Below are 72,089 nucleotides of genomic sequence, written 5' to 3' on the forward strand. Positions count from 1 at the left end.
TATCAAAAGGACTGGTGTTTAAATTTCGCACTGACCTGAACAATAGAAAACAAAAACAAATAAGAACAAATTGACAATAACAAAACATATTAACTTTTTGATCCATACTAATGGCGCTCCGCTCCAAAGAAACGTTCGAGCGGGTCGCCAGTAGTAGTCCGCTGAATACAGCGTCTAGGGATCTGTGCGCTACAACTTGTAGCAGAGGGATCATGTACTAGACATGACTCACAACTTGCATAGTAGCAGTAATTAAACAGTAAACACAGCTAAACCAACATAAGTATTAAGGCTTTCTATGCCAAAAGGGGGCTATTATAGCCTAAGGATAAACAATAGGATTATCTGATACTGAAATTTCCTTCATAATTGGGATCACTATTCATTAGCAGTGCCTTTGTCCATCAAACTATCGATTATAGTTCAAGAGATGAGCTTAGTGGGAGCTCAGGTGTTGAGATTGCTGGAAGTATGCTCGGATGTCTTATCTCCTGCTCCTCTTTGGCGTTTTCTGTTTACTCTGACCCATGGTTGTCTTTGCTCTCTGGCACCCAGAGGGTTATAGGGATTGTCTTTCTCCGCTCTTGTTAGAGAGGGCAGGGATGGTTGGGCTATGCCGAGTTTAGAGCAGAAGTCTGCGATATCATCAGGGCCGCGGTAAATGGCAATTTGGTTTTCTTTTTCTACTCGTAGGCAGAAGGGGAACCCCCATCTATATTTGATACCTAAGTCCTGCAGGTGCAGGGTAAGGTATCTGGCTTCTCTGCGTTTTATAAGCGTTTGTGGGCAAAGGTCAGGGTAAACTTGCAGGTTGCTTTCCTCACATTGTGATTGTTTCGACTTTCTGGCTGCAACTAATATTTTTTCTTTATCTTCAAATTGGTGAAATCTGAGAATGACATCCCTTGGGGGAGCACCATCTTTTGGAAGTTGACGAAGGGCCCTATGTGCTCTGTCTAGTTGTAGCTCTTGATCCTCCTGTGTATTAAGGAGGTGTTGAAAAAATCTTTGTAAAAAGGGACCCAGTTGGATTTGCGTAACCGTCTCCGGTATTCCCCTAATTCTTAGGTTCTGACGGCGCCCCCGGTTATCAAGGTCCTCAATATGATCCTGTAGATAGTTAATAGTGGCTCCCTGGGCTTTGAGCTGTTCCGCCATATTTTCTGAATCAGTAGCAAGGGTGTCCGTAGTTTCTTCCAACTGTTCCACTCTGTGTCCCAGCTGTGAAATATCCGTTTTTACTTCTGCCAGGCCCTCTTTAATAAGCTGGCTCACCTGGAGTATTAATTGCGAAAAGTCCTCTTTAGAGGGCAGAAGTTTAAGGTCAGCTTTGGTTATAGCGACTGTATCTTCTTCTGTTTGGTCCCCATTTTTAGAGTTAGTAGATTGTGATGATGGGGTAGTTTCAGTATTTTCCGTGTCAAGTGTTTTGAAATAAGCGTTCATTTTGTTAGCTTTATCCGGTTTCCCAGATTTCCTAGCAGCCATGATGTTAATGCTCTGCCTGTGATTAAATAGCTGGATCTTGCACTAGACAGGGTAGAAAAAAGTAGCAGAGAGGGGGTTGCAGGATTTGGGATGCACTTTTAAATCAGCTTATACATGTGAGCTCTTTAAGATGTTCTACCAATCATAAAGTATTGAAGATTTATATCTTGTGAGTTACAGTTCAAAAGTATATAGTAGAAATGCAGCTTGAAGTTTATAAGAATTTGGTGTTTTAAACCATTTTGTCAGTTCTTAATTCAGCTTAGGTGACTCTTGAAGATATTTTTATGACAAGTGACACTTTTTATCATCCTGGGCACCTAATCCATTAACATGGTAACATCTATAAGGTACTTTGAGTGGATTGAGTATTTATGCAGTCCGTTTCTCTTTATCCTTGAATATTTAATGCTTGTTACACTAAATGTTTCCCATGCTGTTGTTCCGGCAGAACATCGAGGTCTGCGGCCTTGGTATGCAAAATTTAGTGCTGCGTGCAAAGTACAGTCTGTGGTGCATTCTTTAATGACTCCTCCACCCGGTGCCTGCTTTTAGTAAATCTGGATTATATATATGGGTTAACAAAGTGGGGTTCACTGATGGCCTTAATGGTGTTGTATGTATAGCACCCGCAGCTATTTCCCTCATATGTGAGATGCCTGAAGTTCCGGGGTTTAGTAATGGCGCACTTACTTATTGCTCTCTCGTCGAGTCTCTCACCGGGGTTATAGTTGACTGCTCTCGATCAGTGGGCTTCTGCTTAGTCCCTGGTCGCCTAGTGATGTTCCTCATTCGATGCCTTTGGCATAATGCATGTTATGCTGGTTTTCTGCGCTTCATTAAGGCCAGTTGTTAGCGGAGCTCCGGTCTCAAGCGGCCATTCTCTCGGCGCGCTAGCTCCGCCCCCCTCAGCAAGGGCCTTTTATGTCCACAATAGACTTACAGGATGCTTATCTTCATATTCCAATTCATCCAGACCACTATTGGTTTCTATTGGTTTCTGAGATTCTCTTTTCTAGACAAGCATTACCAGTTTGTCACTCTTCCATTTGGCCTAGTGGCAGCTCCAATAATCTTTTCAAAGGTTCTTGGTGCCCTTCTATCTGTAATCAGAGAGCAGGGTATTGCTTTATTTCCTTATTTGGACGATATCTTGGTACTAGCTCAGTCTTTTCATTTAGTAGAATCAACTAGTATGGTTTCTTCAAAGGCATAGTTGGAGGATCAATTTATTAAATAGTTTCTTGGTTCCTCAAACAATGGTCACCTTTTTAGGTTTTCAAATGGATTCAGTGTCCATTACTCTGTCTTTAACAGACAAGAGGCGAATGAAATTGGTTTTAGCTTGTCTAAACCTTCAGTCTCGATCATTCACTTCAGTAGCTATGTGCATGGAAGTTTTAGGTCTTATGACTGCAGCGTTGGAAGCGATCCCCTTTGCTGGTTTTCATATGAGACCTCTGCAGCTTTGCATGCTGAATCAATGGTTCAGGGATTATACTCGGATATCACAGCTGATATACTTAAATCCCAACATTTAACTCTCTCTGTCTTGATGGATGGACCATCACCGGATTGTTCGAGGGGCCTCCTTTGTTCATCTTTCCTGGACTGTGATCTAAACGGATGCAAGTCTTACAGGTTGGGGAGCAGTCTGGGGGTCTCTGACAGCACTAGGGGTTTGGAAACCTCAGGAGGCGAGTTATGCAATCAATATTTTAGAACTACGTGCTATCTTCAGAGCTCTGCAGGCTTGGCCTCTGTTAAAGCGAGAACTTTTCATTTGTTTTCAGACAGACAATATCACAACAGTGGCATATGTCAATCATCAGGGAGGAACTCACAGCTCTTTAGCAATGGAAGAAGTATCTCGAATACTTTCTTCTCTAATTTCTGCAGGTTCATATTCCAGGTGTAGACAATTGGGAAGAGGATTATCTCAGTCTTCAGACTTTGCACCCGGAGGAGTGGTCTCTCAATCCAGATGTGTTTCATCAGATTGTACAGATGTGGGGTCTTCCAAAAATAGAACTGATGGCCTCTCATTTGAACAAGAAACGTCCCAGATATCTTTCCAGATCCAAGGATCCTCAGGCGGAGATAGTGGATGCTTTAGCAGTTCCTTGGTTTTACCAACGTGCTTACATTTTTCTGCCTCTAGTTCTTCTTCCAAGGGTGATCTCCAAGATCATAATGGAACAATCTCATGTGTTTCTGATAGCACCAGCATGTCCTCACAGGTTTTGGTATCTGGATGTCCAGTTGCCAACCTTGGCCATTACCTTTAAGGCCAGACCTTCTGTCTCAAGGGCCGTTTTTCCATCAGGATCTCAAATCTCTAAATTTGAAGGTATGGAAATTGAACGCTTAGTTCTTAGTCATAGAGGTTTCTCTGACTCAGGGATTAACACTATGTTACAGGCTCGTAAGTCTGTTTCGAGGAAGATTTATTATCGGATTTGGAAAACCTATATTTCATGGTGCTCCTCTCATAATTTTTCCTGGCATTCTTTTAGAATTCCTCGGATTTTACAGTTTCTTCAGGATGGTTTGGATAAGGGTTTGTCTGCCAATACTTTGAAGGGACAAATCTCTGCTCTTTCTGTCTTATTTCATAGAAAGATTGCTAAACTTCCTGATATTCACTGTTTTTTTCAGGCTTTGATTCGTATCAAACCTGTTAAGTCTTTTTCTCTTCCTTGGAGTCTCAATTTGGTTTTAAGGATTTTGCAGGCTCCTCCTTTTGAGCCTATGCATTCTGTGGATATTAAACTATTTTCTTGAAAAGTGTTATTTCTTTTGGCTATCTCTTCTGCTAAAAGAGTTTCTGAGTTGTCGTCTCTCTCTCTTGTGAGTCTCTTTATCTGATTTTCCATTAAAATAAAGCGGTTTTATGGACTTTGTTTAAATTTTTGCCTAAAGTTGTGAATTCTAACAACATTAGTAGGGAAATTGTTGTTCCTTCTTTCTGTTCTAATCCTAAGAATTCTCTTGAGAGGTCTCTACATTCTTTGGATGTGGTTAGAGCTTTGAAATACTATGTTGAGGCTACTAAGGATTTCAGAAAGACTTCTAGTCAATTTGTTATTTTCTCTGGTTCCAGGAAAGGTCAGAAAGCCTCTGCCATTTATTTGGCATGTTGGTTGAAACTTTTGATTCACAAGGCTTATTTGTAGGTGGGGCAGTCTCCACCTCAAAGAATTACAGCTCATTCTACTAGATCAGTTGCCACTTCTTGGGCTTTCAAGAATGGAGCTTCAGTTTATCAGATTTGCAAAGCAGCAACTTGGTCTTGTTTGCATACATTTACTAAATTTTACCATTTTTATGTATTTGCTTCTTCAGAAGCAGTCTTTGGTAGAAACGTTCTTCAGGCAGCTGTCTCAGTTTGATTCCTTCGCCTATGATTTTGAGTTTTTTGAATTTTTTTAAGAAAACAATTATTATTTGGATTAAATTTTTCAGCGGAAATAGCCGTTTTTATTTTATCCCTCCCTCTCTAGTGACTCTGTGGATTTCCACATCTTGGGTATTATATCCCATATGTCACTAGCTCATGAACTCTTGCCACGTACATGAAAGAAAACATAATTTATGTAAGAACTTACCCGATAAATTCATTTATTTCATAGTGGCAATAGTCTATAAGACCCACCCTGTTTTTTGGTGGTTATGATTTATTTTATATATATATATATATATATATATATATATATATATATATATATATATATATATATATATATATATATATATATATATATATATATATAAAAGAACATTATTTTTTCCAGTTCCTCTTTTTGTATGCTTTTTTTACTCCTTTTTACACCTCACTACTAGGCTATACGTTAAACTAAGGTATGATTGTGGTGGGATGTGTATTTATAGGCATTTTGATTTTTGGGAAACTTTGCCCCCTCCTGGTAGGAATGTATATCCTATATGTCACTAGCTCATGGTATCTTGAAAGAAATTAATTTATTAAAAATAAAAAAGGAAGTTAGCTATATTATGTTGTGTATGTAATTCATATTTATCTCTATATATATCAGTGCGACAAGTTTGGGGCAAAACTTTTCAACAAATTTGTAGAAATAATGTCCCCTTGCTTTGTAATGAGAGACAAATTTGTAGCATAATCCATAAGTAGTAATGTAGCTTTCATTTTTATCCCTATATCTACTAGTGCACCAAATGTGGAGTAATAATATTGTTTGATTTAGAAAGGGTATACAATTTTAATAGAGTTTCTAATTTACTTTTATTATGTAACATACTTCATTCTCTTGCAGCATCGAACATAAGTTTTCTGTGTTTTCAGACTCCCATTGACTTCTATGGCATCCGTGACCTGAAGGGTGGCAGATTGAAAACTAGGTATGCTGCGTTGGAATAGACGCGAGCCTACCTGTTAAATGTTTGATAAATTTGGAAAAGGTTTGAATAGAGTAGAATCTGAATTCGAAACATCTGTAATGACGCAGATGTCGGATTGAGATTGCGGGGTCGTATATTATGTCACAAATTTCAACATTTGCCGATCTTGCCGCTTTAATAACTACGGTGGATCAATCTCACGAGAAATATGACGCAGAATTCAAGCGTATTTTTGGTTGACGCTTTGTTAAATAGACCCCATTGAGAGATTGATAAGATTTCTACTATTTCTGTACACTCAACAAATTTATATGGACATGTTCTCGAAAACAGTGGATTGAGACTTCAATCAACACAACAGGAACATTTGAATGCACATTTTCTATTCTGCAGCTGATATAACAAGTTATTGGGAACATATTTAGGGGAAATCCATTACACAGTATGCTGTCGCTTTAACTAATGGAGCTTGTCTGCTGCATATTACTGTAGTTGTGTAATTTAAACAGTGAGCTTTTTGCTCTCTAACAGCTTCAGATTCCTGTTCTCCCACCTGCAGTGCACTATCCTTAAACACCTCTTGCTTTGTTCTACTTTCCCGAGAGAGGCAAATCTGTAACCTGATTGCCGACACCTTCTAGTTGATTTGAAGGTTTCAAAAATTGCTTTTGGGCTCTGAAGGGAGCGTAGGACAAGCACAGTTTTTTAATAAATGCAAAAGGTGTTTAATGGTTTAAATGTCATGCACATTAATGTTGACACCTAGACATATTTTGGCTGTCGGTTTGGAAGAACACTATGGGTTAGCCCATAACTTGCTTCAGCTAGTGCAAAGGTCAAAGCATCATTAATCACTTATTTTTATTATTATTAATTTTTCATGATTCAGACACCATTTTAACCAACTTCAATTTATTTCTATTACCTAATTTGCTTCATGCTCTTGGTAACCATTGGTATGAATTGGAAGCTAGCTGCTAATTGTTGGCTGCACATATATGCCTTTTATGAAGAAAAATGGATAACTGAGTCCTTGCTTCTTATATCAATAAGCATTTTATTCTGTGTAGTACATACAGATTACTGGTACACTCCCAACGAACTGACGCGTTTCGTGCATGTGTATATGCACTTCATCAGAGACCTCCATATATGCCTTTTGTTATTGGCTCACCCAATGTGTTCAGCAAGCTCCTAATGCTGCTTTTTTATGGTGGAAAAATTGTCATGTTTTATTTGCATGTTATTATAGTGTTTTTTTAATTATTTTTGTTAAATATATTTTTATTGAGGTTATATAATATTCCAACAGAATCAAGGTTACAATATAGTCATGGTACAGTATTTTAAGCTTAGTCAACACAATGGTTAAATAAATTCTACAATATACATCTTGTACCTTTATAGCATAGAGGTAAGATATGACTCACTTAAACATAAGTTCACCTATATATAAATAATTAACCTATATAATCAGTTTTTAACCTATTTTTTTTTTTTTATGTTTGGCTATTCCTCTTAAAGCATACATAACATCAAAAAGGTAAGGTTACATGGCAGGAAGGATTTAACATAGTAACGTGACATTTTTTAGGAAGCATAACAAAATCCTACAATTATTAACAAACTCACTTATATTTCTCTTGATTATTTCCCTTTGTATTCAATAGCCACTCTAGGGCTGTTAGCGATGAGAATATATAAGTGTTTGGGAATATTAGTGCTGTGTAATATATAGCTTATTAAAATACAAGGAATGGTAGTGTTATATGGGAACATAAACATATAGGGGAAAGGAAATATAGTTGAGAAATTTATATAAGATATCGGAAATAGTAAATTGGGGGGATAGGTCTATAGGATATACTTTCCTTTTGTTTACTTCAGTAAACTTTAGTGGGGGGGATCTAATGCTTGTAATATGTAGATGAGGGCTAGTGTTCTATAAGATTTTCAAAGCCTCCGAATATACAGAAGGCCTCACTGTAAGCATAATGTAAACTAGTAGATTATAGCAGATAAGCAAAATATGCCACAAACTATGTGGTTGTATATAAAATTATATGAAATATGGACCCCAAAGGAAGGTTGTTATATAGCATGTATAGAGAGCTCTAGAGAGTGTCATGCATAAGATGAACCTATAAACATATATAAATACTTATCCAACTACCATTAGATTTAAAAACTGAATGCTACTAGTATAATAGTCTTCGGTCCCGCTTTCTTGGCCGCTGACAGCAGAATGGTCAATGCTTCTGTTTTGGGGCAAACTATTGATGTTTAGATAAAGTATATAACTATTGCTTTAAGGTCTGCTTCAGCTCTTAAGCTATACAACTTGGGGTTGAAGGCGTATATGTATTGGAACATTTTAAGGAAATTCTCAGTATTACTTTTAAGTGTGCCTTCCCAACATAATGAGGAGTAATAATATTCTGGAAAACTTATTTCAGCTAATGCTGTAAAACATATCATCGGGATATAACTAGTGTAGGACCACTAAACATTAAACAGTCTTCACAAAACAGATCCTAAACTGTAAGTAATATTAAGCTGGACTATAAAACTTACATAAACTTGTAAAATTAGTATAGAGTTTGTTTGAAAAAGAGAAAAAGTGGACAGACATAGAGCACTCAAAGAGAATCTAATACCATAATAACAGTATAAGAAGATAAGGCAGGAAAGGCTGCCGCGGGGGGGTTGACACATTAAAACTTAACATTTATTGGTATAATTATAATGTAACACACTAACAGTGTAGGTATGCTTAAAACTTAGATTAAAAAACAAAAAAGAGGAGAGTACCAGCCAACCATAGTAATACTATTATAGAATATTCAATTACCAGTATAAGTGAATGTTAACCAATGATTACTGCACACAAAGACAGCAGTGTGTGCCAGGGAGAGGATCGGTTCCTTATCACGAGAAACCCCAGTCAACAATCAGGAAGGTCAGGGACCTCAGTCCGGTATACACCACAATATGCTCACGGATTACACAGGAAATCTACTAAAAACGGAGGATTGGCCTCCCAACAATTACTGTTACCTATGTGTAATACTAGAGCAGTGTTGACCGGTCTGAGGAGTTAATAAAACTAATATTAAAGTACTATCATTGATTCCCAAATATATTAGGTTGCTGGTCTCACAGAGCGCCTTAGAGTTTGAGCTGTAAATAGGAAACAATCAGGTAGGTCTCACCAGTCTATATATATATATATGTCTATATATATATGGAACATGCAAGTATATAGTAAGCAAGAATCTCAGGTTTATGAGATATACATTTGTGAATATACTGACTCTCAGAAGAGGCATTTATGGGGCAGTTTCAATGTGGACATACTGAAGGAGCAAGTTTCTAAACAGGAACAAAGTTTAGCTTCATCCGATGCCAATTTTCCTTTGGGGCATTATAGTAGGTAAAAATTCATTAATCTTGGTGAACATAAGAGGACTAGTATGGGCCAAACGAGCTAAACAGAGCAGACCCAAATACTTCTCCGGACCAGTCCAACGTAGTGTTAGGTGCAGATTTTTAGCGGTATTCAGCGTTTGGGGTGCTATGGTATGTGTTATAATTTGGGTTGCTGTGACACTGGATGTTGCTGTTTGGGTAGGTGCCGTGAAACACAATTCCCATTATTCTAGGGGGTGTGAAGTTGAATGTAGTGTATGTTCACCTCCTCTCTATCAATGCTCACCGGAGGGTTCTGGGTTTCCCCGGTAGTGTATTTCCCACTTGTCCTCAAAACAGATTCCTCTGATTCATGGTTACGTTTTCGCAGCTCCCTAAAGTAACATGAGTGGGTAGAGCAGTCTGAGTTCAATAAACATGCTGTTATGTGAGGCACCACTGGTCGTATCTGCCTCTTTGGGTCTATCATGCTGTATTGGAGGAGATCAAGAATCTCTGCTTCCCAGGTCTCAAGTGTGCCCATGTTATCCAGTAAAGTCCGGGAATATCAGTTTTGTGGCCCAGGTTCCCTTCGGTGTATGATTAACACACTTAGATAGGTGAGACACCACTTTCCTAGTGCAATCTATATAGCCAGTGCTGGGATATAGGTGCAGCCTAAGCAGCTTAAGCCAGGATGATTTGCGGGCTCCTCTCCACTCCTTAAGCTTACTCATTGGTAGATGTCAGTCACGTCTCAGCTGTCAAAAAAGTAAGTATTCCAGTGCAAGGTAATCTGGTGTTCCACTCGCTCGTTAATAAATTACCTTGTGGGTCAGAAGATGGCCGCTCCTGGGGTTCTTTGCATAGATTGCCGATGTAGTTATATAATTTCTTCATTCCCAAATGCTGGTCTGAGGTCAAAACTAGTTGGTAGTTAGCAATGAAGCTAATTGTACTATAGGTATAATTTTGAGAGGTCTAATAATCAAGTTGTTGTAGTTTTTTTTATCTGAGCTATGGTGTTGTGTGACCGCTCGGTATCTGAGCTTGCTCCGCACCCCCTCCTAATGCTGCTTTTTCAACAAAGGATGCCAAGGTGTTTAAAATTGTATGTTCTGTCTGAATCATGAAAGAAAAAAATGTTGTTTAATGGCCCTTTAAGGACAAAATCAACTTTTGAATCTGCCCTAGTCCCAGTTTCTTCTGTAACATAGTTCAAACAGAATAGAACAAAAGCAAAATGTAATTATTGGGTATTTATCATGAACAAAAATAGTACATCTACATAAAAAGTAAATATGTTTATTTGCTTAGGTCGTTTTTTTCTCAACCATGGTCCCCATGTACCCCCATTAGGCCAGGTCTTCATTATAGCTGAACCAGTGCACTGGTGAAATAATCAGCTTATTGGTGAGAGCAAGTTAGTAACCATGGTGTTACTGCTCAGCTGATAACTTCACCTGGTTCAGCTATAATGAAAACCTTGCCAGTTGGGGATACTTGGGGACCGCGGTTGAGAAACACTGGCTTAGGAAATAAAATAAAAAAAATAAAATGCATATTTTCATGCAATAACAATATAGTCCTTTTTCCAAGTGAACTCAGCTGATAAGATTATGCGCAGATATATGGTAAATACAGACCTCAATATGAAAAAAGAATTCTGGTCTAGTATACAAGTACCAAAAATTAGTAGAGATAATTTGCAGATGTGATATTCACTTATTTCATAACATGAAATTTGAAATGCTTTAAAGGGTTTAGCAGAAGGTAAAGCACCTGGGCCTGATAAATTACCAATAGAATATTATAAAATTTGGAGAAAAAAAAACTAATTATCCCACATTTAGTGAATTTAGACACGTTACTTGAAAGAAAAAAAAAATTCTTTACAATTTCTAAGCTCAGATAGAAGTTTAATTTTGAAGCCAGAAATAGACCTAGAACACCAGAACTCTTATAGGCCAATATAACTTTTGAACGTTGATTACAAAAATAATAGCTAAAAGATGGAAAAGCATTTTGAATAATATTATTCATAAAGACCAAAGGGGGATTGTGCATAAAGAACATCCTTAATTACTATTGGAAAAGTATTCTTATTGGTATCTTATTATTGGTGGGGGTGGGGAAAAAAAATCTGCAGTTTTGATTATTGATGCTGAGCAAAGCGTTTGATCACATGGGATCATCTTTTTCAATTTGTCTGAAATAATTTGGTTTTGAAGGCGATATTTTTAACTTAGTATTTAAACCATATAGGATAAAAAAAGGAAAAATGTCTGAAACCTTTTCAAATCTTTTTGGGGACAAGACAGGGGTGCCCACTTTCACCACTTTTATTCAATAATGCATTAGAGGGTGTGACTACCAGAGTTAACTAACCCTGCATTTTCACTTGTTTGGCACAGAAATGGATAACAGACCCTTTCCACCTTAACCAATTTATGTCACGGTCTCTAGCCACTCCTTGCAAGCCTGTAACTTTGTTCAGTGGGTGCAAGAGTTAACAACACTCTCCAGTCTGTTCTAGACCTAGAAAAAATGCCCAAAATCTCCCTTTAATGCTACCCACACTAAACTATCTCTAACCTGCCAACACTTAAGATTTATTATATGGTGAATTTTAAGGAAACCCAGACACTGTTTATCCTGTGAATGACCCAGCTCTGTGACATACTGTGGTCCATCAACAGTTTGTTCATGGCCCTTCTAGACTGTTGTTCGGTTTTGCAAATACCTTAGGGTTAATGATGTGCCTTTTCCTGGCTTACAAAAGGTGTAATAAAACTAACTCTTCAACCAAATCCTTGCATTTCCTTGTATTGGACAGTTCTGATAAGGAGTTGTAAATTACAGATACACGCAGCAGAAGATTAAATCAAGAAAAATGAACCCCTTCAATCCTAAAATCATGAGCTCTTCATAACAGAGGGTTATTTCTAAGGGAATAAAATTGGATCAAAAGAAAGCTTTCTCTCTATGTATGTAGGTGACATATTGTTGTGCATTGATAAACCAAAAGAAAATATACCTAGTAAAATGAAATTTATTGATAACTTTGGTTGTTTTATAGGGTTTAAAATGAATTAAAAGAAATAGTAAATTTTGTGGCTGTTAAATCATAAGATGAATAAAGAGCCTATTTCGTTTTAAGAAGTGGAAGACTCTTTTACATATTTGGAGATTAAAGGGACATTAAACAGTATTAAGTGCTAGATAGAATGATGCATTCAAAGAAAAGATTAGTCTGAGAATAACATACAGATTTATTTTTTTAAGGTTTCATTAGCTGTTTAGTGACAAAATAAGTGTAAAGTTTATGTTGCAACAAAGGTTACTTTCTCTGCTGTGGCCAAGATTTTTGGGAATTTATTTTGAATAAGAAAAAAAGTCAGGATAGTTTTTAATAAACTTACTATGGCTTTTACAAGTGGGGGTTAACCCCTTGTGTCAATTGGAGTAGGTACAACCTCACACAGTACTTTGTTCAGCATACTGTGTTGACGCAATACCTACATCCAACACAGAGGTGCATGTTGCAGTTCCTGCTGTCAGCTTAGACAGAAAAGGCTGTAGCTAAGGCCTGAAGGCATCTTCTTTCATAAGGTAAGGGAGCATTGGTTTGAAGCCAGATTCCTGATTGTTGCAGAGAGTGACGCTCTTTCTAATGATCCTCCATTGATGCTGGTGGAAGGAGGTAGCCCAGTGGAGGAGGGGGGAGGGAAGGGTGGAGTTCCCTACACTACAGAAAAGTGTTAGGCAGGGGAGAGGGAGGGATGGGGCCCTACACTATGGAACAATATTGACTGGAGGGCAGAGGGGACCATACACTACAGAAAAAAGTTATCTTTAAACTAAACACACACAAAAAAGATTAATTTGTTACTGGAAGACTGTCTGCCAGTAACAAATATGGCAGGTAGTAGTGGGAGGGGGAAGGATTAGAGAGCTGTGTGGGGGGCATCAGGGAGGTGGGAGTGTGAGAATGGCTCTACACTAAAGAAATATTTAAAAAATATATATATTTTTTTTAAAAAAAGACCTAAACTGCATTTGGCAGACTGTCTGCCAGTACCTAAGATGGTGGTGACCGGGGGTGGGAGAGCAAATATTAATCTTACAAGCTAACTGATTAACCCCTTAATTCTAGGGAATTTCAGAAATGTGGCAGCTGCAATTAGTGACCTTCTAATTGACAAAAGTCAATGGCAAAGCCATTCATGTCTGCTATTTCAGAACAAAGGGGACCACAGAGAAGATTTTACAACCATTTGTCTTATAACTGCAGTAGTTGTATGTAAATAATTTCAGTGAGAAACCCAAAGTTTGTGAAATAGTTAACAATTTTTATAATAGTGGCATCAAATTTACCAAAATGAACCAATATCAATACCTTGGGATGTCTACTAAAATATATATTGACCCCATATAGGTATACATTCCGCCCATCATTGAATAAATCACACAACACACAAAGGTGGTGGGTGTAAAGGCCGCAGCCCTATTTATTAAATTATTTAATAAATATAACTTTATAACATTACACAAATTCAAATAACCTCAAACATATTAACTTGAGGCCCCTAAGGTGCTTGTCCACAGGGATGAACCTTCCCCCGGCTTCGACCTTCGACCACCAGTAACATCCCCCTCCAAAACTCTCCTGCCTCTTAGGGAGGTCCCCATTTTCTTAACCTACAGCCTATAAAACAAGCACCCCCTGCCACAGCACGTCAACGACGAGCTGACCCCACCCGAGCTAAGGCCTTTAACACCCCCTCCTTGATGTTAAAATTAAAGAGATGAAGCCCCAATTCATTCAAGTGTACTCCGTCCTTCAAGAAAAAACACCTACCCGTTTCCCCGTCAAATTCTACATGGCAAATGCCGAACCCCCCCAATCCTTGTTACAAAACTGGTGATTGATCGATTAATCTTTTTCCTAGAGGACTCCAGCTTCTTAAAGTCCCATGCGACCCTGCACACCGAACGGGGTTCAATGTCTAACCAAACTAACACCAAATCAGGAAACAGGTCCCTCAACCTTCCCAAGTCTTTCTTGATCCTATCCAACAGATCCTTCTGAGACTGGAAACCCAGATCGTTTCCACCTGCATGGATAACTAGAATAGACGGAGGCTGGAACATTCTAGCATAATCTACTACTTTCCTAAGCATTTGATCCCACCGCATTCCCCTAACCCCAAACCACCTCAGCAACACTGTCTCCTCATCCAACCTCAACTGCGTGCCTTGCTCCAGCACTGCTGCTGCCTTGCGAGCCCAATAAATGTAGGAATGACCTACAATCCAACACTGTACTGGACCTGTCAAAACAAACAAACAAACAATCTAAACTCTTAAATCTGGCCTCACATACAACTTAAAGCATCCAGACTTCCAACCCCCAATCTTTCTAATCATACTCTCCTCCAAACCCAAGCTGGCAGCTTCCGTAGCAGCCCCTATTCTAAAAGAATGTGTGCCAAACTCCTCCGCCACATAACCTAACCCTGTTAAAACTCGTCTGAACACCACCAAGAACTGAAAGCGCGATAAGAATGACCCATACCTATGCACAAAAAGCGGTTTGTGGCCAGGGGGCCTAACTTCCAAGAAGGCCACCATGTTCGCCACTGGGCAACACTGCCCTGCCACTTCCTTAATCTGCACCCAACGCCCCACACCTTCTTGGTCCGTCTTGGATTTCCTGAGCCAAATCCACAATACCCTATCCTTAATCGAAATGTCCTGGACCTGAAGTCCCCCGCCGTCCTTCTTATTCACCCCCACCATCTCCGATATGCGAAAGGCTCCAAAAAACGCCAGCACAAACGCTGCCCTGAACAACAAAACCTCGAACTCTGAATCACACACTTTCTCCAGAAAACCCACCACCTGCACTAACGTATTAAACACCACCGGCCGCCTCTTATCCTTACCCATTTTTCCTTTACACACCCCTTTCACCGCCAACTGAACCACAAACAGCTTTGTTAGGTCTTCCCAACCCAACAACTTGAACAGAAACCCCAATGCCGCCATATTCCTTCTCACCCCTGACTTCGACAACCCTTTTTCTCTCCATTCCCCAATCCATACCAACAGTCCTTGAATCCACCCATCTCTGGAAGGATCAATATCCTTCCTCTTCAAACCCTCCAGCCACTGACCCCAAGTTCGCACATAAGCCACCCAGGTACCTTGAGCTACCGCTTCCCTGGCCACTTTAATCAGATCCAACGTTCCAACTGCAACAGCTCTGGTGGACATTCGATCCCTTCCTCCTCCGCCTCAGGCGCCACCTCTCGAAACCTCTCCCACTAGAATCGAGAAAGAGCATCAGCTATTACATTCTGACAACCTGGTACATGAACAGCACGGAATAAAACATTCATTCGCATGCAATCCAAAACAAACACCCTCAGCAAGCGCACTACTGGCAACGAGCTAGATGACAACCTGTTGATTGCGAACACCACACCTAAATTATCCGTATGGAACACCACTCTCCTGTCCTGCAAACCACTGCCCCAGATTCTCAATGCAACCAGCAAGGGAAATAGTTCCAGGAAAACCAAATTCTTTGTGAGACCCGCCTCCATCCACCCCAGGGGCCATTTACTTGCAGACCAACTACCTTGACAATAAGCCCCGAAACCTACTGACCCCGCTGTGTCAGTAAACAAGTGAAATTCCTCATTCGAAACTGCCTTCTCCTGTACCAATGCCCTCCCATTAAAATCCTCCAGAAACAATAACCACACTTTAAGGTCTTCTCTCAGATCGGCCCCCAAGCGGATCCAATGCCTAGGATCCTTTACCCCAGCTGAAGCCAGCGACAGCCACCTACAAAACACCCTCCCCACCGGAATGATCCTGCAAGCAAAATTAAGCTTGCCAACCAAGGACTGCAGCTCACAAAGTTGGAGCTTCCTTCTCCCAATCGCCCCTTCAATGGTCACCTGCAGGTCTACCAATTTGTCCCCCGGCAAACGGCATTCCATTCCGACGGAATCAATCTCAATGCCCAAAAAACTCAAAAACGTAACCAGGCCCTCCGTCTTTTCCTCCGCCACCGGGATTCCAAACTCTACCGCAACCTCAAAAAATTTCTGCAATAGCCGACCACAATCCGGGCTGTCCGCCTTACCCACGAATAAAAAATCATCCAGGTAATAGACTACAGACTTTAGGCCCGACACCTGCCTCACCACCCACTCCACAAAGGAGCTGAACTTCTCAAATAAGCACACGATATGGAGCATCCCATCGGAAGACAATGGTCAACATACTAAGCCCCCCGGAAAAAACAACCAAGTAAATGGTGGCAGACCGGATGAACAGCTGAAAGGCAGCCTCCACATCCACCTTCCCCATCAACGCTCCCACACCAGCATCCTTCACTAAACCTACCGCCTTGTCAAACGAGGCATACCTCACAGCCGTCAACTCAGGGTCAATGCCATTGTTCACCGATGTTCCCTTCGGATATGACAAGTGGTGAATCATCCGGTACTGCCCCACCGTCTTCTTGGGAACTACCCCCAAAGGGGACACTCTCAAATTCTGGAATGGAGGGCATGCAAACGGGCCTGCCATCCTTCCCAACGCCACCTCCTTATCCAATTTCCCTTGGACCACCTCTGGGAATGCCCTGGCCAATTTTAAATTACCTGAAATTTCAACACCCCCCCTTCCCCAAATGGTATCCAAAACCCCAAACTGAATCCCGTGAGCAACAGCTCCGCATCCCCCGCCTTTCCCCTGACCTTAGCGAACCGTTCTAACCAGGGCACCATTCTTGCTACCCTCACCGGGGTCTTGGCCCTTAGGAGTAACTTCCACTGTTTTCCCACTTCCTCCGCCTTTTTTAAAACATCTGGCCAGCGGGTGGGCCCCCTCACAACCTGAGCATGCATGCTTATACTTGCAACTACTCCAAAATTTGCATTGACCATCGTTGTATTGGAAACAGAGACCTTTCTTACTGGCCAATGTTGTTCCCACCCCCGTGCTACCACTGGACACTCCTCCTCCTGTAGCTCCACCGGAGCCTCGAAAGGACCCTCTCAATGGAGTCATTAACTCCAACCAGATGCCCATATCCCTATCGTCCCATCTCATTTCTTGCCTCACCGCCAAACGCTGCCGAAACTGCACGTCATAGCGCCACCACGCTAGCCCCCCCGTAAGTCCGATAGGCCCCCGTAATCTCATTGTAATAGCAAAATAACACTGAGCATTGCTCCGAAAATTTCTCCCCGATCATAGCGGCCAAAATACAAAAGGCTCTTGACAAATTAGAGATAGTTTTCGGTAACTTGCGGTACCTCTTCTTCCTCTCGTACTCTTCCTTCTTCTCTTTGTCCTTCGCGTCCACCTTAATCTCCACTACTTGATCCAAAGGCAGGAGAGAAAATATTTCCAAGAACTCTCTTTTCCATATTTTCTCCTTTACTTCCTGTGCCAGGTGTATCCCTAGCGGCCCAATCGAGCACAGACACGGTCTCCTCATTGCACTATCCGGAACCTTCAGTACTTCCCCCGCACTACTCCCACTACTCTGCACCCCTGCGACCACCACCTGCGCCTGGCCGCCCCCACTTACCCCTGTGCTCACTCCCGGTGCGGACCCACCGACTCCTGTCCCGGTCCCCCATGCCGCTGCCACGTTCCCTTGCTGCCCCCCTGACTGCTTCTCAAATTGCTCCAATAAATCTCTTAAGCCCTTCATCAACGTGCCCTGCTCCCCTCCCAAGACATGCTCACCGCCATCCACACTCACTGCTTTTGAAATGCCCTCACCTGTGATCCTGGGCGCTGTGGCTGCTCCTGCTGCTCCCGTCCCCTCCGAACTTGACACTTCCTTGGTCCTAGGCCGTGCCTCAGCTACTCAACCCCTAGACCTATGTTCACCTCTTCTTGGGGTCGGGGACCTCGACCTCCTCCTTCTTTCATTTCGGCCCACAGCTCCCTCCAGTCTCCTCCATGTCGGGGACCGCCTGTCCGACCTATGCCTCCTCCGTTCCCTAGGCGACCGGGATTTTTCCCTACGCCTGTCTGCTCCCGACCTCCGTGGGCTGTGGCACACCAGGGAATCCCTTCCTTGCAGCCGTATCTGTGGAGAGGAGACAGTGAAAACCCTATCCTGCCTCTCCACCCCTTCTCTCCTGACACTCCCTTCCCTATGCTCAACCCCTAACCTACCTGACCCCCTATCCTCCTGCCCCCTGTGTTCTGTAGCCAGCACCCTAATCAACTGCTCTAATGTGGCCAGGTCCCCTACCTGCCGTTGTTCCACAGGTCCAGCAGACATCCCCTCCCCAGGGTCCTCCATGTCCCAATCACTGCCAGAGTAATCCAGGCACAGCACATCCCCATCCAGATCTTGCCACTCGGTCACTGCAGAAACCTCTGCCCGACCACCCACTTGTTCCTCTGCCTCCTCACTCAATCCTGCAGGAGATAAAGTTGATATGTTAGACACTCTCCTCCCCCTCCCCCTTAACTGCTTAGACCCTCCCCTACCCATCCCCCTAACTGCTGCTTAGAACCCTTCCTTTTCCCCTGAATTCCTGACCCCTTCTTACTGCCCCGCCCCCTCCCCTTTGTGGCAGCCTTATCACCTAAACCACCATTGTTCCCAGCTACCCCAACTCCCTGCATGACCTTCCCTCCCCCTCCCCTAATTGCCTCATTCAATTCTCCTTCCCCCTGCACTAGACAACCCTGGTCCCTTCCTGCTCTTTCTTCTGAACTTGCACCCTGCGCTCCCTGTCCACCTCTTTTCCCCCTTTATCAATTGCCTTAGCCCCACTCTTCCCCCCCCTAATCCCAGCCATCTCTCTCCTCTCTATGCCCCTGTCACCTTCTTGCCCCCTAATCCTCTTTTCCCTTGCTGCCTCCGTAGTCTCCTGCCTTACTGTCGCAGCCTGGGGAGCTCCCTCCCCTGCCGTAATTGATCCCATGTTTGCGGCCTGCCCCCGCTCCCGCCCTGCAGCCTGAGTTTGATCGAGGCCCAGCTTTCCTCCACTGGCCGTCTTACCTGCTGATCTACTGCTTCGGACCTGCCGCTTTCCTGTGCAACTGACATCTGCCTCCTGTGCCTGCCTCCACCCCCGGTCCTCCCATCCTCCTCTGCGCCTGGCCTCCTGCGTCACCAATTCGGCACTGGCCTCTCCATCTTGGCCCGCCCTCCGCTCCCGACCTTCCACGCTGCTCCTCGGCCCGTCACCCGGCCTCTGGACTCACCACCATCCACATGGGGCCCAACGTCATCACCGCTCCTCCTGCTCAAGATGACTTCTGGCGACAGGCGTTCGGGAAGCCTCGGCCGCCTCAACGGCCTGACGTTCCTGGTCCCTCCTCCAACCGACGCCTCTGCTGATCCAGGGAGCCTAGCAGCAGCCAGGTAATCCCTTTGCCATGCGGTGCCCCTCGCTGCAGCCATCTTTTGAACCTCTGCTAACAGGCTATCCATCCACTCTGACTTCACCTTACGTTTGCAGAGGCAAAAGAGGACGGATAGCTTCCGGTTCCCCAATAAGTATCCCCCCTCAGGCTCCACCTATCCCCTCAGTCTGCTCCATTACCTAATGGGGGTCAAATTCTCCTACATCTATGCTCTCCTCCAGGGAGCATATATGCTAAACATTCTCCGGCTCTTTGGGAAGTTTTTCCGGTAGCGAAGGGGTTAATTATACCTAATATAGAATTTTATAACTGGGCAGCTCTAAAAAAATTAATACTAGATTGGCTCACTAATATGATTTTTTATAACCTACCAATGGTTTTTAGATTATGGAAATAATGGGGACTAGAATCAGTAGATCAATTATTAGAAAAACAGACAAAAACTATTGTATCATTTGATAGTTTGTGACAAAAGTATCCTATTTTGGAGCTGCACAAGTATGCATATACACATATAAAACCTGGGTCACAGTAATGTTTCATTAGAAAATTGGGTCATTTTAAAATCTCAGAGTTATTGCCAGTCTGATTTCTTTTTTTCAGATGTGTGTACCAGTTTTCACTATAAAATCCATGAACTCTGGTTTCAGGAAGCAAGTATAACCAATGCTTAAGCAAAATGCACAAGTTGAGACAAGATTGTCAGAGCAGGTAATACAGGGTACAACACAGTAAAAAGCTGTAAGGAAAATATTGGTATAGCAGGATGAAACAATAGGGCAATTATAGTTTAATTTATTGGAAGACTACAGTAACAATGAAATTCTTTGCATCTGAGCTGAAATGTTTTGAGTATATGAAGGTAATAATTTTCTAATAAAACACCCACGGCTATAGGTTAAATATTTATATGAACATGGACAAATTAAGAGGAGATTGTTTAATTCAAAGAGTAACTGATACACATCAGTATTTGTCTTTTTTTGTTTGAGATTTCTATAAGATACATAACAAAATGTTATGGGCTCGATTACAAGTGGAGTACTTATTTAACGTGCGCCTGTAAAGCGAGAAATTTACCTGTTTACGGGAGCATGTTAAATAACCGGCCATTACAAGAAGGTTGTTAATGCTACCGCAAGCTCTCGGTAGCACTTTGCGCTTAGTGCAATTAACCAGACCTAGCACCAATTGCCCCCAAAATAAAGTATACCATTCTTTAAACTAAAATAAAAAGATGAGCATCTTTATTTTTTTTTTATTAAAAAGTGCATGAAGCAGTTATAAGGGGTTAAAGTGAGGGATGTGGGGTGTTAGAAAAAAGACGGCACTGAAAAGTATCTTTACATTAAAGTCTATGGGGACTGTGCTTTTACTTAAAATATATACAGGTGGCCCTCGGTTTACGCTGGTTCAATTTGCACCGTTTCAGAATAACAACCTTTTTTATCAGTCATGTGACTGTTATTGAAAAGCTTTGAAAATCAATGCACTAATTAAAATAGCCAGTAGGTGGAGCTGTCCTCTTGTTTTGCAGCAAAGTTATGCAACTTAACAGCCTTAAATTGATCTGTGTACACAGAGCAGACATTAGCTATCGAGCAACAAGTTTTAGCAGCCACTTCCCTATTATCTTCCTGTCCAGCTGCTTGAGGTGAGGGTGCCTAACTGCTTATTATTCACTGCAGATTGAAATGCATAGAATAGGTGCAGACCCAATATTATCTAACATGCTAACAATGCAGAGAACTGATTGCAGAAAAATGCAAGTAAAAAAGCGCTTTTGTTCATTAAACTTAGTTTGATGATGATGCAGTCTGTTGTGTAATTATTTTATTAGGGGATGTTTAGCAAATGTTTTTGTTCATTAAACTTAGCTTGATGATGATACAATCTATATTATTAGGTTTATAATGCTGTTTAGCATTTAAAGTCTTCATTTGAAACCTTTAAAAATAATGTATTAGGTCTTACTTATGACACTTTTGAGAGGGGGACTGGAACCTAACTCCCTCACTTCCCATTGACTTACATTATAAACTGGGTTTCAATTTACAACGGTTTTGATTTACAACCATTCCTCCTGGAACCTAACCCCGGCATAAACTGAGGACTACCTGTATGTATATGCTTCTATACATACTGTATATATTTATATGTTAATATGTACACATATAAACACATAAATATATATATGTATATATTCATATACTGTACATATATATTTTACATTTACTGTCCAACGCTGCGCGACTTCCCCCTTTCGCTGCACTAGGTTCTTTGCCGTGTCCGATTGCATCAGAATGAGGCTCCCATATTACTTGTAATACCAGAGCACATTTGTGTGCCCCAGTATTACTGAGTGGAGCGTAATGAGTAATAACTAATAATATATAATAATATAAGAAAACATATGTTCCTTGCACTAGTGAAATAGATTTAGGTACCACAAACACAGAGCAATGAAAGATATAACAATATAGTTGAGTAATAATCAGAATTGTTTTTGCACCGTTTTCATACAGGATATATATTGGTGAGCAGGTACATAACTTTTGCTACATGTTTATTTGGTCTTCATGATTGGTTGGAATCCATTCACTTTTGTAACAATCTAAGTTTAATATCATTTTGTTTTTCTTTAGTGCCCCGTATAAAATTAAATAGAAACCATTTCAAATAAGTAAGTAAAATGAGATGGATATCTAAAGATAGCATTATAGGAGTGTCTAGTTCAGATGAGATGATTACATGAACTGAATGTAAATTATAAAAAGACTGGCGCTATATACTCTGGCATTAATGTAAGTATATATAAATGCTGTATATATATATATATATATATATATATATATATACTGTATATATACACACAGTATATATATAAGCAGAATTAACCTACTGTATTATAAATGTGTTGTAGCAGATGGGCACATAGATGTAAAGAGCCACTAAATAATAGTCGTTTCAGACTGATCAAGTAGGTAAAATGGAGCCACTTTAATACCAATTTAATTATAACAACTTTTATAGGATCTAGCTCTGTGTTTTCCTGGTTTTGTGGTGGGGGCCTATTTTGAGATAGGACTGTGTTTTTAGTCATAACTTACATCCCACAGGAAATCCATGCTTAGTACATAACATGCCGCCCAGTTGTCAGTCTTTTAGAATCTTCACTTCCTAGTGCCATGAACACAAAGCATTGAAGGAAATGTTCTGTCATTTTTTATTTTATTTTTTTGCTTTTTCATTAGTTAATAATAATGAGAGAGATCTGAGATTGTGTCTGTTCTGCAATAAATGTTTCTTGGAAGAATTAAAGGGATATTAAATGCCACTAACTTTTGTTTAGCTTTGTCCCACGCTCCCTAAAGCATAACTTGTAGCCTAAAATCTGTAAATTGCTTACAGCAGCTTTATGATTTTCAGCATTTGCAGGTTGATAGATTTAGACAGTACAGAACTGATTTCAAAATGGTTGCGTTAGCCTTTTTTTAACACTGAAATTGGCACTACATTGCTAATCCAATAAGTGCCGCAATAAATATGGTGCTGATCTTGTCTTGTAAAGCTTTTTTTAGCACATTGCAAGGTGTTTAGCCCATTATGCTATGGCCCTCCATAAACCTTTAACCAATAATGGTCTAGATTATAAATTGAGCGCAAAATATCGCTTTCTCAAAAGCAATATTTGCGCTCAACTTAGTAATAGAAAAGTGGGAGGAGGTAACAAGCGCGCTGAGGAAGCTATTACAAACTAATGGAGATAAGATTATGTGTAAGAAGCTCTGTGCTATATTAAAAAACTAAAATAGGATAAGAACAATAATGTGCTAGAACAATAATATATTTTTTGATTTCTCACTATATGTGGAAGAAGATATAAAAATATTATAAGGATGAAGTGAAAAAACTTGTTACCTCCTTGCACTGTGTAAATAGAACTATACACATCCAAGTGCAATTTATATTAGGTCCATTTATTACTAGACCCATTTATTTATATAAACACACAGTTTTTTCACTTCACACTGTTTTCCTTTTTTCATCCATATAATATTTTTATATCTTCTTCCACATATAGTGAGAAATCAAAAAATATATTATTGTTGTAGCACATTATTGTTCTTATCATATTTTAGTTTTTTAATATAGCACAGAGCTTCTTACACATAATCTTATCTCCAATAGTTTGTAATAGCTTCCTCAGCGCTCGTTACCTCCGCCCACTTTTCTATTACCCATACTGTTCCTGAGGGAAACATCTTTGGCTACAAGAGCATACAAACATACAGCGCAGGAAATATTAACCTCCTAATCGCTCAACTTAGTAATACCAGCACACGCAAACGTGTGCTGGTATTACAGGTTAGGTGCAATCTAAATGTGAGGTTGCATTCGCATTGCACAGAAGCATTGCGCTCACGAGAGCGCACTTCCATAGGCTCCAATGGGAGCCTCATTCTCATGCCGTCAGACACAGCATGAGAACCTAATGCAGTGAAGGTGGTAAGTTGCGCAGAGATGGCCAGCAAATTTTAAATATATATGTATATGAATATATATATATACACACATTAACACATAAATATATATGTATATGAATATATATATACACACATTAACACATAAATATATATGTATATGACTATATATATATACACATTAACACATAAATATATATGTATATGAATATATATATACACACATTAACACATAAATATATATGTATATGACTATATATATATACACACATTAACACATAAATATATATGTATATGAATATATATATATATATATATATATATATATATATATATACACACACACATTAACACATAAATATATATGTATATGAATATATATATATATATATATATATACACACATTAACACATAAATATATATGTATATGAATGAATATATATATATATATATATATATACACACATTAACACATAAATATATATGTATATGAATGAATATATATATATATATATATATATATATACACACATTAACACATAAATATATATGTATATGAATAAATATATATATATATATATATATATATACACACATTAACACATAAATATATATGTATATGAATATATATATATATACACACATTAACACATAAATATATATGTATATGAATATATATATATATATATATATATATATACACATTAACACATAAATATATACAGGGAGTGCAGAATTATTAGGCAAATGAGTATTTTGACCACATCATCCTCTTTATGCATGTTGTCTTACCCCAAGCTGTATAGGCTCGAAAGCATACTACCAATTTAGCATATTAGGTGATGTGCATCTCTGTAATGAGAAGGGGTGTGATCTAATGACATCAACACCCTAAATCAGGTGTGCATAATTATTAGGCAACTTCCTATCCTTTGGCAAAATGGGTCAAAAGAAGGACTTGACAGGCTCAGAAAAGTCAAAAATAGTGAGATATCTTGCAGAGGGATGCAGCACTCTTAAAATTGCAAAGCTTCTGAAGCGTGATCATCGAACAATCAAGCGTTTCATTCAAAATAGTCAACAGGGTCGCAAGAAGCGTGTGGAAAAACCAAGGCGCAAAATAACTGCCCATGAACTGAGAAAAGTCAAGCGTGCAGCTGCCAAGATGCCACTTGCCACCAGTTTGGCCATATTTCAGAGCTGCAACATCACTGGAGTGCCCAAAAGCACAAGGTGTGCAATACTCAGAGACATGGCCAAGGTAAGAAAGGCTGAAAGACGACCACCACTGAACAAGACACACAAGCTGAAACGTCAAGACTGGGCCAAGAAATATCTCAAGACTGATTTTTCTAAGGTTTTATGGACTGATGAAATGAGAGATGGATGGGCCTGTGGCTGGATTGGTAAAGGGCAGAGAGCTCCAGTCCGACTCAGACGCCAGCAAGGTGGAGGTGGAGTACTGGTTTGGGCTGGTATGTATCATCAAAGATGAGCTTGTGGGGCCTTTTCGGGTTGAGGATGGAGTCAAGCTCAACTCCCAGTCCTACTGCCAGTTTCTGGAAGACACCTTCTTCAAGCAGTGGTACAGGAAGAAGTCTGCATCCTTCAAGAAAAACATGATTTTCATGCAGGACAATGCTCCATCACACGCGTCCAAGTACTCCACAGCGTGGCTGGCAAGAAAGGGTATAAAAGAAGAAAATCTAATGACATGGCCTCCTTGTTCACCTGATCTGAACCCCATTAAGAAACCTGTGGTCCATCATCAAATGTGAGATTTACAAGGAGGGAAAACAGTACACCTCTCTGAACAGTGTCTGGGAGGCTGTGGTTGCTGCTGCACGCAATGTTGATGGTGAACAGATCAAAACACTGACAGAATCCATGGATGGCAGGCTTTTGAGTGTCCTTGCAAAGAAAGGTGGCTATATTGGTCACTGATTTGTTTTTGTTTTGTTTTTGAATGTCAGAAATGTATATTTGTGAATGTTGAGATGTTATATTGGTTTCACTGGTAAAAATAAATAATTGAAATGGGTATATATTTGTTTTTTGTTAAGTTGCCTAATAATTATGCACAGTAATAGTCACCTGCACACACAGATATCCCCCTAAAATAGCTAAAACTAAAAACAAACTAAAAACTACTTCCAAAAATATTCAGCTTTGATATTGAGTTTTTTGGGTTCATTGAGAACATGGTTGTTGTTCAATAATAAAATTAATCCTCAAAAATACAACTTGCCTAACAATTCTGCACTCCCTGTACAGGGAGTGCAGAATTATTAGGCTAATGAGTATTTTGACCACATCATCCTCTTTATGCATGTTGTCTTACTCCAAGCTGTATAGGCTCGAAAGCCTACTACCAATTAAGCATATTAGGTGATGTGCATCTCTGTAATGAGAAGGGGTGTGGTCTAATGACATCAACACCCTATATCAGGTGTGCATAATTATTAGGCAACTTCCTTTCCTTTGGCAAAATGGGTCAAAAGAAGGACTTGACAGGCTCAGAAAAGTCAAAAATAGTGAGATATCTTGCAGAGGGATGCAGCACTCTTAAAATTGCAAAGCTTCTGAAGCGTGATCATCGAACAATCAAGCGTTTCATTCAAAATAGTCAACAGGGTCGCAAGAAGCGTGTGGAAAAACCAAGGCGCAAAATAACTGCCCATGAACTGAGAAAAGTCAAGCGTGCAGCTGCCAAGATGCCACTTGCCACTAGTTTGGCCATATTTCAGAGCTGCAACATCACTGGAGTGCCCAAAAGCACAAGGTGTGCAATACTCAGAGACATGGCCAAGGTAAGAAAGGCTGAAAGACGACCACCACTGAACAAGACACACAAGCTGAAACGTCAAAACTGGGCCAAGAAATATCTCAAGACTGATTTTTCTAAGGTTTTATGGACTGATGAAATGAGAGTGAGTCTTGATGGGCCAGATGGATGGGCCCGTGGCTGGATTGGTAAAGGGCAGAGAGCTCCAGTCCGACTCAGACGCCAGCAAGGTGGAAGTGGAGTACTGGTTTGGGCTGGTATCATCAAAGATGAGCTTGTGGGGCCTTTTCGGGTTGAGGATGGAGTCAAGCTCAACTCCCAGTCCTACTGCCAGTTTCTGGAAGACACCTTCTTCAAGCAGTGGTACAGGAAGAAGTCTGCATCCTTCAAGAAAAACATGATTTTCATGCAGGACAATGCTCCATCACATGCGTCCAAGTACTCCACAGCGTGGCTGGCAAGAAAGGGTATAAAAGAAGAAAATCTATTGACATGGCCTCCTTGTTCCCCTGATCTGAACCCCATTGAGAACCTGTGGTCTATCATCAAATGTGAGATTTACAAGGAGGGAAAACAGTACACCTCTCTGAACAGTGTCTGGGAGGCTGTGGTTGCTGCTGCATGCAATGTTGGTGGTGAACAGATCAAAACACTGACAGAATCCATGGATGGCAGGCTTTTGAGTGTCCTTGCAAAGAAAGGTGGCTATATTGGTCACTGATTTGTTTTTGTTTTGTTTTTGAATGTCAGAAATGTATATTTGTGAATGTTGAGATGTTATATTGGTTTCACTGGTAAAAATAAATAATTGAAATGGGTATATATTTGTTTTTTGTTAAGTTGCCTAATAATAATGCACAGTAATAGTCACCTGCACACACAGATATCCCCCTAAAATAGCTATAACTAAAAACAAACTAAAAACTACTTCCAAAACTATTCAGCTTTGATATTAATTAGTTTTTTGGGTTCATTGAGAACATGGTTGTTGTTCAATAATAAAATTAATCCTCAAAAATACAACTTGCCTAATAATTCTGCACTCCCTGTATGTATATGAATATATATATATATATAAACACATTAACACATAAATATATATGTATATGAATATATATATATATATATACACACATTAACACATAAATATATATGTATATGAATACATATATACACACATTAACACATAAATATATATGTATATGAATATATATATACACACATTAACACATAAATATATATGTATATGAATATATATATACACACATTAACACATAAATATATATGTATATGAATATATATATACACACATTAACACATAAATATATATGTATATGAATATATATATATACACACATTAACACATAAATATATATGTATATAAATATATATATATACACACATTAACACATAAATATATATGTATATGAATATATATATATATACACACATTAACACATAAATATATATGTATAGGAATATATATATACACACATTAACACATAAATATATATGTATATACATATATATTTAGTGAGAACACACAGTCCCCATAGACCACAATATAAAGGCACTTTACAGTGCTGTTTGTTTTCTAACACCCCACACCTGCCAACTTTAGCACCCAAACACTGCTTAGTGCAGTTGTTTTTATCTTTAAAAAAAGCTACTTTTTTTTTTTTGATAAAAAAACTAATATATACTTTATTTTGGGGGCAATTTGGCCACTTTTCGAAAGAGATCTGATCTCTGGTTAATTTTCTGAGCAGTAAATGCTACCGTGAGCTTGCAGTAGCAATAACCAGCCACTTGTAATGGCTGGTTATTTATTGTACGCCTGTAAACAGGAGAGCAATAAATTAGCGCTCCACTTGTAATCTAGCCCAATATCAGTTTATGTCATGTGCAATTACCAATATGATGTCATTATGCATAATTTAATAATTACCTTTTTTTAAGTTCCAAGCAAAACAAGTATTTTTAAAGTGATGGCTCATATTGACAGGCATGAAAAGGGCCTGTAGTTATAGAATAATCACTGTTAATTATAACACAGAGCCGCGCACATGAGGATTAAGACACATAAATGCTGAAAATTCATCCCGCACTTTCTTGGTGATGCAATTGTTCTGTCAAACCTTTATTAATTAAAGCAGTTCTTCCCTAAAAGATTTGCAGAGAAATGTACTAGTCCTTTAACCTGCTAGTGGTGGTTACTTATGCTTGGAATGATGAAATCTACTCGCTGGGATGTTCATACAATGTATCAGGTGTATATGCTCTAAATTATTTTTCACCATTCGGTAACTTAGACATAATATGTTCTTGTGCAAACATATATATACATAACTTATGCTCTTTAAAAAAGTAACTTGATTATTGAGAATTATACTTTAGACTCTTCTTCTGAAAGCAACAAAGCCCTATAACTCTTCAATAGATGATCATACCAGGTGTAAGTAAGTAACAGCTAGATTACGAGTTTTGAGCATTATAGGGAAATTAACGAACGCAACAAAAGTTGCGTTATTTAACCCCCTATAGCGCAGCCATTACAAGTTTTTCAAAACCTGGCTTGTGCGTGCGATATGGGCTTTTTAAGCTTCATACCGCACCAAAAACAAGCGCTGTTTTGACATGCTCGTGCACGCTTTCCCCATAGACATCAATGGGGAGAGCGGGTCTGAAAAAAGTATAATACCTGTGATTGCGGAAAGAAAAGCTCCGTAACGCAGCCCCATTGATGTCTATGGGGAAAAAGAAAATAATGTTTAAACCCAACACCCTAACATAAACCCTATGTCTAAACACCCCTAATCTGCTGCCCCCGACATCGCCGCCACGTACATAATGTTATTAACCCCTAATCTGCCACTTCCAATATCGCCGTCACCTAAATAAAGGTATTAACCCCTAATCTGCCGCTCCCGATATTGCCGCCACTATAATAACATTATTAACCCCTATTCTGCCGCACCCCAACATCGCCGCCACTATATTAAAGTTATTAACCCCTATTCCGCCGCTCCCCGACATCGCTACAACAAAATAAAGTTATTAACCCCTAAACCTCTGGCCTCCCACATCACTACCACTAAATAAACCTATTAACCCCTAAACCTCCAGCCCCCCACATTGCGACAACCTAAATTAAACTATTAACCCCTAAACCTAACTCTAACCCTAAACCTAACCCTAACGTAACCCTAACCCTAACTAAATACATACCTGTGAAATTAAACCTAGAAATAGTTATATTGTAGCTAGCTTAGGTTTTATTTTTATTTCACAAGTAAGTTTGTATTTATTTTAACTAGGTAGACTAGTTAGTAAATAGTTATTCACTATTTAATAACTACCTAGTTAAAATAAATACAAAATTACCTGTGAAATAAAACCTAAGCTACCTTACACTAAAACCTAAAATTACTAAAAAATAAAAAACCTACGATTACAAAAAAACCCTGAAATTATCCAAAAAAATAACAATTATTCCTATTTTAGAATAAACTACAAAGGGCCCTTAAAAGGGCCTTTTGGGGGGCATTAAAAGGGCCTTTTGTAGGGCATTGCCCTAAGTTAAACAGCTCTTTTGCTTAAAAACAAACACCCCCTAAAAAATACATTACACAAAATAACTAACAAATTATCAAAAATAATAAAAATTATTCCTATTCTAATGCCAATTAAGAAAAACCCACCCCAAACCTAGTCTAGAATAAACTACCAATGGCCCTTAAAAGGGTCTTTTGTAGGGCATTGCCCTAAAGATATCAGCTCTTTTTGTGAAACAAAAATACAAATACCCACTAACATTACAAACCCCCACCCCCCCAAACCCACAAAATAAAAAAAACTATCTAAAAAACCTAAGCTACCCATTGCCCTGAAAAGGGCATTTGTATTGGCATTGCCCTTAAAAGGGCATTTAGCTCTTTTGATGCTCAAACCCTAATCTAAAAATAAAACCACATTCAGCGATGTCTGTCGGACCTGATCCGCACTGTCGGATCAGGTCCGACAGCAATTTCATAAATAGGCCTCCTAATCTAATAGCCCTATCAAAATAAAGAAGCCCACCCAAAATAAAAAAAAGCCCTAGCCTACAATAAACTACCAATAGCCCTTAAAAGGGCTTTTTGTGGGGAATTGAAAAAAATGCAAGGACCCCCCCACAGTAAAACCCACCACCCAACTAACCCCCCAAAATAAAAAACCTAACTCTAAAAAAAACCTAAGCTACCCATTGCCCTGTAAAGGGCATTTGTATGGGCATTGCCCAGAAAATGTCATTTAGCTCTTTTACGAAAAGCCCAAACTAAAAAAAAAACACCCAAAAAAACCCTTAAAAAAAACCTAACACCCGACGATCCACTTACAGTTTTTGAAGTCCCGCTTGAACGATCTTCATCCCGGCAGAGAAGTCCTCATCCAGACGGCGAGAAGTCTTCATCCAGGCGGCCTCTTCAATCTTCATCCCGGCGTAGAAGTCCTCATCCAAGTGGCGAGAAGTCTTCATCCAGGCAGCCTCTTCAATCTTGATCCCAGCGGCGCGGAGCGGGTCCATCCTAAAGACATCCGGCATGGAGCATCCTCTTCATACAGTCACCGCCATACACTGAATCTTCAATGCAAGGTATGCGATTCAAGATGGCGTCCCTTGCATTCCTATTGGCTGAAAGATTTGAATTAGCCAATAGGAATTAGAGCTGCTAAAATCCTATTGGCTGTTCAAGCTGCTCTCATTCTATTGGATGATGAATCAGCCTGGATGAAGACTTCTCGCTGCCTGGATGAAGATCTTTCAAGCGGGACTTCAAAAACTGTAAGTGGATCTTTGGGGGTTAGTGATTTTTTTTTTGATGTTTTTTTATAGGTTTTTTGGGTGTTTTTTTTTTAGCTTAGGGTTTGGGCTTTTCGTAAAAGAGCTAAATGACCTTTTCAGGGCAATGCCCATACAAAAGCCCTTTTCAGGGCAATGGGTAGCTTAGGTTTTTTATTTTGGGGGGTTAGTTGGATGGTGGGTTTTACTGTTGGGGGGGTCCTTGCATTTTTTTTCAAGGAAAAGAGCTGATATCTTTGGGGCAATGCCCCACAAAAAGCCCTTTTAAGGGCTATTGGTAGTTTATTGTAGGCTAGGGCTTTTTTTTTATTTTGGGTGGGCTTTTTTATTTTGATAGGTCTATTAGATTAGGTGGCCTATTTATGAAATGTCTGTCGGACCTGATCCGACAGTGCGGCTCAGGTCCGACAGACATCGCTGAATGCGGAGAGCAATACGCTCTCCGTATTCAGCATTGCACCAGCAGCTCTTGTGAGCTGCTGGTGCAACACCACCCCCTGCAGACTCGCGGCCAATCGGCTGCCAGCAGGGGGGTGTCAATCAACCCAATCGTACTCGATCAGGTTGAATTCCGGCGATTCCTGTCCGCCTCATCAGAGCAGGCGGACAGGGTTATGGAGCAGCAGGCTCGCCAGAAACACGGGACATCAAGCTCCATTCGGAGCTTGATAGATAGGCCCCATAGTGTAATTTTTTTTTATTTTTGATAATTTCGTTTGTTATTTTCCGTAATTTAGTGTTTGTTATTTTTTGTAACTTAGTATTTTTTTTTTTGTAATTAGATACTTTGTAATATTTAGAGTAGTATTAGGATTTTTTTTAATGTGCAGTTTAGTTTTAATTAATTGGTAGCTAGTTTAATTGTTAGTTTAATAATTATATTAGTTTAATTGTTAGTTTAATAATTATATTAGTTTAATTGTTAGTTTCAACTTAGTTTTTTTTAATTTGACAGGTAAGTTTTAATTTAATTTAGGATAGGGAAATTGTAATTTTAATATAAAGTTAGGGGCGCGTTAGGTTTAGTGGTGAATAGTTTAAATTAGTTTATTGTGACGTTGGGGGGCTTTCGGTTTAGGGGTTAATAGTTTAGTATATTTAATTGTGGGGGGCTTGCGGTTTAGGGGTTAATAAGTTTATTATAGTGGTGACGATGCCAGGGAGCAGCGGAATAGGGGTTAATATTTTTTAAAGTGGCAGCGATATCGGGAGCGGCAGATTAGGGGTTAATAAATTTAATATAGTGTGCAATGCGGGAGGACCTCGGTTTAGGGGTTAATAGGTAGTTTATGGGTGTTTAGTGCACTTTGTAGCAGTTTAGTTATGAGTTTTATGTTATAGATTTGTAGCGTAAAACTACTGGTTTGAGATGGCGTTACGGATCTTGTTGTTTTAGGCTGTAACACCGTTTTTTTAGCCTTACCGCAAAACACGTAATGGCAGTGCTATGGGAATCCCATGAAAAAACATCATTTTTTACGAGTGCAGTACTGACTTTGCGTTACAGGCTATACGGACAAGACTTGTAATGACTGCGTTGCTGTTTTTAACGCTGAAATGACCATATTTTCAGCGTTAAAAGACGAACGCCCAATTCATAATCTAGCTGTTAGTTAAAATGTTTAAAGAAAATATCAACCAAAACTACTAAAAATCTTAATAAAAGTGGGCAGGAATGTGGATCTCATAATGGGGCAGCATTTTCTAGCTTAGGGGTTTATTCATCTTGCACCCAGTTACTGTATGTTTTTAAGTAGCTTTGTGCCACTTAAACTGAAGCAATGCTTTGGACTGAGATAAGTAAAAACTGGTATTCTAAATTATGGGCATCTTTTTATTTTTCATTTGAAAAATTGAAAATGTTTGACTTGCTCCTTTATTTGTTGGCGAGTTTCACAGCCTGAGGGCTTAATTGTAGAAGATTCTCAGGCTTGGAGAGAAATTGCAGTGCAGACTTTACAGGGGCTGAACTCACTGAATGCTAAAAGAAAAAGGGTGGAATTCTCCAGATCTCTCACAAGATTCTAGATAGGCAAATTTTGCTATACTTCTCTAAGGGACTTTTCTGTATGTGAAGGAGACACAGACCCAGTACAATTTAGCACTACATGACATGAAAGTTTTATGACGCTTACACTTTGCGCTTTGTATTTGTCATGTTTGTGGATGGATGCCCAATTGCAGGGTTAGCAGGAAACTGGGTAGATTGCATAGCAATAGACTGGAGACTCAAATATAGACAACAGTCCTGTTTATTAGGAGAAAGTTACTCAGGCAAATATCAAGTAATATCCTGAAATGGATTATACTGGAAAGCAGGTGCAAGCAAGAGTTAACTGAAGAAAACTGTGCAAACCAGTATAGCTGATGTTGAGGTGCAAGTTCAGACATACAGGAGCCAAGTACTGGAAGACCCACTTCAGGGCCAAGGAAAGTAGAGGCCACTTTTGAGCTAAGCAAAAGAAATGCCCGCTCCTGGGCAACACAAAGGGAATGCCCGCTTCTGGGCTAAGCAAAGGAAATGCCCGATCCTGGGTAAAGCAAATGGAATATGCGCACTTCTGGGCCAAATAAAGGATTACAAGGTGGTGTTACATTGCAAGGTGTTGAATATAAGCTACAAGCATCAGCAAAGGCAGTGCTGAAGACAGGACAAACAGAGCAAGCTGGACTCTGAACCTGGAGTCCCTGGTTCAATCCCAGGCAGGGCCCAACAAGGGAGTCACCAGTGAAGCATTTTAGTACGAACAGAGCTTATGGGATCCTGACTGTATTTTATAGTACTTTACAGAACAGATTGAGTCCTTCCAGTATTATTACATTTAAGCATTGCAATTTCTCTTTTATATTTTAATAAAATTTAGATTTGGATTCAGATCCAGCAGTGATTTTACAAATTCTGATTATGTTTTTGAAAGTCTATTTTAACAAATTAGGATCAAACTTTGTATTTTTCTGTAACAACCTGTAGAGATTTAGGTCAAGTTCTTGAAAACAGGTGAGAAAAATAGCAATAAGCACAATAATCAGCATTAGACAGGCAAAAGGTCAAGGCAGGTGGCGATTAGAGAAGTCTAGGATAAGCATAAGTCAAAAGACCAACAAGCAGGATACTCCGGAAACAAACGCCAGAACCAAGCACTGACTGATAGGCATGCTCTGCTTATAAATGGACATCTAGGTGGTAAAACATCTGCAGTTTTCTTATTGAACACATCTGAATATTTAATATATTTCTCAGGAAGAATGGTTGGAGACATGAGGGACACCATAGCGGTAGGACCAGACAACAGACAAGTTGTATTACAGTGATTTGAGGAAAATGTGAGGATGCCTTTGTCCAAATCAAAGAATGGGTTATGGGTACGAAGGCCAAGGTAATCCAAGAATGAGGGTAAACATGGGAGAGGATACAAGATCCAAACAAATTGTTTCAACATGACGTTCTCCAATGAGTAGATAAATTCTGTTTCGTGACGGACAGGGACGGTCTTGATAGGAGTTCCGTCTACGACATATAATAATAATGGATATGATTTATCCCTAATGAGTAAGTTCAAGGACTGTGCTGTAGTTAGATCCATAAAGCAGCCACTAGCTCCAGAGTCAATGATAGCTGTTACAGCATGTTCTTTATTTTCCCACTAGAAATAGCAGGGGTTGCTGCATTCCAAGAGAAATGTGCAATAGTTCCTTTACCCGATGAAGAAGTTGGGCGAACTGGGCAAGTTTGAAGCTGATGATCCGATTTTCCACAATATAGACAGAGACCTAAGGAGTGACACATTTACGTTCCTCCTCAGACAGAGGACGATGGACCATGCCAATCTGCATTGGTTCTCAGACATGACTGTGGGTGTGGAAGAATCAGGTGTTCCAGAAGGAGGTGAGGCGTAAAGGAGGAAGAGCTTGTGTTCGTTCCATTCTCCATTCTTGGAAGCGCCTATCTAATTGGATTACTAATAAAATTTATTCCTCCAGAGAGGTGGAAATGTCCACTCTTGCCAACTCATCTTTTAGGAGTTCTGAGAGTCCTAAACAGAACTGTTCTACAAGGTCTGTTTCTTTGAGACCAGTGTCAGGCGCTAGTTCATGAAAGTCCGTTATGTAGTCTTCGACAGGACACCTGTTTTGGTGTAAGGAAGGAACGTATGGGGGCTCTGGCAGCAGATTGTCTCATATAAAGTACGCATGGCAGCTGTGAAGGATTCCAAAGAATCTAGATGTGGACTATTGCTATGTAACAATTGATGAACCAAGGTTTGAGGTTGACCAGAGAGTAGGGTAATAGTAGACCGAATCTTTTTGAGATAGGTACGTGGTTTGAGAGCAAAGAGTAATTCACAAGCAGTTATGAAGGTTCGGAAATCAGACTTTTTTCTGGTCAAATTTTCAGGCATAGAAACAGCAGGCTCAGGAATAATGGGTGACAGCGGAAGATGTGCCAGAGGCGGTGGTGTAGGTGGAGGTGGAGCAGCATCTGCTCTTAATTGTTCACGCTGGAGCAGGGTGGAGTGACTGGTCTGCAATTCTTGTACTGATTGAGTCAGTACTGCCACCTGTTGGGTCAGGGTGGTTATGGCTTCTGCTGCTCATGCGAGTTCCATTTATATAGGCTTGGTTGTTAGAAGTTTAGGTAAAGTATAGGTAAAGTACTGGAACTCAGGCGCAGAAAAACAGCAATAAACACAAAAAATATCGAAAACAGGGTATCCAAAAAGGGAAAAAAGGGAAAGACAATAATCAGCGTCAGACAGGCAAAAGGTCAGGGCAGGCGGCAATCAGAGAAGTTGAGGATAAGCAAAAGTCAAAAGACCAACAAGCAGGATACACACAAAACAAATGCCAGCAGTTCTGAAGCAGGAAGCAAAATAAACAAGCACTGACTGACAGGCGTGCTCTGCTTATAAAGGGGTAGCTGAAGCACATACCCTGGTCTCACCTGCAGGTGGGAGTTACCTGAAGTCAATATAAGTGGCGATAGTACTCAACGCCATCTTGGTTTCCCCCACCCTCCGGCCATGCTCCTGAGCTCCGCCGTGGCGACTGGCTTTACCACATGGTGGCCGCCATCTTGGATAGACGGAACGACTATGTACATGTCCTTCTAACTCCTCATCACTGGCTCACTAAGTCAGCGTCACATGCTATACTCCATTGGATATTTTTAGATATTTTTAGATTTGTTTATTATATATTTTTTTGTTAAGTCAGACATGGATCCATGCGTCTGATTGCCATTTGTAAATTTTTATATGTATTAAAATGTACCTTTTACTAGCCTTTTAAGCTTTTTAGCGCTTACTCTCTCCCCATTTTAACTTTTGTATTGTTAGCCTACTAGGAGGCTATATAGTTAGTAAGCTTAAGGCCCTGGGTGTAGCGCTCGGTCCACTTCTCCTGTTCTTATATCTGAAACTCTCTCACAGTTCTTGTGAAATGCTGTAAGCATTTTACACAAGCTGGTCTCACTGAATTATCTTGTCAACTGTATACAGGTGAAGTTTGCTCAAAATTCACAATACACTTATTTACTGATAGAAAAGCAATATATAATAAACTAAAGACAAAAGCAAGTTAGTTAAATTGTAATAAAAATATTTCAGTTCAAATTGTATTGGCGGCAAACTGAAACTTTATATCACTCCAGGTGCTCTCTTGTTAACTTCTCTCTCCCCTGGGAAATTCTGTATCCCAGAGTGCCTCATTACTTTCTGTTGAAGGCATCTCTCATCTCTCTGGGCCTTCCAGGTTCCACCCTTTTACTTATAGAATTCAGTGTGTTCAGCTTCTGTGAAGTCTAGATTAATATTTCTCTTTAAACTAGAGAATGTTTGATTAGAAAGTAATGACGCTCTCTGGGAAACTGAAGCTGTCAGTTTTATTTTAAACAGAAGAAATACAAAGTGCAATATAACTTGTAAAATATACATATTGCATACGAGTCTCAAGTCAAGTCCTGAGTCAAGACAGGCAAGTCCCAAGTCAAGTACTCAACTTAAAGCTTCACGTGTTAAACAAGTGTTAAACAAGTCATTAGTGCTCTTTGCCCAATTTAGGGCCAGATTACAAGTGGAACGCTATTTAAACTTCTGCTCGAGCATTAATTGAGCTAGAAGTAAGCTTTTTATGATCCTCGGGTTGTGCTCGTATGATGAGTTCAAAGTAAACTGTTTTCGCTCTTGCGCTAACCTGACGAGTGCAAAATGCCGAACTTAGAATATCATGTGCGCCCTATTCGTGCTCAAACCCGATCGCATATTCTCATGTACTCTAACCCAACATGAAAATATGAATATTTTGCATTCCAATGTTCTTCACATAACAGAATATGTTCTATTTATTCTTAAATACATATTTCTACATATACAGGCACACCTCTGAGATATTGCAGTTCGGTTCTAGATCACCTCAATAAAGCGAAGATAGCAATAAAGTGAGTCACACTAATTTTTTTGTTTCCCAGTGCATGTAAAAGTTATATTTACACTTTACTATAATCTATTAAGTGTGCAATAGCAATACAGGGAGTGCAGAATTATTAGGCAAATTAGTATTTTGACCACATCATCCTCTTTATGCATGTTGTCTTACTCCAAGCTGTATAGGCTCGAAAGCCTACTACCAATTAAGCATATTAGGTGATGTGCATCTCTGTAATGAGAAGGGGTGTGGTCTAATGACATCAACACCCTATATCAGGTGTGCATAATTATTAGGCAACTTCCTTTCCTTTGGCAAAATGGGTCAAAAGAAGGACTTGACAGGCTCAGAAAAGTCAAAAATAGTGAGATATCTTGCAGAGGGATGCAGAACTCTTAAAATTGCAAAGCTTCTGAAGCATGATCATCGAACAATCAAGCGTTTCATTCAAAATAGTCAACAGGGTCGCAAGAAGCGTGTGGAAAAACCAAGGTGCAAAATAACTGCCCATGAACTGAGAAAAGTCAAGCGTGCAGCTGCCAAGATGCCACTTGCCACCAGTTTGGCCATATTTCAGAGCTGCAACATCACTGGAGTGCCCAAAAGCACAAGGTGTGCAATACTCAGAGACATGGCCAAGGTAAGAAAGGCTGAAAGACGACCACCACTGAACAAGACACACAAGCTGAAACGTCAAGACTGGGCCAAGAAATATCTCAAGACTGATTTTTCTAAGGTTTTATGGACTGATGAAATGAGAGTGAGTCTTGATGGGCCATATGGATGGGCCCGTGGCTGGATTGGTAAAGGGCAGAGAGCTCCAGTCCGACTCAGACGCCAGCAAGGTGGAGGTGGAGTACTGGTTTGGGCTGGTATCATTAAAGATGAGCTTGTGGGGCCTTTTCGGGTTGAGGATGGAGTCAAGCTCAACTCCCAGTCCTACTGCCAGTTTCTGAAAGACACCTTCTTCAAGCAGTGGTACAGGAAGAAGTCTGCATCCTTCAAGAAAAACATGATTTTCATGCAGGACAATGCTCCATCACATGGGTCCAAGTACTCCACAGCAAGGCTGGCAAGAAAGGGTATAAAAGAAGAAAATCTAATGACATGGCCTCCTTGTTCACCTGATCTGAACCCCATTGAGAACCTGTGGTCCATCATCAAATGTGAGATTTACAAGGAGGGAAAACAGTACACCTCTCTGAACAGTGTCTGGGAGGCTGTGGTTGCTGCTGCACGCAATGTTGATGATGAACAGATCAAAACACTGACAGAATCCATGGATGGCAGGCTTTTGAGTGTCCTTGCAAAGAAAGGTGGCTATATTGGTCACTGATTTGTTTTTGTTTTGTTTTTGAATGTCAGAAATTTATATTTGTGAATGTTGAGATGTTATATTGGTTTCACTGGTAAAAATAAATAATTGAAATGGGTATATATTTGTTTTTTGTTAAGTTGCCTAATAATTATGCACAGTAATAGTCACCTGCACACACAGATATCCCCCTAAAATAGCTATAACTAAAAACAAACTAAAAACTACTTCCAAAACTATTCAGCTTTGATATTAATGATTTTTTTGGGTTCATTGAGAACATGGTTGTTGTTCAATAATAAAATTAATCCTCAAAAATACAACTTGCCTAATAATTCTGCACTCCCTGTATGTCTAAAAAAATTATGTACATACCGTAATTTAAAATATACTTTATTGCTAAAAAATGCTAACCCTCATCTGAGCCTTCAGTGAGTTATAATCTTTTTGCTGGTGGTGTGTATATATAGGTGTGTGTATATATGTGTATTCTTGTGTATTTATATGTTTACATGTGTGTATATATTGGAAAACAGATGCAGATAGACTTGCTTGACACAGGATTGCCACAAACCTTAAATTTGTAAAAAGAGCACTATCTGTGAAACGCAATAATGCGAAGCGCAATAAAATGAAGTATGCCTGTATCTGATGGTATTTTGGTACAATATATATCTATACCTCTACATTTATATGATTATATATAGGTATAGGTATATACACATATATATGGGAATATCTATTTAAAAATAGTTAGAACATATTCTGCTATGTGCAGTACATTGGAATGTGACATAATTACAGTAAAAGCACAGAATAACACTTATGCTTTTACATGTTTTCATCTACTTAACTAAAAAGGGCTCCATTGCACTTCTATATATGTCTATATTTGTGTACATACGTATTTGTCTTTATATGTGTATATATGTCTGTAAATACATATATACAAATATAAATACATAAGTGCACACATATAAACATATACATACATATGTATATGTATGTATATGTATGTCTATGTTAAAGCCCTTTACCTGCTTTTTTTTTCTAACACCTGATATTTAATATCTTTGAGCCCTTATAACTTTTGTGTGCAATATTTTTTTTTAATATTTTTTATTAGATGGTGTTATTATGAGTGTAAGTCTCGGCGGCCCACGTGCAGAGAAACCGAGACCAGTCTGATAGCTGCAGCCCTCTAGGCGCGCGCAGCCGCACGCTGCCTATATTTAAAGGGCCAGCCTCTGATTGTTAGGACTCCCACCTAGAAGGTGTGGGAGTCCCTATATAAGGCTGCTCAGTGCATCACTCTGTACTGAGTTATTGCCTAAGAAGGTCCTTGTTACCTGGTTCCTGCTCCTTATCTGAAGGTCCCTACTTCTGTATGCTTATCCTACTGCTGAGACCAAAGAACTCTGCCGTGATACTTGTGTATGCTTATTCTACTGCTGAGACCAAAGACCTCTGCTTTGATACTTGGGTATGCTTTTCCTACTGCAGAGACCAAAGACCTCTGCCGTGATACTTGTGTATGCTTATTCTACTGCTGAGACCAAAGACCTCTGCTTTGATACTTGGGTATGCTTTTCCTACTGCTGAGACCAAAGACCTCTGCTGTGATACTTGTGTATGCTTATCCTACTGCTGAGACCAAAGACCTCTGCTGTGATACTTGTGTATGCTTATCCTACTGCTGAGACTAAAGACCTCTGCTGTGATACTTGTGTATGCTTATCCTACTGCTGAGACCAAAGACCTCTGCTGTGATCCTTGGGTATGCTTATCTCTACTGCTGAAATCAAAAGGCTTCTGCTGTCATACCTATGTACGCTCTCTTGTGTTTGGACATTTTACAAAATATCTCACCAACAGTACCCGCTGGGTTCTGTGCTTGCTGAGAGACTTGTGCTTCATTGTAAAGACTTTATTTGATCTTTATCTGGCTCAATATTGACCTCAATTTGATTTACCTGTTTCTGCATTATTTCTTCAGTAAAGTTTGTTCAAGAAAAGACTTTCTTTGTTTTGGTTTTCCATTCTTGCATACTGAGTTCCAAACACCTTCCTCTCCCTCTCCCTCACAGAAGATGCGGAAATCTTTCTACTGTAAATCACGATTGCACTTAACCGGTCATGTTTACTTTCAACTAGTAATATGAACGGTAAGCCCGACGAGCACAAACACCCGTGATAAGCCCCTTATCGCTCGTGCATAACTGTTGGTGCTCCACTCATACTAAATTCAATTTGTCTGCCTAGAGACATGCTTGAAAGTGTGACATAAACTTAATAAGGACAAGCAGTGAAAAAACAGTATTTTATTGGTAACTGAGAGTAACAATGCAAAATAATTATATAGAAATAACACAATCGCTACACACTTTGCATGTGTGTGAGAGAGAATATGTGTCAGTGAGTGTAGTTATATCTAAGCCCTTGAAAAATTATTTGGTACGCCAAGGATATAGATTAAGAAAAACATGTGAGAGAGGAAATACAGATAGAGAAGAAATAACTGCTACCATACTTCACCACACTTTACAAGTGAGAGAGGAAACATGAAACATGTATTCAGACAAACTTATGTTCTGCCACCATACTTTAGACTTTGAAAGAGAGAGAGAGTCAATGTGAATGAGGGAATGAAGGTTTGAGTTAGTGAGAGTGATTTTTTTTTTCTTTGGGTCCCTATGATGCATTGCACTTGCAAAAGATCAAATCAGCAAAAAGTATGTCAGTCATTTGTTTACAATGGGGTCATAGTATAATGCCTCCATGGCTGAAAACATGCTCCACTGAAGCACTAGAAGAAGTCACTACCAAGGCCACTCAAGAATACTGCAGGAAGAGTCTTCATGTTCATAGCCCAGAACAAGAGGGTTCTCTGTCCTTCAGATTTGTCAAGATAGTGACTTAGCTGATGTGCTGGAGTGGTTCCAATGTCCTAGATTGGTCTCTTACAATATGCTGCAAACTGCTCCTCCTCATGTTCAGGCTGTTGACCCTCTTGCTCTTCACTCTCAAAACAAAAAGCAGCCAGTACATTCTCAACAGCATCTTGCAAGATCAATTCTGGCAAAGGACAAGCACAACAAAAAGTAACAAACAGGCAAGTACTTCTATTACAATGTTTCTAATAATCCAGTTAGTTAAACTGAAAGTGTGTCATGGCAGAAAAATTAATTAAGAATGATAACATTTACCTATAACTCTTTGTGCCACCACTTCCTTGACTTCAGGGCTGACCAGTACATGGTGCTCCACCCACTGCAGTGAAAAAGCTTGATACAAGGCATCTACTTTTCAGTAGACTGTGTCTGAAAAAGCAGCAGTAGTTCCATCTTTTGCTCTGGTTGTTTTCACATTGACGATGATTTCAAGGAAACTTTTGTCAGGGATGCCTGCAGGTTTCTGACCAAGCTTATTAAGAAACAGATTTGAGACTTCAGCTTGTCCAAGTGTCGATTCAGAGCAAGACCAGATGGAACAACAGAGCTAATGATGACAATTTTCTCTCCCCTGGGTCAAATCTGCAAATGGCTTCAGGATGCCCACCAACTACTTCAACTGATGCCACTCCGTTGATGTAAACAACAGCTCCTTATGCCCAGACTTTTCCAGAACAGACTTTTGGATGATTAGATTAAATTACTGCCCGTACCTGTCTTAGTGTTGAGTTCCATCTTGTGTTGGTAGCTTCTTTCTCCAAATTCAGACTGAAAAAAATCTTTGAATGTTGTGCTTGTGTGAAGCAATCAGCTGATTTTGGATTATTTTGAGAGAGCACGTGACATACAATATACAATTTATAATATAGATAAATATGGTGGATGTTATTAAAAAAGTAGTGGGGGGGGCGTGACTAAGCCGCGGCCATGCTAAGTCGCATAACTCTGCAGCTCTGACTATAATTTGAACAATATTCTGATTATCTCTCTACTTATATAACATATTTTGCAGTAATTTGAGCTAGTAATAGTGACCAACACATCAACACCTTGCCTACCTGAGACACCTTGAACACCCCGCATACTAGTAGAATAGTGAACCAGGGTGCAGTTGTGAGACTGCAGATAGGCTAATTGAATCCCCAGTGCTCTATACAGAGATAGAGATAAATGGTCTGATCTTGTAGTGTCAGAATGGGCTGAATATGGCTTTCCATGGGAATGTTTCATACAGCTCTGAGCATGTATAATAGGGCTTTATTTGTGCATGGTTCACTGATCTTACAATTGCTTTTTTTGCGTTTGTTTCCAAATGCAAAACAATCTTACTAAATTAACAGCATAAAAAGTATAGGAACCAGGCCTGGACTGAGCATAGGGCATACAGGGTACTTGCCCAGTAGGCTAGGGCCAGTGGTGGGCCAAGCATGTATCCTTAGCCCAGCCCGGTAACTAGCATAAATATTTGTGCATGATAAAGTGCCAACCCTGCCGTGCCTCTTACTGCCTTGCTGAATCCCATCTCACTAAAGTACCTGATAGTAACTGTGACTACACAGGCTGATGAGCAATAAGAGATTATTCTTTATTTAAACAGGAGCATAAAAAGTTTCCATTTCTTACAGTCACATTTTTACTATTAAATGGCAACCAATGTAAAAAAAAAATACTTAAACAGAAAGGTGTTACAAACTTTAAATGCTTAAACTTATCAGTTTTGAGGCATAGGTAAATAAAAAAATGAGAAGGAGTGGGCTGCTTTCTACACATGGTTTTAATGAATATGGATCCATAAACATAAAAACCACAGCTGTACACTTTTGAACATAAACATATAAATTATATATAAGCATGTTTCCTATTAAGCACATTGATAATGGCTCATAAAAAGCGCAAGCCAAAAGAAAAGCTATGCTTAAGTATAGAAGCTTAAGAGTTATAATAATCTTGTATTAATAATGATATGTTTAAGGGCTGGCAGTCCCTACCCAGTAACCATATGTTTACAATAAACATTAAGCAACAAGAAACTTGTCATTAAAAATTCTAAGTTTTAGTAATTTTGTCAAATCTTCTATATTAAACTATTAATCAAATAAGCTCCGTAAAATCCCTCAAATCAGTGAGATGTGCCAAAGATGTTTCTTCTGGAACTGACAAGTAAAATTAGGTATTTCTATTACTATGTAAACAAATACACAATGATTGGTTCTTCCAACCTGTTTCGGCAATAGAGAATATGTTTTTCTCTGCTGTGTCTGATGTTTCTTTCATGGAAATCGAAGCACACACCCTTCCCTCTGGAAAAAGCTGTCCTTGCTTTATGGTTTAGAAAGCCTGATGTAACTTCTGGCATGAAGATGCTGCAAACATAAAGGTCAAGAAGGGAAACCATAATTGCAGAGAGGTACACAAGAGGTAGGCACAGTTAGGGTGTGCTTACCTGCATTTACAGTAATGTTACTTTAGACTAATGTTTATATATCTCATATTCATGAATTATTATTTATACTGTACTAGTGAGCAGGAAGTATTGTGTCTCCTTGTAATGGCTAGTAGAAACCACTCAATAGTCTTCATAGTCCTCCCATTTCCTATGCACACCCTCCTCTTATTCCTAGTGATATTACCAGGAGTAAGGTAGGTTGGACAGTATCTTTACTATATCCTTATGTGATTGTTATATACATGAAAAAAATTAGACCTCTCTCAATAGAAAATTCTGGGCTACAGCAAAGTTCCAGCTATGTCCAGTTGGGCTTGTCATGACAGTCTTCAACGCAAGGGTGTATCTGCTGGGTTTGTCATTGGTTAATTGGCTGTTTTACTTTCCCAGGTTTCCCGCTTACTGTACCACCTTACTGGACTTTCACCTACACTGAGTGTTCTACTATGTTGTCCAGTCCCGGTCCAATTACATTCCTGGTATTCCGTAGGATAAATGTGCTATTTAGGGCATTTTCAGTCTATGGGACGTCTGTATGTATTATTTTTGGTATACTTACACTATTATGACCTAGATTACGAGTGTAGCGCAAAATTGCGCTTTTGCAAGTGCGATATTTGCTCTCTACTCAGTAATACCAACGCACACAAATGTGTGCAAGTATTACAACTTAAGCGCGACCTCACGTTCGCATTGCCTGGAAGCATTGCGCTCACAAGAGCATGCTTCAATAGGCTCCAATGTGAGCCTTGTTCTGATGCCATGAGACACGACAAAGAGTCTAGGGCAGGGCAGGGGTTAAGTCGCGCAGCGTTGGGCACAGTGGCATCACTAGGGGGTGCGGGCTGCACCTGGGTGACACCCTCCAAGGGGTGACACCAAAAAAATTTTAAAATTTTATTGAAATTCAAAGAAATACAATGTTGAGATGCATAGATTATTTTATAAGAGGCTGGCATTTGTGAACATTAGTGGGACTGGGGAACTTGTAGACACACAATTTTTTTGCCCCTTGAGCCAGTGCTGCAATTTCAACAAATAGTTTTCCCGGGTGCTTTTGCTTGTTTGTACTTTGCTCCTCCCCTGCCCAATTTCACTATGAATGTTGTGGGTGTGCCGTGGGGCTTGCAAAGTTGCGCTGCTACCCTAAACCTGCCTGCCTATCTGTGCTCACTGCTCAGTGACATGCGGCCCAGGGCTGTGCACTGACAGACATGGAACAGAGTCAGAGAGCAGAATTTTCATAGTTTGCGCGCCTAAACCTTTTCTTCAGTGATTTATTTTAGAGTGCTCTGTTTATCTTTCATTTGATGTTCTGCTGAGCCAGACATGAGCTTCATAATTAATGCAGTTTACATATTTTGTATGTGTGTGTCTGAGTTTTTGTGTGTCTCAGTGTTTTTGTGTGTGTGATTTTGTGCGTGTGTCTGAGTGTGTTTCCGAGTGTTTGTGTGTGCATCTGAGTATGTTTTTAAATGTGTCTGAGTGTTTGTATGTGTGTTTGCCTGTGTTTTTGTGTGTGTCTGCTTTCTGGGGGGGGGGGGGGAACACCATGATTTACCGCACCGGGTGACACCAACGCTAGTGACGCCACTGGTTGGGCAGCAAATTTAAAATAAATATGTATATGAATGAATACATATATATTTATATGTGTTGTAACAGGAACACTTTTAACCACAGTTTACTACAGTTTGGGAGGTGCATTACACAGGGGTGCATTGCCTGGGCAGTGTACATTGTAACAAACAGTCATTGATCTCGCTGCTCATCGGCTTATTCGCAGCTTTCTTGCTAGCCTGTCACTAAGCACCCACACTATACTGTTTTACCCCTATACCACCGCTCCCGGAGCCCCCCGCACCTAAATAAAGTTATTAACCCTTAAACCACCGCTCCCGGACCCCGCTGCAACTATAATAAATATATTAACCCCTAAACCGCCACTCCCGGACCCCGCCGCAACTATAATAAATATATTAACCCCTAAACCGCCACTCCCGGACCCCGCCGCCACTTACATTATACATATTAACCCCAAATCTGCCACCCCATATACCGCCGCCACCTACATAAAGTAATTAACCCCTATCCTGCCGATCCCGGACCCCGCCACAACTAAATACATTTTTTTAACCCCTAAACCACTGCTCCTGGAGCCCACCGCCACCTACATTATACATATTAACCCCTATCCTGCCCCCCTACACCGCCGCCACTATAATAAAGTAATTAACCCCTAAACCTAAGTCTAACCCTAACCCTAACACCCCCTAACTTAAATATAATTAAAATAAATCTAAATAAATATTCCTATTATTAACTAAATAATTCCTATTTAAAACTAAATATTTACCTATAAAATAAACCCTAACCGCTAGATTTGGAGTTTTGTCGGTAACGACCCGAAAAACTAACGCCGGCTTTTTTCTGGCCGCACCATAAAAATAACTCTGGTATTGAGAGTCCACATAAAGGCTGCGTTAGGCTCCAAAAAAGGAGCGTAGAGCATTTTTAACGCAGCTTCAACTCTCGATACCAGAGTTGCTTACGGACGCGGCCAGCCTCAAAAACGTGCTCGTGCACGATTCCCCCATAGGAAACAATGGGGCTGTTTGAGCTGAAAAAAAACCAAACACCTGCAAAAAAGCCGCGTTCAGCTCCTAACGCAGCCCCATTGTTTGCTATGCGGTAACCCTTCCTACGTCAGCACTTAACACTCTAACATGTACCCCGAGTCTAAACACCCCTAACCTTACACTTATTAACCCCTAATCTGCCGCCCCCGCTATCGCTGACCCCTGCATATTATTATTAACCCCTAATCTGCCGCTCCGTAAACCGCCGCTACTTACATTATCCCTATGTACCCCTAATCTGCTGCCCTAACATCGCCGACCCCTATATTATATTTATTAACCCCTAATCTGCCCCCCACAACGTCGCCTCCACCTGCCTACACTTATTAACCCCTAATCTGCCGACCGGACCTGAGCGCTACTATAATAAAGTTATTAACCCCTAATCCGCCTCACTAACCCTATCATAAATAGTATTAACCCCTAATCTGCCCTCCCTAACATCGCCGACACCTAACTTCAAACATTAACCCCTAATCTGCCGACTGGAGCTCACCGCTATTCTAATAAATGTATTAACCCCTAAAGCTAAGTCTAACCCTAACACTAACACCCCCCTAAGTTAAATATAATTTAAATCTAACGAAATTAATTAACTCTTATTAAATAAATTATTCCTATTTAAAGCTAAATACTTACCTGTAAAATAAATCCTAATATAGCTACAATATAAATTATAATTATATTATAGCTATTTTAAGATTTATATTTATTTTACAGGTAACTTTGTATTTATTTTAACCAGGTACAATAGCTATTAAATAGTTAAGAACTATTTAATAGCTAAAATAGTTAAAATAATTACAAATTTACCTGTAAAAGGAATCCTAACCTAAGTTACAAATAAACCTAACACTAGACTATCAATAAATTAATTAAATAAACTACCTACAATTACCTACAATTAACCTAACACTACACTATCAATAAATTAATTAAATACAATTGCTACAAATAAATACAATTAAATAAACTAGCTAAAGTACAAAAAATAAAAAAGAACTAAGTTACAAAAAATAAAAAAATATTTACAAACATAAGAAAAATATTACAACAATTTTAAACTAATTACACCTACTCTAAGCCCCCTAATAAAATAACAAAGCCCCCCAAAATAAAAAAATGCCCTACCCTATTCTAAATTACTAAAGTTCAAAGCTCTTTTACCTTACCAGCCCTGAACAGGGCCCTTTGCGGGGCATGCCCCAAGAAATACAGCTCTTTTGCCTGTAAAAAAAAACATACAATACCCAAGCCCCCCAACATTACAACCCACCACCCACATACCCCTAATCTAACCCAAACCCCCCTTAAATAAACCTAACACTAAGCCCCTGAAGATCATCCTACCTTGTCTTCACCTCACCGGGTATCACACCGATCCGTCCAGAAGAGCTCCTCCGATGTCCTGATCCAAGCCCAAGCGGGGGGCTGAAGAGGTCCATGATCTGGCTGAAGTCTTCATCCAAGCGGGGCAGAAGAGGTCTTCCATCCGATTGAAGTCTTCATCCAAGCGGCATCCATCCGGAGCGAAGCAGCAGCATCCTGAAGACCTCCACCGCGGAACATCCATCCTGGCCGACGACTGAACGACGAATGACGGTTCCTTTAAATGATGTCATCCAAGATGGCGTCCCTCGAATTCGGAACAGCCAATAGAATGCGAGCTCAATCTGATTGGCTGATCGGATCAGCCAATCGGATTGAACTTGATTCTGATTGGCTGATGGAATCAGCCAATCAGAATATTCCTACCTTAATTCCGATTGGCTGATAGAATCCTATCAGCCAATCGGAATTCGAGGGACGCCATCTTGGATGACGTCATTTAAAGGAACCGTCATTCGTCGTTCAGTCGTCGGCCAGGATGGATGTTCCGCGGTGGAGGTCTTCAGGATGCTGCCGCTTCGCTCCGGATGGATGCCGCTTGGATGAAGACTTAAATCGGATGGAAGACCTCTTCTGCCCCGCTTGGATGAAGACTTCAGCCGGATCATGGACCTCTTCAGCCCCCCGCTTGGGCTTGGATCAGGACATTGGAGGAGCTCTTCTGGACGGATCGGTGTGATACCCGGTGAGGTGAAGACAAGGTAGGATGATCTTCAGGGGCTTAGTGTTAGGTTTATTTAAGGGGGGTTTGGGTTAGATTAGGGGTATGTGGGTGGTGGGTTGTAATGTTGGGGGGCTTGGGTATTGTATGTTTTTTTTTACAGGCAAAAGAGCTGTATTTCTTGGGGCATGCCCCGCAAAGGGCCCTGTTCAGGGCTGGTAAGGTAAAAGAGCTTTGAACTTTAGTAATTTAGAATAGGGTAGGGCATTTTTTTTATTTTGGGGGGCTTTGTTATTTTATTAGGGGGCTTAGAGTAGGTGTAATTAGTTTAAAATTGTTGTAATATTTTTCTTATGTTTGTAAATATTTTTTTATTTTTTGTAACTTAGTTCTTTTTTATTTTTTGTACTTTAGCTAGTTTATTTAATTGTATTTATTTGTAGCAATTGTATTTAATTAATTTATTGATAGTGTAGTGTTAGGTTAATTGTAGGTAATTGTAGGTAGTTTATTTAATTAATTTATTGATAGTCTAGTGTTAGGTTTATTTGTAACTTAGGTTAGGATTCCTTTTACAGGTAAATTTGTAATTATTTTAACTATTTTAGCTATTAAATAGTTCTTAACTATTTAATAGCTATTGTACCTGGTTAAAATAAATACAAAGTTACCTGTAAAATAAATATAAATCCTAAAATAGCTATAATATAATTATAATTTATATTGTAGCTATATTAGGATTTATTTTACAGGTAAGTATTTAGCTTTAAATAGGAATAATTTATTTAATAAGAGTTAATTAATTTCGTTAGATTTAAATTATATTTAACTTAGGGGGGTGTTAGTGTTAGGGTTAGACTTAGCTTTAGGGGTTAATACATTTATTAGAATAGCGGTGAGCTCCAGTCGGCAGATTAGGGGTTAATGTTTGAAGTTAGGTGTCGGCGATGTTAGGGAGGGCAGATTAGGGGTTAATACTATTTATGATAGGGTTAGTGAGGCGGATTAGGGGTTAATAACTTTATTATAGTAGCGCTCAGGTCCGGTCGGCAGATTAGGGGTTAATAAGTGTAGGCAGGTGGAGGCGACTTTGTGGGGGGCAGGTTAGGGGTTAATAAATATAATACAGGGGTCGGCGATGTTAGGGGCAGCAGATTAGGGGTACATAAGTATAACGTAGGTGGCGGTCGGCAGATTAGGGGTTAAAAATTTTTTTCGAGTGTCGGCGATGTGGGGGGACCTCGGTTTAGGGGTACATAGGTAGTTTATGGGTGTTAGTGTACTTTAGAGTACAGTAGTTAAGAGCTTTATAAACCGGCGTTAGCCCAGAAAGCTCTTAACTACTGACTTTTTTCCTGCGGCTGGAGTTTTGTCGTTAGATGTCTAACGCTCACTTCAGAAATGACTCTAAATACCGGAGTTATAAAAATCCCATTGAAAAGATAGGATACGCAATTTACGTAAGGGGATCTGCGGTATGGAAAAGTCGCGGCTGGAAAGTGAGCGTTAGACCCTATTTTGAGTGACTCCAAATACCGGCAGTAGCCTAAAACCAGCGTTAGGAGCCTCTAACGCTGGTTTTCACGGCTAACGCCAAACTCCAAATCTAGGCCTAAGATAGCTACAATATAATTAATAATTACATTGTAGCTATTTTAGGATTTATTTTTATTTTACAGGCAACTTTGTATTTATTTTAACTAGGTAGAATAGTTATTAAATAGTTATTAACTATTTAATAACTACCTAGCTAAAATCGGAACAGCCAATAGAATGCGAGGTCAATCAGCCAATAGGATTTTTCCTACCGTAATTCCAATTGGCTGATAGAATTCTATCCGCCAATCGGAATTCAAGGGACACAATCTTAGATGACGTCATTTAAAGGAACCGTCATTCGTCGTTTAGTCGTCGGGATCGATGGATGCTCCGTGTCGGATGTCTTCAAGATGGAGCCGCTCCTCGTCGGATGGAAGAAGATAGAAGATGCTGCCTGGATGAAGCCTTCTGCCAGTCTGGAGGTCCTCTTCTGCCCGGATAGGATGAAGCCTTCTGCCGGTCTGGATGTCCTCTTCTGCCCGGATAGGATGAAGACTTCTGCCGGTCTGGAGGTCCAATTGTGCCCGGCTGGGTGAAGACGTCTCAAGGTAGGGTGATCTTCAGGGGGTTAGTGTTAGGTTTTTTAAGGGGGGTTTGGGAGGGTTTTAGAGTAGGGTTGGGTGTGTGGGTGGTGGGTTTTAATGTTGGGGGGGTTGTATTTATTTTTTTACAGGTCAAAGAGCTGATTACTTTGGGGCAATGCCCCGCAAAAGGCCCTTTTAAGGTCTATTTGTAATTTAGGGTAGGGAAGTTTATTATTTTGGGGGGATTTTTTTATTTTATTAGGGGGCTTAGATTAGGTGTAATTAGTTTAAAATTCTTGTAAAAAAAAAAATTCTGTAATTTTTTTTGTACTTTAGTTAATTTTATTTAATTGTAGGTAATTGTATTTAATTTATTTAATTTATTTAATTGTAGTATAGTGTTAGGTGTAATTGTAACTTAGGTTAGGATTTATTTTACAGGTAAATTTGAATTTATTTTAACAAGGTAGCTATTAAATAGTTAATAACTATTTAATAACTATTGTACCTAGTTAAAATAAATACAAAGTTGCCTGTAAAATAAAAATAAACCCTAAAATAGCTACAATGTAATTATTAGTTATATTGTAGCTATCTTAGGGTTTATTTTACAGGTAAGTATTTAGTTTTAAATATGAATAATTTAGTTAATAATAGTCATTTTAATTAGATTCATTTAAATAATATTTAGGTTAGGGGGGTGTTAGGGTTAGGGTTAGACTTAGGTTTAGGGGTTAATAACTTTAATATAGTGACGGCAGTGTAGGGGGGGCAGGATAGGGGTTAATAACTTTAATGTAGGGGCGGCGGTGTAGGAGGGGCAGGATAGGGGTTAATAACTTTAATGTAGGGATCGGCGGTTTAGGGGTTAAACATTTTATTTAGTTGCGCCGGGGTCCGGGAGTGGCGGTTTAGGGCATATAATGTAGTTGGCGGCGGTGTAGGGGGGGCAGATTAGGGGTGTTTAGACTCGGGGTACATGTTAGGGTGTTAGGTGCAGACACTTCCCATAGGAATCAATGGGATATTGGGCAGCAGCGAACATAAGCTTTCGCTGCTGTCAGACTCCCATTGATTCCTATGGGATCCGCTGCCTCCAGGGCGGCGGATTGAAAACCAGGTACGCTGGGCCGGAATAGTGGCGAGCGTACCTGTTTCTTCTTTGATAACTACCAAAAGTAGTCAGATTGTGCCGAACTTGCATTCGGAACATCTGGAGTGACGTAAGCATCGATCTGTGTCGGACTGAGTCTGGCGGATCGTATGTTACGTCACTAAATTCTACTTTTGCCGGTCTGTAGGGCTTGATAACTATGGTGAATCAGCCTCGCCACAAATACGCTGCAGAATTCCAGCGTATTTGCGGTTGACGGCTTGATAAATAGAGGCCTCTCTCTCTTCTACTTTCAGGTACGTGAATAGATTCCGTGTCAATCTGCACACTATTCACTGCACTCTGGTGTCTTTTCCTCTCCTGCAACTCTCTTTCGGTATGTGAATAGATTCCCTGTCAATCTGCACACTATTCACTGATCTCTGGTGTCTTTTCCTCTCCTGCAACTCTCTTTTGTTACGTGTATATGTATATAGAGCAAATGATTTTAGGTTGTTAATTTAGTCCTACATTTGTTGTACTGTTATCCAATGTCTTACTTCTAATGTTTTGTAAATTGCCATGTGATGCTCAATCCTTATCAATACTTGCTATTATTCTAAAATGTATAGCTGTCTTATGCCATAGCTTTAACCTCCTCCAAATTGTATTGTCTGTTTACTTAAAGGGACAGTCTAGTATAAACTACACTTTCATTATTCAGATAGGACTTTTAATTTTAATCAACTTTCCAATTTACTTTTATCATCAAATTTGCTTTTTTCTCTTGGTATTCTTAGTTTAAACTAAACATAGGTAGGCTCATATGCTAATTTCTAAGCCTTTGAGGGCTGCCTCTTATCACAGGCTTTTTAAATCTCTTTTCAACACAAAGAGACAGAAAGTACACGTGGGCCATATAGATAACACTGTGTTCAGGCACAGGGGGTTATTGAAGTTCTAGCACAAAACAATGCTACATTTAAGACAATAGATAATAAACAGTCACAGTCATGTGATCAGGGGGCTGGAAGAAGGTTCCTAGATACAAGGTAATCGCAGAGGTAAAAAGTATATTAATATAACTGTGTTGGTTATGCAAAACTGGGGAATGGGTAATAAAGGGATTATCTATCTTTTAAAACAATAACAATTCTATGGTAGACTGTCCCTTTAACATCTCACCCTGACCAGACCAGAAACTAACTTTCCAATTGGCCTTTCAAATTGTCTTTGATTAGCAATCAACTAAATTTAGTGTAATCAGCTGACTGCCCTGCCTGTATATATTTCACACTAATCTGGGCTGTGCATTGCCTGGGCAGTGTACACTGTAACAATAGCATATGTTCACATTTTCAAAGTGAACATTTTATAAGTGAGGCATTAACAATAGAATTATACAAGAATTAAGTGAACATTTTATAAGTGAGGCATTAACAATATAATTATACAATAATTAAGTGAACATTTTATAAGTGAGGCATTAACAATATAATTATACAATAATTAAGTGAACATTTTATAAGTGAGGCATTAACAATATAATTATACAAGAATTGAACAAGGATTGGGCAAGGGGCAAGACACAAGGCAAGTACTTCTGTAATATTATGTTTGATATACCTTATTGTTTTCTTATGCAATTGCTACTGTAATTCTGTGTCTGATGTGTTTAACTGGTTCCCTCTTTTGTAAAAATGCCTAATATCTTCTTATTCCTTTTTGCTGCCTCTTGTCTCTATAACAAACTACATTATTCAATTACTCCTTCTCCCTCTCCACTTGCACTGCTCATTAGCCCATCTCTCTTAAACTCACCTTACTTTTGTACTCATGAACTTTACATATTCCTAAACACTCTCTCTCCCCCCTGCACCTTGTCTCAAAAGCAGTCTCATCACTTCAAATATGTATCTCATCTCATGTCATTCTCCCTCTTGCTTTTACTAACTGCTGGTGACATCTCCCCTAATCCTGGTCCCCAACAACTGCCTAGCCATGCACATCCATGTGTCCCATAGACTCAGAAAACAAAACTCTGCAAACCTTACTCACATTGCTCTTGCATCAAAAGCCACTACCCCTTTCACTTGTGCACTCTGGAACTCTGGCTCTGTTTGCAACAAGCTCACTTCTATACATAACCTCTTTATCTCCCACTCCCTCAACCTTCTGGCCCTAACAGAAACCTGGCTCTCTACCCTAGACACAGCATCCACTGCTGCTCTGTCACATGGGGGTCTCCACTTCAGCCACACTCCTAGGTCTGGTAATAGACAAGGAGGTGGTGATTCATGTATTCTCTCCTCTCTCTATACGTGTTGCAGTCATATACCAACCCCCTGGCTCCTCAACTCAGTTTCTAGATCACTTGGCTACCTGGATACCTTATTTCCTTTCCTCAGACACCCCTGCCCTCATTCTTGGTGATTTCAACATCCCTCTTGACAATCCCACTGCCTCCTCTGCAAAAGAACTTCTGCAACTCACTTCTTCTTTTGGCCTGTCACAATGGACTGACTCTCCCACTCACAAAGACGGTCACTCTCTTGACCTGATCTTTAACTATCGAAGCACTCTCTCAAACTTCACAAACTCCCCCTTTCCTCTTTCTGACCACCATCTCCTTACTTCCAACATATCAACCCTCCCTACAACTTTCCCTCCTTCTACTCCTCACACCAAACTTCACAGAAGCATTATGTCATTAGATCAGCAACAGCTTGCTAATTCCCTCAAACCTCTCCTCTCATCCTTCTCCTCCTTTTCCTGCCCTGAACAATCTATCTGCCACTATAATTCCATCCTTACATCCGTCCTTGACAATCTCGCCCCTCTTACCATAGCTCGGAAATCACACACTCATCCTCAGCCCTGGCATACTCCTCTGCAACCGTACCAACGCAGATGTTCCCATACTGCTGAGCGGCACTGGAGAAAATCTCGGAGTTCAGCTGATTTTCTTCACTACAAATGAATCTTGAACTACTACTATTCTGCCCTTAATCTCCATAAGCAACACTACTTCTCTACTCTTATCTCTAATCTTTGTTCAAACCCAAAACGTCTGTTCTCCACTTTCAATACTCTCCTCCGCCATCCCCCACCTCCTAATACAACTTCTCTCTCAGCTCAAGACTTTGCCAGCCACTTCAATAACAAAATCAACTCCATCAGAAATGAAATAAGCTCGCAACATCATTCCATTCTCTCACCCCCTCAAATGCTCTCAATCAACCACAACCCACATAACCTTAAACTTAGCTCATTCTCCCCTGTTACTGAGGAAGAAGTTTCGGCACTTATACTGCACTCTTACCTCACTACCTGTCCCCTTGACCCTATCCCCTCACAGCTACTCCCCTCCCTCTCTGCTACCCTTACCCCTATACAAACACATATTTTCAACCTCTCCCTCGGCACCGGTATATTTCCCTCATCGCTGAAACATGCACTGGTCACACCTATCCTCAAAAAACCTTCCCTTGGTCCAACCTCCCCATCCAACTACCGCCCTATTTCCCTCCTCCCTCTTGCCTCAAAGCATCTAAAAAAACTAGTATATGCACGCCTATCCCATTTCCTTACATTAAACTCCTTTCTTGACCCACTGCAATCTGGATTTCGTCCCCATCACTCCACAGAGTGGAGACAGCAATTGTTAAGTTTACCAATGACCTACTTACAGCAAAATCAAAAGGCTAATTCTTTCTGCTTATCCTGCTTGATCTGTCCGCAGCCTTTGACACTGTTGACCACCCTCTTTTGCTCCAAACCCTCCAATCCTTTGGCATCGTTGGCACAGCCCTTTCATGGCTCTCTTCCTACCTGTCAAACCGTACCTTTAGTGTAGCCTTCTCTGGGCCCATCACCACTTTCTGTCGGAGTACCGCAAGGCTCTGTCCTCTGTCCCCTTCTCTTCTCAATCTACATGTCATCACTTGGTTCCATAATAAATTCCCATTGTTTCCAATATAATTTTTATGCCGCCGACACCCATATCTACTTCTCTGCACCAGACCTATCTCCTTCCTTGCTAACCCATGTCACTAACTGTCTTTCTCACATCTCTTCCTGGATGTCCTCTCACTACCTCAAGCTAAATCTCTCCAAAACTGAGCTCCTTATTTTCCCCCCTTCTTCCAAAATCTCCACCCCCAATCTCTCTATAACTGTCGACAACTCCATCATTACCCATACCCTGCATGCCCGATGTCTCGGGTTCACATATGACTCAGATCTTTCTTTCACTCCTCACATTCAGTTCTTGGCTAAAGCCTGCCGCTTCCACCTTAAAAACATCTCTAAAATTAGACACTTCCTTACACAAGACACAACTAAGATTTTAATCCACTCTCTCACACTCTCTCATTCTTTCCCACCTCGATTAATGCAACTTTGTCCTCTCTGGTCTCCCCACCTGCCGCCTAGCTCCTTTACAATCCATAATCAATGCCTCTGCCAGACTCATCTTCCTTACATGTCGCTCTTCATCTGCTGCACCTCTCTGCCAATCCCTTCACTGGCTTCCTCTTGCCTCTAGGATCAAACACAAAATTCTCACTCTGACATACAAAGCCCTCAACTGCACTGCTGCCCCCTATATCTCAGACATTGTCTCCAGATACTCTCCCTCCCATCCCCTTCGCTCTGCTCATGACCTCCTACTCTCCTCCTCTCTTGTTACCTCATCACACTCCCATTTACAGGACTTCTCCAGACTGGCTCCCATCTTGTGGAACTCTCTGCCTCGCTCCACAAGACTCTCCCCTAGTTTTAAAAGCTTCAAGCGCTCCTTAAAGACTCTACTGTTCAGGGATGCATACAACCTACTCTAACCTACTTTATAACAGTTCCACTCCTCCATTGCTATCCCCTTGAACCCCCTTAGCATGTAAGCCTAAGAGTCCAGCTGTTTGTAGATCACCTTCTTAAGAGCTGACTACAACAGTGCAACTCTTGGCAGGGCCCTCTACCCATTTGATCCCTATAATTGTTTTGTTGTACTCCGCATTTGTTTATAGCCCTGCGGAATCTGTTGGCGCTCTACAAATAACCGATAATAATAATAATTAATAATAATAATAGGGTACAAATGCAGCACAGGACAGTCCACTGTAGTTTAAAAGGCTTTATTGTTCACAGCAACAGCAAACAGGCCGTTCAGCTTCAAAACAGGGTAATACTTCCTATGCAGCAATGTTAAGTACTTTTTGTAAACAGCCGTACTTACAATCATGTCCCAGCACTTCACAGCATTTCACAAGTGCTTTGTCAAAATAATATCCTTTTACAGTTCACAGGAACAAACGTCTTTTAACACACACCAGCTTCTCCAGCTGGGTAACTCTCTCCTAAGCCTCAGTGAGGCTACTATTTATACCCTCACAGCTTCTAATTAACCACACCTGTGATTAGCTGCTTAATCAAAACAACCCGAATTGGACAGCTTCATAGCTGTCTGGGATAATGGCCCACCCTCTCTCCAATTATCCCAAACCCCAGGGATCCAGAACACAGTTTATCAACTGCATCATTAAATACACACTCTCTCTCCCTGGGGTTTTAACTGAAAGGAGAAATACCATGTACAATGCTTGGTCTTACATATCTTCCATTTATAACCAGGCCTTGCTTTCTGTCACAGTGTATATACACATATCAACACATACATATATATGTCTATAAGCATATACAAATACAGTTACACATATCAACACATAAATATATATGTATATAAGCATATACAAATACAGTTACACATATCAACACATAAATATATATGTCTATAAGCATATACAAATACAGTTACACATATCAACACATAAATATATCTGTATATAAGCATATACAAATACAGTTACACATATCAACACATAAATATATATGTATATAAGCATATACAAATACAGTTACACATATCAACACATAAATATATATGTATAGAAGCATATACAATTACAGTTACACATATCAACACATAAATATATATGTATATAAGCATATACAAATACAGTTACACATATCAACACATAAATATATATGTATATAAGCATATACAAATACAGTTACACATATCAACACATAAATATATATGTCTATAAGCATATACAAATACAGTTACACATATCAACACATAAATATATATGTATATAAGCATATACAAATACAGTTACACATATCAACACATAAATATATATGTATATAAGCATATACAAATACAGTTACACATATCAACACATAAATATATATGTATATAAGCATATACAAATACAGTTACACATATCAACACATAAATATATCTGTATATAAGCATATACACATATCAACACATAAATATATATGTATATAAGCATATACAAATACAGTTACACATATCAACACATAAATATATATGTATATAAGCATATACAAATACAGTTACACATATCAACACATAAATATATATGTCTATAAGCATATACAAATACAGTTACACATATAAACACATAAATATATCTGTATATAAGCATATACAAATACAGTTACACATATCAACACATAAATATATATGTCTATAAGCATATACAAATACAGTTACACATATCAACACATAAATATATATGTATAGAAGCATATACAAATACAGTTACACATATCAACACATAAATATATATGTATATAAGCATATACAAATACAGTTACACATATCAACACATAAATATATATGTATATAAGCATATACAATTACAGTTACACATATCAACACATAAATATATATGTATATAAGCATATACAAATACAGTTACACATATCAACACATAAATATATATGTCTATAAGCATATACAAATACAGTTACACATATAAACACATAAATATATCTGTATATAAGCATATACAAATACAGTTACACATATCAACACATAAATATATATGTATATAAGCATATACAAATACAGTTACACATATCAACACATAAATATATATGTATATAAGCATATACAAATACAGTTACACATATCAACACATAAATATATATGTATATAAGCATATACAAATACAGTTACACATATAAACACATAAATATATATGTATATAAGCATATACAAATACAGTTACACGTATAAACACATAAATATATATGTATATAAGCATATACATATATATTTGCAGTTTAAAACACAGTCACCATGGACTGCTATGTAAAGGCACTTTTCAGTGCCGTTTTTTTCTAACACCCCACATCCCCTCTCTTTAACCCCTTATAACTGCTTTGTACAGTTTTTTTTTTTACAAGGAACTGTACACTCTATTATGGGGCAATTGGGGACAATTTTTTAATTAACCAGAGGTTAATTAAATTTGTTTTCAATTAATTAAAAATATCTGGATTACGCACAAAAAAATAATCAAAAACAGTTATCTAGTTATATTATGTTTTCTTATTTAGATGAAATATGAAATTCAACCAATTTACAACAATTTCCTCATCCATAACAGCTGTCACCAAAGGCAAAATGCCAAAATGTAGATCAGGTATCAAAAGTGTAATGCCAGGAATGTGGAAATAGAAGCAACACACCCACAAGCATGCTTGAAAAATCCCACTCTGATTTACCTGCTTTATTATTATATATATAAAACAGTCTGTTTCATTGTTGTAATACAAAAGTAGTGGGTTATACTTAAAGTAAATTATTGCAATATGTATTGTTTATCACTTTAAAAGGAGTTTATCTTTTATTTCTTTGTTATCTTTTGCAGGGTCCAGGACTTCCTGTCTCAGCCCTGCAAGAGGACTGGGATCTATACAGGAAGGCATATATATCTTGATGTCATAAATTTTCTAGAGTAACTTGAGCTGGCTTTCTCTAGAATTCACTGAACAGCAACAGGAAGCCAGCTTTTTGTCCATGCTCAGAAGAGAAAAAATGCAACAAGTTCTCAGCATGTCAGCGTCCTTATGTCACTATAGGTAATAGCTACACTGAGAATTTCTAAGTGCTCATTTTGCAAGAAAACAAGTAAGTTGATTCTTTTTATGTTTACATTGATTGAACCTATTTTTTTTACTAAAGGAACACTGTTTCATATCCCTTTAAAACAGTATTAAGCTCTACAATAGGTGAAATACAAAGACCCGTACAAACATTTATTTATGACTCTGTAATACTGAATGACAAACATTTAGGGCCAGATAACAAGTGGTATGTTATTTAATGCTCCCACTCGGGAACTAACTCTGTTAGAAAGTTTTTTCGAGCATCGGGTACCTATCATATTACGAGTTGAAAGCAAAACATTTTTGCTCATGCGTTAACCTGATGCGCGCAAAAAGTTGAATGTAGAATATGGCGATATAACGTATTCCCCCATAGAAGTCAATGGAGCAAAAAATGGAAAAAAACCCCATCTCACGCGCAATCACATATTCTCAAGTGTGCTAACCCGTCATAAAAATATGAATATTTCACATTCCAATGTTCTTCACATAGCAGAATATGTTCTATTTATTCATAAAGACAAATTTCTCTTTATATATGATGGTATATTGGTACAATATATATTTATACTTATATGTATTTATGTATGTATGTATATATATATATATACACTGTATATACCCATTCATCACTAGTTGTCCTCTGATTTTTACGGTAGGGATGTTGTTCTTTTTTTTGAAAGCTGCTTTTCTCCTTCTGTAAATATGGAGTTGGGATTTGCCAAAAAGTTCTTGTTTTGTTCCGTCTGTCCAAAAGACTTAGGCCCCTATTTATCAAAGGTCTTGCGGACCTGATCCAACAGTGCGGATCAGGTCCGCAAGACCTCGCTAAATGTGGAGAGCAATACGCTCTCCGCATTTAACATTGCACCAGCAGCTCACAAGAGTTGCTGGTGCAACGCCGCCCCCTGCTGACTCGCGGCCAATCGCCCGCCAGCAGGGAGGTGTCAATCAACCTGATCGTACTCGATCAGGTTGATTTCCGCCGATTCCTGTCCGCCTGCTCAGAGCAGGCGGACAGGGTTATAGAGCAGCGGTCTTTAGACCGCTGCTTCATAACTTGTGTTTCTGGCGAGTCTGAAGACTCGCCAGAAACACGGGCCCACAAGCTCCGTACGGAGCTTGATAAATATACGCCATAGGGGGATATTTATCAAAGGTCTGTCAGACCTGATCCGACAGTGCGGATCAGGTCCGACAGACCTCGCTGAATGCGGAGAGCAATACGCTCTCCGTATTCAGCCTTGCACCAGCAGCTCTTGTGAGCTGCTGGTGCAACGCCGGCCCCTGCAGATTTGCGGCCAATCGGCTGCCAGCAGGGGGGTGTCAATCAACCCAATCGTACTTTATCGGGTTGAATTCCGGCTATCTCTGTCCGCCTGCTCAGAGCAGACAAACAGTGACCAGTCTTTAGACCACTGCTTCATAACTGCTGTTTCTGGCGAGTCTGAAGAAACACGGGCCCTCAAGCTCCTTCCGGAGCTTGATAAATGGGCCTCATAGTTTATGTACCTTATATAAAATAAAGATTTACAAAGGGTGTGTCCCTGGGCTGAATAACAATGCATATTTTGCCATTTAAGTTTTTTTTTTTTTAAAAACATTTTGTTTTTTTGCAAATCTTTTGTAATACATTGCTCAATTGCTAAAATATATAATAAAAATATATTACATTTCATATAATGTCCATTTATCCATCTTTATCAGATTGTATCACTTAGCAATTCTGGCCCCTCTGAAACAAGTTATGTGACACATTTCCAAACGTGAAAATCATCAGTCTATTCCATGGGCATCATTCTAACCATTTTATGTTTCATACCACTAAATACTAATATGATAAAAGGCTGCATGTCATGACCACTCTAGGCAGTGACTTCATTCACTATGTGCAAGGGTTAACAAAACTACTCTCTAGTCTGACTTAGACACAAAACAAAATAATCCCCTTCTTCTGCCACCCACACAGATATACATTTATCTGCTGCCACCAACTAGGACTTTTGGAATGGAAAGTCCTTGGAAAAAACCCAAACAGTTTAAGACCCAAAAACCAAATAAACAATAAAGGCTTTCTTTAGTTTGCTGCTCTAATCCATAAACCCCCTTTTATTTATTCAAGCAAAAGTTATATGATATGAAAGCAATGTATAAATGTAAAACATCATCCTTTTAAGTCCAAGATAGTTAGCAAAAAATATTTATTTGCAACAAAACATGAGCAACAGCTGATTATTTTGCACTGAACCAGTTAGACTTATTTTATACTAGAAATCTGTCACTGCAGATTAATATACTCTAAGATGTAATGTTCCATTTCTTGTAATAAAATCTGGTATTTTATTACACCATTTTCATTAAGTGAGCAGGTTAATGTAAACTATCTCACTAACTCCAAGAATGTGTTGAAAAGATGCTAAAATGTATAATAGAATGTGATATTTTCCTTTTGTTTTTGTGCTCAAGGGTATCTGAGCTCATCACCCAGATAATGTAATTTAGATATTGCGTGAAACCTGTGACAGGTTAAATCCCATGTATATAGCAGAGCACTGGATTATTAACAGGATGGAAATGACTAAATAGAAACAGATAATTCATTCTGCTGCAACATCACACAAATACAATTTTGTTTTCCTTAATAGCTTCATTTGTTCACATGTAAAATATCCTCCCGTACAAATGAATATGAGAGTTTAGAGCAATCTCTGCATTTGGCACTTTTGTGTGACAATTATATACTAACACGTACACCTATACTCAAGTGGTCTCAGATAGCTGGAACCAGTGGGATACATAATAGATAGACAAGAGGTCATTAGATGGATAATCTGAGTAGTGTTTGTGAAAAAAGAAAAAAAAACTGTTACATTGAAGTAAACACAGAAACGCTTTAAAGGGACAAACAAAAAGTAATAAATATGCTCTCAAGTATTAGAACATTTAAACCCCTTTGCTGCTGAGACAGTCAAAACTCTGTATATTTTTCTGTACGGTATCCACACAAATCATTCATTTTTCAGCAGCCCAAAGCTCTCTCTCTATCTCCCCCCTCTGTCTCTCTCTCTCTCATCTCTCTCTCCCCCTCTCTCTCTCCCCCTCTCTCTCTCTCCCCTCTCTATCTCCCCCCTCTCTCTCCCCTCTTTCTCTCTCTCTCCACATCTCCCCTCTTTCTCTCTCCCCTCTCTCTCTCTCCCCCCCCCTCTCTCTCTCTCCCCCCTCTCTCTCTCTCTCCCCCTCTCCCCCTCTCTCTCTCCCCTCTTGATCTCTCTCTCCCCCCTCTCCCCTCTTTTGAGCTGTTTGAGCTCTCTCCACGGCCTTTCACGGCCTGACCCCGGCCCCGCCCCTTCACGGGCCTTCATGCAAGGCCACGCCCCCTCCACGGGTCTTCATGCTAGGTCACGCCCCCTTCAGACTCGGCCACGCCCCTGCACAAGCTCGGCCACGCCCACTTCTTCTCGCGGCAGTCGGCAGATCAGGTAGGGAATCCAAGGCCAGGTGTGTTTGTCCTCGTGCTGTCTCTACTGCGCATGACAGCTTCGGACAAACACACTTGGCCTTTTATAGTATAGGATTAGCTTAGCGCCAGGTTTCTAAAGTGAATTGCTAGATAGATATCTAGCAAAGAAAACAGAACCCAACTCCTGGCTCTACTGAGCGGGTCTGTTTTCTTCTCCTAAGCGCATCTGGGCACGCTGTCTAATCACAGCCAGCCCGATCTCGCTATTAAACTCAATGTAGCTCGCTCCCACTACCAGACAAGAGCGAGAGCGAGCTACATTAATTTTAATAGTGCAATCTAACAATTTGCTTTCGAAAGCTGACGCTAAGCTAATGTTATATAATTCTGCACTTTGTGCAGAATTATATAACATTATTTGCTATGTTTACTGGCCCTTTAAACCATTGTGAGAATGTAAGCTTGTTTCTATAACTGTATAAGCTCATTTAGCATTAGATACTAATGTGATTTAGTGATGTCCAAACTGTGTTCACTAATATATTTTAATATCATTAATAGAACTAGTTATTGTGACGAGCACAGAGGGATTCAGCACTGATGGTGACCTGCCTTTGCAGGTTTCTGGTAAGTCCATTGACTCATTCATATGTCATTGAAGGTGTATTTTTCATAAATATTATGATCATGGTTCTGATGAAGCATTCCATTTGAATAAAACATATAATGTACTCCTGTGATAATATATATATATATATATATATATATATATATATATATATATATATATATAGTTTATTTTAAGATTAAGATCTCAAAGCTTCTTAGTCTACACCTTTGTGCTTCAGAACATGGCTAGCACATGTTTCTATTTAGTATAAAGTTAGACAACAATCATCAAGTGATACACACAAGAGAAATCTTAAATGTTCCATGTACTCTTAGCTTTTGTGAATATTTACAAAATACAGACTATAACATGTAATTCTTACTCATCGATAATTACAAATCTTATTTCATTTGCATGCTCCATCAAAATGATGTAATTCCTAACTTGGGTTCAGTATCTCTTTAATGCAGCATTGATGTGTGTCCTTGAGCAACAGTAACATATGTTATAATATTGGATTTTAACGTGTACACAACATATTATGTTTTACAGATATTGATGTAACAACATGTGTGATGTAGGAGGAAGTGGCTACCTCGGAGTCTGATGGTATGTCAAATATATATAACATGTATTTAACATGTATTATTGTTTACAAATCATACTCTTGAAGAAAAATAAAGTCTACAGCTTTGTCCCTTTCAATTATATTATTCCATTTATTTGAAAATACACTACTGCCCCCCTTTCTATATCATGCAGCATGAACATATGTTTTTATTTTTTATTTAATTTATGTATGATTTGTCATTAATGACATCATGATGTCACATGCATATTCCATGCAAAACCCCAATAATCATCTTCTGATGGTACAGACAGTCATTGCTATTCATCTTAGTGTCTAGATGCAGACCATATAATTATGTCATCATTGTTTAGAACTTATAAACCACTTCTAACTATACATAAAACATTATCATGTTGAAATTCATTTATTTAATTTCATGATGTATGATATGTCAAAAGGATGAAGGTAGCACTCTCAGCAACTGGAAAACACCTTTAATAGGAGCAACGTTTCGAGGCTACTTGCCTCTTTCTCAAGCTTACACAAACTGAAAAGTGAACAAGACTTTATTCACATGGCAATTGGTGGAGGGCCAATCCCCAAGCTCACAAGGGGCGTGTGCACTATGACATCACACTCACAGAGAAAAATTAAATTGTTAACCCATTAGAGACTAACAGGAGGATTGGTCCAACAACTAAATACAATAATAAAACAAAAGCAATTACACAGAGACTGGAGATAGCATAATAGGATCAAAAATAAAAATGTTAAACAAAAATAAAAAGCAAAATACTTAAACAGCAACAGTATTTTAAATTAGTGGCAAGAGATCAAACTCTCTATTGAGTCCTTTAGGTGACATGGTGTCTAATTGCCAAATCCATTTGGCCTCTATATACAATAAGTCTCTCAACCTGTCTCCTCCTCTGGGTTTTTTATTGGCATGGTCAATCACCATGAATCTTAATTGATTGGCTTGATGGCCTTTTTCTAGAAAATGTGAGGGGACAGGAAGATGAGACAATTTCTCATTGCCAATACTGGACTTGTGCTGACAGAAGTGGTCCTTGACCTTCTGGGTGGTCTCGCCTATGTATAGTAAACCACATGGGCACTTAAGGGCATAGACTACGTATGTAGAGTTACATGTAAAATACCCTGGGATATTAAATTTATTGCCTGTGTATGGGTGAGATATTTCTCCACCTTTAATTACGCTGTTACATTGTGCACACCCCAGGCATGGAAAAGTTCCATTCCTAGGGGTACCCAAAAACGTTTGACCCTTAGTAGAGGTATTAACATACGCATGCACCAATTTTTTGCCCATAGTATTGCCTTTACAATAAGCTGCTCGTGGGACTTCTTTAAATTCTGAAATCTCTGGACAAGCCTCCTTCAGCACAAACCAATATTTTTTGATTATATGAAAAATGCTCTTACTCGTGGTACTAAAAGCACTCACAAAAGAGATCCTATTTGAATACCCTGTGTTTTTAGCTACAGGATCAACAGTAGGATCTACCTGGATCTGATTAAGTTCATGTGGGCTATACCCTCTCTTGATGAATTTCTCCACCATCTGACCTGATCTTGCCTGACGTTTCTCTGGGTGACTGACAATTCTATTAACTCGTATGAGTTGGGACTTAGGTACGCTTTTGAATGTTCTAGGGGGATGAAAGCTAGATCTATGCAACAAAGTGTTGCGATCAGTAGGCTTTGTGTATAAATCTGTCTCCAATTTACCTCCTGAGACATATACCATGGTGTCAAGGAACTCAATATTAGTGGTACTTGTTTTTGCACTAAATCTTAAAAATGGGACTTCCCTTTCTATATCACCTTTCAATATATCGAGTTCCTCTTGGGTGCCCCGCCACAAGATGAAGAGGTCATCTATATAGCGAATCCACCCTAAACACCTTTTCTGAAACAACGCATGAGTGTAAACATACTTTTCTTCCACCCAATTCATTGTTAAACAGGCGTAAGATGGGGCCACATTTGACCCCATCGCCGTCCCTTTCTTTTGTAGATAGAAATAATTGTCATACATAAAGTAATGATGTATGATATGTAAATGGATTTTAAAAAGATTGATGTGTACACTGTCCATTTCAATCAAACAAACAATAATATTCCTCAAATATAAAGCATGCATTTCGGAATGTGTCTATTAATATTGGGATGACATACATTTAATCCTAATGTAAAAGAGAGATTCACAAAAAATACTCTGAAAATCTAAAATCAGATAGAGAAGATTATATTCTTAATATTTAATTTGAACGGTAGTATCTTCTGTGTATATATTCTAAATAGTAATTGATTGAAGCATCAAGCTTCAAATTATTCCATTTAAGATTACAAAGGCAATCACCGAAATATATATGTAAATCAGTGTTTACCTAGTTTCAAAGGCTAGGTGGAGTGGCCATTTAAATTTGATCATATTACACACTCCCATATTATTCAATTGTTGTTTTTTCCAAAATCAATCCACGGGCATGTGTCTAAAAGAACTCTATTGCATTTTAATCTCAAATGCATACATGCATACCAAAATATTATCCAAAAGATAAATATATTATACAATCATAAATATTAGCACATAATGTTGACTTTGAAAAATATGATTTGTAATGTATTTATGAAATGTTACATGAAAAATAACAGTGAACATTCAGAGTTTAAAGGATCAATTAAATCTTCTTATTAATTATATTTGATTCAAATCAATCAATAACTTAAAACATAGTCATTATTGTGACTTTGTGTAAATATTTTTGGAGAACACGAATCCAGACTTTAAATAATGTGGAATATTGTTTTTGATAAAGATAATAAGATATTTTCATATCATATATATATTTATACATATATATATATATATATATATATATATATATATTCAACAAAGTTGGCACTCACAGGCCTTTTAGAAACATAAGTACAAAGTACAGATGCTGACGGAGGGTACGTGATACCCGAAAACGTTCCACAATAAAGTACTTTGTACTTATGTTTCTAAAAGACCTGTGAGTGCCAATTTTGTTGAATATTTACTTGCATTGTTGCACCCAGGCAGGAGCCGCTAGGAGGGCAGAGCTGTAGCTGGATTGCTTGTGTATATATATATATATATATATATATATATATATATATATATATATATATTATATATTTCAGATGGACCTTCCACTTCTGGACATCAGCCTCCCGTCCCCCCCAGCCAGAATCCCCTCCCCAGCCAGAAGCCCCTCCCACCCCTTCACAGCCAAAACCTGCTCCCGGCCCTTCCCATTCTTCCTCCTGTCCTGTCCCTCACAAAAAACATTACCTTGCCCCCTTTTGCCACTCTCCCCATTTGGCCACCATTACAACTCCCCCACCTGCACATTCACCAACTCCCCAGGCCCCTGACTCCCCAGCTGTGCAGGCTCCACCGGAGAGACAGCCCAGTCCCCCACCTTGCCACATACCTCCCCATCAAGACTTTTACCCCAGTCCCCACCTTCATTGTCCTGGGTGTCGGATTGTCCTTCCCAGCCACCGATGTAAGTATCATTACAAATCAACATTATAACATACTTTCTTAAAGGGACATTATACTGATCTAATTATACATAAAAAAAAATTTTTTTAGAAAATTTGGTTGAGAAACCTTTTCTTTATTTGATTAATGTAAATGTTTCCGAACTTCAGTTTGGGAAATCAACATCCACATTTTCTAATATCTAAATTATATTGCCTAGATGTTGGATATCTATTATGTATATATGCCAATATTTCGGATTTGGTATCACTGCCCTTTTCACAGTGTGTCATAAACCAAAGAAATATATTTTTCAAGATTGATAGGCTTTTGATTTGTCTTAATATCTTAATGGTTTATCTCTGGAAAACATATTTAATGTGTAAATCTTCTATATAGCATATTTAATGATAATAATGATTTGTATTTTAATTATTACAATCTCTCTTTGCTCTCTTTTTATTATGTTCTGTAATTATTATTCATTTGTATTTTTTTTTTTTTGTTTAGGTTGTGACTCAGCATGGTTAACGCTAGAGGCTCTAGCACAAATAGAGCAGACCATGCTAAGTAACAGTCAGTTGCTGGGAAGGATGCATGAGACCATGCATCTCCAGCTGCGGCTTCGTCGCTTGACTCTAGAACTCATAATGCAGTTCGAGTCAATGCATGAAGCCACAGCTGGAAATGCACAGGACGATGAGGGTGATGCTGACGCACCATAAGTGGAGGATCCGGACATGGCCTGAGGGAGAACTAATAACTCCTCCATCCACATGTTGTTATTTAGTTGTTTATATTTGTTGCCATTTGGCCTTTTTTGGTTTTATTGGTGTGCCTGTTGCACTATTTCACCTTGTCAGATGGCTCCAATGGGGCTGTGTTGGCCTTTGTTTGCCCTGTCAACTCCCTCCATGGACTGTGATGCAATATGTCACCTTGTCAGATGGCTCCAATGGGGCTGTGTTTGCCCTCTCAACTCCCTCCAAGGACTGTGATGCACTGTCACCTTGTCAGATGGCTCCAGTGGGGCTGTGTTTGTCCTGTCAACTCCCTCCAAGGACTGTGATGCGCTATGTCACCTTATCAGATGGCTCCAATGGGGCTGTGTTTGCCCTGTCAACTCCCTCCAAGGACTGTGATGCACTATGTCACCTTGTCAGATGGCTCCAATGGGGCTGTGTTGGCCTTTGTTTGCCATGTCAACTCCCTCCAAGGACTGTGATGCACTATGTCACCTTGTCAGATGGCTCCAAAGGGGCTGTGCTGGCCTTTGTTTGCCCTGTCAACTCCCCCCAAGGACTGTGATGCACTATGTCACCTTGTCAGATGGCTCCAAAGGGGCTGTGTTGGCCTTTGTTTGCCCTGTCAACTCCCTCCAAGGACTGCGATGCACTATGTCACCTTGTCAGATGGCCCCAATGAGACTGTGTTGGCCCTGTCAACTCCCTCCAAGGACTGTGATGCACTATGTCACCTTGTCAGATGGCTCCAATGGAGCTGTGTTGGCCTTTGATTGCCCTGTCAACTCCCTCCAATGACTGTGATGCACTATGTCACCTTGTCAGATGGCTCCAATGGGGCTGTGTTTGCCCTGTCAACTCCCTCCAAGGACTGTGATGCAATATGTCACCTTGTCAGATGGCTCCAATGGGGCTGTGTTGGCCCTGTCAACTCCCTCCAAGGACTGTGATGCACTATGTCACCTTGTCAGATGGCTCCAATGGGGCTGTGTGCTGGCCTTTGTTTGCCCTGTCAACTCCCTCCAAGGACTGTGATGCACTATGTTACCTTGTCAGATGGTTTCAATGGGGCTGTGTTTGCCCTGTCAACTCCCTCAAAGGACTGTGATGCACTATGTCACCTTGTCAGATGGCTCCAATGGGTATGTGCTGGCCTTTTTTTGCCCTGTCAACTCCCTCCAAGGACTGTGATGCACTATGTCACCTTGTCAGATGGCTTCAATAGGGCTGTGTTGGCCCTGTCAACTCCCTCCAAGGACTGTGATGCACTATGTCACCTTGTCAGATGGCTCTAATGGGGCTGTGTTGGCCTTTGTTTGCCCTGTCAACTCCCTCCAAGGACTGTGGTGCACTATGGCACCTTGTCAGATGGCTCCAATGGGTATGTGTTGGCCTTTTTTTGCCCTGTCAACTCCCTCCAAGGACTGTGATGCACTATGTCACCTTGTCAGATGGCTTCAATAGGGCTGTGTTGGCCCTGTCAACTCCCTCCAAGGACTGTGATGCACTATGTCACCTTGTCAGATGGCTCTAATGGGGCTGTGTTGGCCTTTGTTTGCCCTGTCAACTCCCTCCAAGGACTGTGGTGCACTATGGCACCTTGTCAGATGGCTCCAATCGGGCTGTATTGGTCCTGTCGACTCCCTCCAAGGACTGTGATGCACTATGTCACCTTGTAAGATGGCTCCAATGGGGCTGTGTTGGCCCTGTCAGCTCCCTCCAAGGACTGTGATGCACTATGTCACCTTGTCAGATGGCTCCAATGGGGCTGTGCTGGCCTTTGTTTGCCCTGTCAACTCCCTCCAAGGACTGTGATGCACTATGTCAACTTGTCAGATGGCTCCAATGGGGCTGTGTTGGCCCTGTCAATTCCCTCCAAGGACTGTGATGCACTATGTCACCTTGTCAGATGGCTCAATGGGGCTGTGTTGGCCTTTGTTTGCCCTGTCAACTCCCTCCAAGGACTGCGATGCACTATGTCACCTTTCAGATGACTCCAATGGGGCTGTGTTGGCCCTGCCAACTCCCTCCAAGAACTGTGATGCACTATGTCACATTGTCAGATGGCTCCAATGGGGCTGTGTTGGCCCTGTCAACTCCCTCTAAGGACTGTGATGCACTATGTCACCTTGTCAGATGGCTTCAATAGGGCTGTGTTGGCCTTTGTTTGCCCTGTCAACTCCCTCCAAGGACTGCGATGCACTATGTCACCTTGTCAGATGGCCCCAATGAGACTGTGTTGGCCCTGTCAACTCCCTCCAAGGACTGTGATGCACTATGTCACATTGTCAGATGGCTCCAATGGGGCTGTGCTGGCCCTGTCAACT

This window comes from Bombina bombina, chromosome 5 (genome assembly GCF_027579735.1).
Source record: "Bombina bombina isolate aBomBom1 chromosome 5, aBomBom1.pri, whole genome shotgun sequence".
NCBI classification, from domain to species: domain Eukaryota; kingdom Metazoa; phylum Chordata; class Amphibia; order Anura; family Bombinatoridae; genus Bombina; species Bombina bombina.